Source organism: Ictidomys tridecemlineatus, chromosome 1 (genome assembly GCF_052094955.1).
Source record: "Ictidomys tridecemlineatus isolate mIctTri1 chromosome 1, mIctTri1.hap1, whole genome shotgun sequence".
Taxonomy (NCBI): Eukaryota; Metazoa; Chordata; class Mammalia; order Rodentia; family Sciuridae; genus Ictidomys; species Ictidomys tridecemlineatus.
Genome location: NC_135477.1, coordinates 105,986,570 through 106,058,658, shown reverse-complemented (window position 1 = coordinate 106,058,658; position 72,089 = coordinate 105,986,570). Strand labels below are relative to the sequence as shown.

Here is a 72,089-nt window from a genome sequence, read left to right as displayed (position 1 = left end):
TCTTATACCGATTTCTAGTTAAAACAATATTTTTGGTTCATCAAAACAATTTTCTTTATTTAGTAAAAATACAAAGCTATTTTAATTTCCGATTTGTGTTTCTTGTTATTTTTGTCAGCTTTTTTATTCTAAGGTGTTTTTGAAAAGAGTGCTAAACTGTTCATGCTTTAAATAAAATCTGTTGCCACCTTTTAGGCAATTGGCAGTGATGTAAGAATTTAATGAAATGACAACCTCCATGTTAGGTTCTGGAATACCTTTCTACACATAGTTGCTTGCTTATTCCTAGTTACTAGGTTGCTTTTGAGGTTTGCAGAAGAATGTTCTGAAACTAAGTAGCTTGAAATAGGGCCATGTACTTGTGCTTGCTCAGTGCTTAATATTATGGGATTGGCGTCTGACTGTTGATGAGTTACTAAACACCTCTGAGCTGCAATTTTCTAATCTATAAAATGAAAAGAGTAGCTTCCTGTTAACAGGATCCTTGTCAGGATGAAATGGGAAAATGAATATAGGTGTTAAACACAGAACGATGCACAGTAAAAGCTCAAGGGTGTTTTATGAAGTTTTTATATGATTGTGTGAATGTGAGAAGCAGTCCAGCAGGCATTGTTTTCCCGACAGATTATGTTTATGTGATTGAGCAGGAAGATGGTAAACATCTGTGCTTTGGTTACCATTTTCCTGATTTATTTAACCACGTGAATTTTGTCAAGTACTTTCAACTAATCAGACACAGGCAGATGCAGGCGGTGCCACTCACACTGCACAGATGGCTTCTTCAATCCATCAACAGTGCCTGGTGGGGCATCCCCTGGGACAGGGCAACTCTAAAAGTTACATGGTAGGAAATTTGATCTTTTGAATTTTGAGTCTCCTGGAGTGCCCAACTAAACTCCTATCTGCCTTAGCTCTGGTGAAGAAAAACTTTATCTTTTGAAATATATTTTTCTTAGAGAGTCAGTACCACCAGGACTGCCTGACTCATTGAAGATGTTCCTCCTGAGCTGATAGGAAAGAAAACAAAAGGGAAAGATTGAGAGATTTAAAAAATCACATTTCAGTACCCACTCCAATGATCAATTTTTAATAAGAACATTAATATAAAGGTAAGAGCAGAATTATTTTTGAAAAAGCCTTTCTAAAAAAGTATTATATGCCCATTGTAGGCAATTCAAAAAGCACAAAGAACAGAAAAATAACTCCCCATAATCCTACCCAAAGACAATCACCCTTGACATTTCAATTATATCTTTAGTTTGATTATTTGTGGATATATGTATATAATATGTGCACATGGGTGCATACCCACACGTGTATGTATGTGTGTACTTTCACAAAATGGAATCACATTGCACATGTTTTTTAGCTTGCTTTTACCATTTATTGAGGTGTTTTTAAAAATCCTTTATATTATTTTAATGTTCTTTTACAAGATCCTTTTAAAGAGTTAGGCAATCTACTGTCCAAAAAAAAAAAAAAATGTTATTGCCCAAATCTGACTTTTGAGAGTGAGTCTGTTTATAATCTTATTGCCACTATTGAGAAATAACTGATAAACAGTTTTTAGCTAAAAGAGAATTTTTTGAAAAGAATTCAGTGAACATAACATCCAAGCTTTCTGCTCTGTAAATGTTATCCTCACAAAACGATCACCTTTGCAAGAACTTAGCATTAGTGAACAACATAAAGCAATTAAAAGAATTTTAAGACAAAATACATCAAAAACAGAAATATACTGAAATATACTGAAAATATTACACAATACAGTAATAGGTAACATGAAAGAGGCAGTTCTTTTGCATGTGGGCTATAAAAATTACCTCATAGATAGAAACTTCGCCTTGTGATTCCATAATAATGTGGAAAATAAGATTGTTCTTTTGGTTAGACCTATACTGCATAGGAAAATGAAAAAATTGCAAAGCCATTATTTATTTAGCATATTCTAACTTAAAATACTATAAAACTTAAGAATGAGATGTTTTGGGCTGAGGATGCAGCTCACTGGTAGAGTGCTTGCCTAGCTTGCACAAATCTCTGGGTTTGATCCCTAGCATCATAGCAAACAAAGTCTTGCTAAAACCTAATAAAACCCCAAAACAGAATTAAATGCTTTCTTTGTAAAAGACCATCAAAAATAGTTTGTACAGTGCATGCATTAATCTTCCATGACGAAAAAGTGAGGCATCTCTTTTGTGCTTTGGCAGATTTCAATCAGCTTTTGACATTCTATGCTTGGTGCTTTTCATTTCTTTGCTTCACTTCCATATTTGTTGACGGATTGCCTCTTTCACTGACCCATTTTTGTAAAATGTCATATGGGCTTATCACAGGGTGATGCAGGTCCACTAACTGAGTGACAGATGTGCAGTGGCCAATCACTAACAGACTTTGAGAAAAGTGATGAGATTGGTCCTGTTGTTTAAACATATCGTGAGTTTGATTTGTGGTTTGTGAACTGAAGGGTTAGCAGCAACATTTGTACTTTATGCAACTAAAGTCATGTGTTGCTTAATGATAGGCACAGTTCTGAGAAATGATCATTAGGTAATTTTCTTATGCAAACATCACAGAGTGTACTTACACAATCTAACACAACTGTGACATCACTAGGCAAGAAGATCTTATAGAAACACCATATAAACACCATATATATGCCTTCTGTCATTGACTGAAACATTGTTATCCTGCCCATGACTGAGCTCACAGTTAGAAGACCATGGCAATGGAAATGTGAACCATATTGCTGGGAACCAGTGTTATTTAACTAACCCACGGTAATGGAAATTTTCACACTGGAACTGTGCAAAGCAAGGGTTGCCTATATATATTCATATTTACTGTATGAAGGCACTAGCATCCAAGTTGGGTTTAATAGGCTGTGAAGAGTATCATCTCTCCCTAACTCAAACTAGCTGGAGGCAACATAGCCCTATTGAAATCTGAAGGGTATGTTGTACATAGGTCTCTAACTTTAGCATCCCCCATAACAGGATCCTGAATCATGCTGATTAGATATTACTGCAGTGAAACAGAATCTAGGAATCACATTTCCTCCTGCCTCTCTGATGCTTCAGTGCAACTGATCTCATTCTGGTCTTCAATCTAACTTGGGGATCTTGTTTCCTCCAATGCTCCACCTGAAACTTTTTCTTTCCACCTCTTTATTCATGAACAGTGAGAAAAAGAGGTTCAGGTCCCACAGGGCCAAATCTAAGGTGTAGTTCCTGAAGAATCCACCTTTGAAGTCAAGTTCAGATGGATGGTGTTTTACACAGAGTAGGGGTTGTTGGAGGGGGATGGTGGTGGGGAGGACAAGAAACCAAGAAAGTTGAACAACCTATGGCTGAGTCTATAAGTGAAGGAACTTGATGGTGACTGAAGATAAAGGAAGAATTCTTTGGAAACAGGATGAAAAGGTCTTAGGAAGTTGAACTAGGTCTTCATATGTTGTCTCAATTATCTTTGTATCACAGTGTCTGTGACATCATAAACCTTATAAATGTCTTGTTTTATTGAAAGATGTAATCCCATTAAAAAGACAAGCATTTTTATTAATATCAATTTTGGAGAAATGGTATTTTGATAACATGTAGATTAAATATAACTAACTATATTGGGCCTACAAAATGAAAGTTAAGCACAAGGGTATTTAATGGGAAAAGCATTTTCTCTTTTGTAATTCATTATTTGGGTTCTTCCTTATTGTCCCCAAGTAGTCAGGGTAATCTTTTGGAAATGTAAACCACATTGTGTAGGCTTTTTTTTTTTTTGCTTAAAGCTTTCTAATGCATTCCATTTCACTAAGAATAAAATCTAAAATGTCTTCCATGGCTCACAGAGCTGAGTTATTCAGGCCCTAACAAATTCTCTAATCTAAATCTTAACCCCTCATCCTTCAGTACTTTTCCCTCCCTTCCAGCATATTTTGGTTACAATGGCTGTTTTTTTGTTTCATAAATATGTTAAGCTCATTGTAGTCTTTGGATCTTTGTCCCTGTTTCTGTTTGGCAAGCTCTATCTGTAGATTTTAACAGGAAAAACTCTTATGGCCAAATGCTTAACAAATGGAGAGAGCCAATTAATTTTAATATTTTTAACATTATTCTGTAGAATATTTTCTGGGCTTAGAACGCCTATTACTTTTGGAGTTCCCCATGATTTTTCCTCTTTTTAAAGTAGAGATTGAGTGACATTAACTCTCCTTGTGCAGGAAAGGCTGGTAGGACTGCCTACAACAATCAGGTTTAACTGGTTATGCTGCTGTAAGAAAAAGTCCCCCAAATCTCAGTGGTCAAAACAAAAGTGTCTTTTCCACTTATCTTACATGTCCAGTGTGACTGGCAAGATGGTTTTATTCATTGTAGAGATGCTAACATTTTGTGCTACAACTGACTCCGCATGGGGCTTGAAATGAATAGAATATAGCATTGTCAATTAAAGGTTTTATTCCAGAAGTAACACAAATTATTGATCAGATTCCCTTGATTCTAAATCTGGATCTGCTGTCTCCTATCAATATTTTCATTTTTAAAAATTAGACTGTGATGACAGAGACAAAATTGTTTAATTGGAGTTTTCAAAATAATTTTGGGGTGCTTTTAACAATGCAGAGTTCTGGGTAGCCCTTTCCTTGATGAGATGGTTAGTCTGTCATGGAGAGTGGTCTTCCATATGGGCATTACTTAGAGTCCTTTTAGGTGATTGGAGATCACACTTAGAGAAACATAACTCTAGAGACTAAAACAATGGTTGTTCTACTGTTAAGTGCTTACTAAATATTTTTTTGAGTGTCCATACAACTAGGGTTTTCTTATGAATAAATATTGAAGGGAATGAAAGAGTAATTTAGGTAAAAAAGAATTTGGAGATACTGAATTATGTTAAGAGGAAGAGAAAGGCTCAGTACTTCATTTATTTATCCTAAATCGACTTTCAGGAAGGGCTAATACTGGGATTATCTTTCTTTCACTTCGAGCAGTTCACCAGTTTGATCCATGAAACATCTTTGCTATGTCATATCTTTTGTTCAGGAAGAAGACACAAGTCTAAAGATACTTTAAAAAGGCATGGATGAAGCCTTTGTTTCATTACATTTGAAACAGACTATGGAGAAAGCACATCCAAAGTCATGTAATTAGGAGTTATTTTAATTGCATGAACTGCAGCCCACATTTCTTTGACAATGACAGATAATGGCCTCCTTTGTATATTGCGTTGAAAAAAATCTAAAGGCAAATAACTTTTAAACCTAAACTAACTGGCAGCTAAGCACATGGTCACTCATCTCTGCAGTATTTTTCACACTGTGGTCACAGAATAACAATACTAGAAGTAAAGATCATAATGGTGTCATAAAAAGAGAACTATAAATGAATAGTTTAAGTGAAGTTAATGTTCCCTTATCATAGATTACCCCTCCTCTTGAAAAGCTCATCTATTTAAATATCAGATCTGCTAGATTTTTCAATATTAAGGCTTTTCTCCGAGCAGGAGCTTCAGGCTGGAGGTTTCCACAAGTATTCACAAGCATTGTTTTAGATCATAAGATATGAAGGGTTTCTGAAGTACTAAACTTTGATGAGAAGCAGGCAAAACCCAAAACAAAACAAAATAGAAAAAAGCAAAACCCAACTCTCTGACCCCCCCAAAATGGTTTTAAGAATTAATTTTTAGGAGATTCTGTTTTCATAATTGCTGTGAGGTATTGATTTAGTAGTGCCACTGTTTTCGCCTCCTCTGGCAAACATATTCATGTTAGACTATAATAGGCTCTATACAAATACTGGCACTCATGTCTTGGAGTGTGGGTTAAGGGGAAGATAAGAAAATATCTGTTCATTTACTGTCTTACCGAAAATAATTCTATTTATATAACTGGTCTGTATTCTGACCAGTGAATATAAATATTTTGGCTGGTAAGGGAATAGTTTCTAAAAGGTAATCTTGCCTTTGCCTAAATGTGGATCAAGTTTAGCAGATAGATGGTAACAAACCAAAAAAGCTAAAAGAAATGCAATAAATAATACCTACTCTTGTTTCCTGTGGTTGTTTCCTTATGTTCTTGAAGGAAAGTTTAAGCTTTATATTGTTTATATCTGAGCAGCAAACATGCACATACCAGAATCAGTCCTCTCTCCTATGGATTTCTGGATACTATTCTTGAATGACAGTTGTAAGTGTACACAGGGAACAGTGTGACTGTGATGTGCTTGTCATTAGGCTTCACAATGTCATGATAAATCTCAAAGTAGGGTAGGATTGGGAACCAGAAATTCTATGCTGTGTATACAGCTGAGGACATTATTGTGGCACTTTGGAAAATGTTTTCAGATGCAGAGTTGAGCTAATCATATGCCTCGTCTCATGGCTCATTATCATTTTGGGTCCTGGGAAAGTTCCACCTTCATTAAATTCTTCATTCCATTTCTAATTCCCATGCTATTTCTTTCAAAAATTCATCTAATGTGTTTATCATGTTTCTCTGTGTGTATATATTCTTGTGAGACACGTATTGTTTTGTATACTTGCATTTTTTTACTTTTGTAAATGGGGCTAGGTTATAAATCTGACTTTCATTTTTGCACTTGGGTACAATTTATGTTGTTGGATGTATTTTTACTACTTCAGGCTTCTGGCTGCTCTATCATTGATTAGAATCTGGGCAGTATTCACGCTTTTTAAAAATGTAATTTTGGTTTCTTCCCTCCGCATTTATCATCAATTTGTTCAATCCCTATCTCCATATTTCTAACCATAAAATATGTTTTGTTAAGGGAGATTCTAACATACCAGGTTGAGGGAAAACAGTGACCTTTAGTAAAAATTTTTAGTCAAGTTTTAAAAAGATACAGGAGTATCACAGCTCTCTGACCAGGAAGACTTCTCTTGTTATATTGTTAGACTACTCTTCTTATATAAACCATCACATACTAGTTTTGGAGTCTTCTGTACACTTTGATTCCAACTGGTGTAATGAGGTTAACCTTCATAAGGCTCATTTTCATTGAAATATAGACATTGTTTGTACAGATGTTGGATTGGGGATATATGAGGAAATATATAAACTTAAAATAATGTAAAACCAGAGGGTTCTGGAGTCAGACCTGCTTTGGATACTGGTTCATGCAGTCACCATGAATGGTCATAAACAACTTTGCCTTTTTTCTTCATTGATATCAGAAAATAACAACCCAGGGCATGGTGAGTTTCTTAAGGCAAAATGATTATTAGTATTCAGTAGAACCATTTTCTATTCTCTATTAAGATCTTTGGGTCCTAATGAGGAATGCAAGCCCTCCTGAGGAGGACCCACTCCTGAGAGCAGCAGGCAGTTTCTCCATCCTCTGGAACTGTGCCAGAAGGCTGTGTGCCTAATCTGCTCAAAAATCATGGCTTTCTGTCTGTCACTGAAGCCTGAACACACTCCAGGAATTAGGTACTAATTAATGTCAACACACAACAAATGAAGAAAGAAGGGAAATTGCTTGGACTCATTCCTAAGGAAACCTCAGAAATTTGCTTCAGCTAAAGTTAATGTGTACCTCAGGGCAGCACTGAACCAAATCATAAAATGGTACTCATGTGAATGGGTGACCTGGAGGTGCCCCTGTGAGCCTCTTGCCCGGGATGTATTTCCATGTCATGTCCATTTTGTTATGATTGCTGCTTACATTTTGCACTATCCAACTGGTGTCATCAGACAGACTGAGTCTACACTACAGTTTCATTAGCTTTGTGTCCCAAAATTGCCCACACAAAATTCTGGAATGTATCTTCTGTATTGCTGTTTAAAGGACTTCAGTGAATAACTTTTCTAAGAGTGGAACAAATAGATGGTGATGTGGATTTTAAAAAAGACCTTTTCTAAGTCTCTTTCTCAACATTGTGACCAAAATACCTGACAAAAACAATGTAGAGGAAGAAAAGTTTATTTGGGACTCACAGTTTCAGAGATCTCTGTCCACAGATGACTGACTCTGAGGCTCTGGCCCACAGTGAAACAGAACATCATGGTGAAAGTGTGTGGAGGAGGAAAGAGGCTCAAGACTTGGCAATCAGGAAGCAGAGAGAGCTCTACATTCACCAGGGACAAAATACATAACAAAAAGACCTGCCCCCAGGGACCCACCTCCTTCAGCCATACCCAACCTGCCTACAGTTACCACCTAGTTAATCCATATCACAGGATTAATGCACTGAATATACTATGGGTCTCATTATCTAATCATTTCACCTCTGAATGTTCTTGTCTCATACAAGTGTTTTTGGGGGACTACTCATATCTAAATCATAATAATCGTTATCTTTTAATCAGAAGCAAATTATACGCCATTTTTATGTCTCAAAAATTAGGAACAGATGATGAAATCCAAATAATCATTTTGGGTACTCATGATAATAAAGCGGTACTAATATATCATCTTTTCTTCTAAGTGATTAGATGTACTGATTGTTCTCACGATTAAGTATAGCATTTGGGATACCAATGGGAAGTGAGCCTGCAATCAGAAACAGGAAACACATTCTTCATAAGAACCAGTTGGAGTTGCAATAAAACAAAAGAGGGCTCAATTCTATGTTCATGTTCCCCTAGGTTTTCTTATTATTAAAAATTTGTTCTATTTAGTTACACATGACAGTAGAATGCACTTTGACACATCATACATAAATGGAGTACCATTTCTCTTGTACATGATGTAAAATCACACTGGTCATGTAGTCACATATGTACCTAAGGTAATAATGTCAGATTCAGTCTACTATCCTTCCTATCCCCATACCCCTCACCTCCCTTCATTCTGCTTTATCTAATTTAAAGTAACTCTATTCTTCCCTAGCCTCCTCCCCTTATTGTGAATTGCATCCACATATCAGACAAAACTTTTGGACTTTGTTTTGTTTTGTTTTTTGATTGGCTTATTTTGCTTAATGTGATATTCTTCAGCTCCATCCATTTACCAGCAAATGCCATCATTTAATTCTTCTGTAAGGCTGAGTAATATTCCATTGTGAATATATACCACACTTTCTTTGTCCATTCATATGTTGAAGGACATCTAAGTTGGTTCCATAGTTTAGCTATTGTGAGTTGAGCTGCAATCAATAAGATGAAGAGAGAGCTTACAGAATGGGAGAAAATCTTTACCACATGCATCTCAGATAGAGCAATAATATGTAGGATATATAAAGAACACAAAAAACTTAACAGCAAAGAAACAAATAACCCAATCAATAAAAGGGCTAAGAAACTAAACAGACACTTTACAGAAGAAGAAATAAAATCTATCAATAAATATCTGAAAAAATGTTCAACATCTCTAGTAATTAGAGAAATGCAAATTACAACTAGTCTACAATTTCATCTCACTCCATTCAGAATGGCAATTATCAAGAACACAAGCAACAATAAATGTTGGCAAGGATGTGGGGAAAAGGTTACACTCATACATTGCTGGTGGGATTGCAAATTGGTGAAACCATTATGGAAAGCTACATGGAGATTCCTCAGAAAACTTGGGATGCAAACCACCATTTGACCCAGCTATCCCTCTCCTCGGTTTATACCCAAAGGAGTTCAATCAGCATACTGCAGTGATGCAGCCACATCAATGTTTAAGGACGCTCTTGATATGCAGTTTATGAGACTTCACCTGAATAAAAATGACCATATGTGTGCAGGTAAAAAAAATACTGCTTGATTTTTCCAGGCCTTCAGTTTACTATAGAAGACTCATTACTATTTAACTCCTCTACCTGTAATGCTTATCACAGCACTGGGCATACTGTTGAATAAATGAGGAGTTCAGAGTAAAAGAGACACACCTGTAATGTTGAATATATTTACTACTACATTTTTAAATATAGTAGTAAATTCTTAAAGAATGTTTTAGTATGTGGATTTTGGAATTAAAAAGAAAAGAAGCTGTATTTCAATCCTGACAACTTTCTGACTGTGAGTGAGTTATCACCCTTAAGTTTCAACTTCCTCATCCATTTTCTAAGGATAATAATGTATTAGCAAAGAAGAAGGAGGGAATCTGTGGTGAAAACTTGTTGACCCAGCAAATCCCAGAAATTAAGGTCTAGAAAATTTGGTTCTTACTTAAACAATGCCTTGATTACTTTTAACAGAAATTTTCCCCTTAAATTTTTAATGGGCTGACTAGAATGAAGGAATTAGGAACATGCATTTTCTCTGTTTTCCCAGGCACCTAGCTTTGGAAGCCTTAGTTTTAATGTTTTTTTTTTTAAATAAACAAAACTATATGCACATAAAAAGGTCATGACAAATATGGCTTATTAAAAAATCATCTTTTGAAACTTCCTGGCTTCATCCATGCATTAGCATTCCTATAAATAGCTGGCATGATTGTCATGGTGTTTTGGCAACATTCTGGAAGATGAAAGAGATGGAAGAGAAATGGAAGCAAAGGAGCAAAGCACAGTAGTACTCAGTCTGAGAAAGAGATTAGAAGATCTGGAGAACAATCACTAGGGGATTAACTTGTTTCGAACAGTGATAATATATTTTTTAAATTAGATTCACATGACAGCACAATGATCATGACATATCATACATTTGAATCAGATGGGGTATAATTTCTCATTTCAAACAGTGATAATATTGAAAGAAGTGTCTTTATTATCTTAAAGACCAGGACATAAGGCACACTTAGAAATATTTAAATGCTGAAAGAAACAGATGACTTGTTCATTTAAAATTTAACAGTATGATGCTGTCAACTTATCAAAAGTCTTATCGAACACCCTTACAAATTAAAAATGTGTATTAAACACATTAGAATGGCTGCCTAGGTGGGGGAGGGAAAGGTAGGACTAAATGGGAATAAATACACAAATGAAAGATGCCTTCCAAGATCATTGGTGATAAGAGCTCTGAATTGAATATGATTAATTTAGCTCTGTGCACCTGGGGCCCAACAGAAACTAACCACCACCACCACCCAAACAAAACCAAAATATGCAATGCAAATGTGCAGATTTCTTGTTAGAGCTCTTTCATTTCATACTTAGGAATGATGCTTCAGGCTAGGAAGTGCCTTGTATTCCCAGGTGCTGGTAGAAGTGTGTGTGTGTGTGTGTGTGTGTGTGTGTGTGTGTGTAGTTTGGGGTATAATCTTATGTGTGTGCTGTGTGTAGGTGAATGCATGTGGTATGGATGTGTGTGCGTGTAAGCATGTATGCACAAAAGCAGATGTGTGTGCATGTGTGTAGAACTATGGGTTTCACTAAGAACACTACTTACTAACTGAAGATCAATTGACTTTGAGAGTTAAAATGGTGCTGCAGCAAAAAGTCCAACAACAATGCACACCTCACTAAAATAACTAGATAAGCAGTCATCCCTAGAGTGAAAAATCTGCTTCTGTGACCAGGGTAAATGGTTTGGAATCCATCCACAGTGAGTAAAATAGAGAAGAAGGTGGAACTTGGCTGAAATGAAGGGCAAAGGGAAAATGACTGTTTTTCAAAATCAATGTGAAAGGATACTACTGAAGATGATCAGCCAGGAATATGGACCACTGGTTTAAAAAACAGCAAATTTGGGTTATGTTACCCTGGGTGTTTCATTTACACTGTACAAAAAGGATGAAGCAAACACAGTATTTACATTCAATGGGACAAAGAAGTCATGGTCCCAAAACTATCTCAGAGATCACACTCCATTTTCTATGTTCTGTATTTTTGACAACTTAGTCTTGATTAGTTTTATGTTTGATCATTTTTAAGATGAGGCACAGAGATACGCATGTTTCAATGGATGATGCATTTGGCTTCCCAGCACCATCACACTACCAACTTTCCCTCTCTATCTGTGCATTACTTGCTTGGAGATTCAAAAGTTTATAAAAAAGAACTTTTCCTAAGTGATTATTGCCAAGGCTGTGATCAGCTCATAAGGGAAAAACAGGGCCTGATCTGTGCATTTTGGGGCACCAGGCAGCAGCTGCTTGTCATTTACCTTCACTTGAGTGTTCTCACATTGATGGTATTCCTTTTGTGATTCTTTTCTCATGCAAGAGACAGGATGGAGAGAGGGAGGGAGAGGGAAGGAAGAGTAAGAGAGTGAAGGGAGAGAGAGATAGATACAGAGAAAAGGGACATCATAAGTCTATAATCAGCTCACATCAAACTGCAGACCTGTGGTGTGGAGAAGCGCACACTGCTACCAAAGCCAAATTCATGAGCCTCCTTCACTTCTGTGTATGCAACTACATGTGAACCGAACATTGGACTGTTTTGTCAAATTGCCTATGTTTGGCTCAATTCTACTGGCTTAGGTACTTGAGGAAGAAAGATCTCTACTTAATATATCTACTTCATGTTCAGCCTTCAGTGTGAAAATGAGAAATGACACAGTGGCAATGAAATTGTGGCAAATCAAAGTTTGGGGTTTTAAAATTTTTAAATTTTATTTTAATTTTTTGAATGTTTAAGACTTAGGGTACTGAGGAAGACAGTAAAATCAGGTCGGGATGGAGGGAACAAGTATGTTTTACACTGCAACTTCAACAAGGTGTCCTCGCTCAGTATAAAAATAAAAGGCAAGGTCTGGATGTTGGTTTCATACTTATTGGTTATATTTTTAAAGTAAGATTAGGTACAAAAGTTGAATTAATTGAAATAAGTTTTTAGCAAAATATGAGCATAGACAGTTTCATAAATAGTTCCACTTACAGGGAAAATTTCCAAGAAGTAAACTGTTATGTAATAAACTCTTGAAAGATAATGTGACAATAGCTATTAAAAACCTTTAAATTTTTCTTGCCATGAATACAGATTATATTTTCAAATAATTATTCTAAAAGCTAAGTTTAGTGCAATGTATCCTTATTTATAATAGAGAAAAATTTTTTAAGTCAAAAAATAGGGGAGTAGTTAAGAAAACGATTTTCCCATCTATACATCAAAACACATAGCCTTAACCAACCATGTTGTAGAAATCTATTATTGTGGTAGAAGAATGGTCATAAAATATGAACACTGAGTGCAAGTTGTCTACACAACTGCTTGAGAAACATTCCAGTTTTGTGAAATGTAGAAGCTTCTATAAGAGTCACGGTTACATTCAACAAAATTAAAATGGAATTTTTCTTTTTATGTTTTTATATTTTCTAAGTTTTTCTTTTGGTTGTTTTTTAAATGTGATTAGATATAATCTCACAAATGCTACAAAAATACTCATTGATGTAGAAGATGCTTTCTCTCTGCGAATCCAGTGATTTAGTTAGAGTCATAGGCTGTGTTCTCTGTGACAGGCTGTGGGCATGGGGATAGTCGCGTTCACTGAAAAGACTCCCCAGCTGCCCCAGGCTGCTCTGACTGAAAACTGTGCATGTAAGATGATGGATTAGAATATTCTGTGGCCCTTAGGAAGAATGGTCCTCCCCAGGTTTGCAATCTTGTCTGTCATCCATTACCAGATGTTCGTATATAACATAAACGGTCACAAACAATGAGTTCATGAAATGAAAGGCACTATTATATTGCTGATAATGAGGAGAGGATCTGAGCTTAGATCAGGAATTCTCACCCTGTGTTTCCTGATTCTGGTGCAATTGAAACCCTAACTTTCTCATATCACAATGGCTTACATAATGTATTTATAGATATACACAGACATATATGATAAAACAATGTTTTATAGTCCGAATAAGCAAACAGCTGGATATCACTTTGTTTGATTTGTACAGAAGAGTGGAAGTTCAAACATAAACTGAAATGACTACCCCTTTGTCTAGCTATCATATACTGTTTCTTTATCACAGTCACGTGAAATCCAATGGAAAATGCGGAGGCAATAACAAACAGCACCAAACTCCATTTTCATAAGTATTGCTCCAATGCATAATCCCTATGTTGGTATCTCATTAGAATCAAGGTGAATGTAACAGCTTCCTAATGCTCCCATCTCTCTCTCTCTCTCTCTCTCTCTCTCTCTCTCTCTCTTTTCCACACAGAGATTGCTTAAGGCAGATTCAAAATGAGTATTCAAAGGAACACACATGGACAAAGGCTCTTCATATATTACCACTCTGGCCATCAGGATGAATAATTTTTGACAAATCTCTGCCCCCTACATCTTATTACATAGCCCTTAGAAACGGAGTTTACACATGGCATGCATGCCAACATGTTAGCTTATATTTGGCAAGAGTAAATAAATGAAACTCAACCCATTTAATACAAAAGTAATGAGACAATTTTAACTTTGGGTGGGACATCACATTTTCTAATATAAAATGAAATGAAAATGCTTTATAAAGCAATTTGTATTTTATTGGCATTTGAGAGGAGTCCTTTGCTGTTGTCAATAAAACCTTTCTACCTTGTGAAAATAGCCAGTCACAACAAAATGCTTTCAATAAAGAGATTGAGTTGAATAAGAAGCCCAGTGAAACAGTGGGAAATGTTGAGATTTCAGACTTCATTTCATCACAGCTCTGATTTCACACAAGAAAAAGCATGACTCTGTTCCAGTTAAATATCCTAGCATTGATTGCAAGATATCAGAGAATGGCTGTTAATGTAAAGTATTATCAGATTACCAAACACTTGCAATATTTGCTTGATTGACAATTTTACAGCTGGCATACTGGAGTATATTCTGCTTAAGTGACTACTGTTAAGGAGAAGAAAACTTTTCTGACTATGCCATGGTGTGAAAAAAGGTGCAAGGGATCTGGAAAAAGTTTTCCTCTGAAAGGAAGACAAAGTGATCTTCAAATGAACAGCTCGAAAGTAAAATATGCTAATTTAACAATAAAAGCAAACAAAATTTTCAGTTTTTAAACAGTTTTATGTATTTCAACAAAAATAAACATAGCTTTCAATTCCCAGGGAAAACTTAATCAACTAACTGAGTTAGAATAACCTCTAAAGGACACCTTTATTATCATTATAGTGATCCATTGCATTTAAATTCTGCTGTACTAGTGATGGGTAAACTGGGTTGTATAATCTTTTGAAATGTTTACTCAAACATAAACTGTAGGAAGGAGTTAGGGGAAATTAAAAAGTATTTAATCTTTTACAATGTTTTAGAGTCTACATTCTAGACTCTTTTTAGACTCTTTTATGAACAAATGAGTAATAGCTATATTCTTAAAGTAACTCAAAACCAGAGATGCTGGGGTTTCCCATGATAATCCCTGAGGTATCCTGAAAACCAAAGTTAGAACAAGTGGCAATGTAATCTTCAAGGTGTTGCATGGGAAGAAACATGTCATTAGTGGTTCCTACAAGTAAGAATGCACATCGTTCTTTTTATTTTTAACCCAAATGGAAATTATTTTGCCTCATTTTTACATTTATTCTTTTGCTTTGGGTTAGTTCTGGCAGAAATGGACTTTAATAAAAATAATTTCATAGTTGAAACTATTTAAATTCAACTATAACATTGTATAAAATATAAAAACCTATTCTTTTTGTTTGAAAGTCCTGAAAAATATTGTTCCTTATTTAGACAAGCTTGGAGAGCATAACTAGTGAATAAAAATGAACTCAATTTTGAGATTTTTTTCCTTCTGCTAACTTCTACCTGACATTTTTCAAAAATTTTACCTCAAAGATATTCGGTTTTGACTCACATACAGTTATCAGTCTGGTACAGAAGCTCTGAAAGAATGATTCATTCATTTAGTAGCCTCTGTCTTTTTTCTAGACAACCTAAGAGGAACAATTGTTTGCCTCTTTTCTATGCTATTCTTTTGCTCAGTGGGAACAAACTGGCCTCTGAACCTCTCCCTCCAAGCCTGCCTCTTTCTAACTCTCCAGCTTAGTGTGAAGAGCACAAAGAGTCTCCATAAACCTGGGGTGTATCTTCTCCCACTCAGAGATGCACAGCCGGGGAGGGAGGCAGAAAGTTCTGCTTACAGACCACACAAAGTACTCCCCACTAGGCTGCAGCTGTGACAAGCCAGCAATTTCTCCCCTGACACCTAAGGCACATATTTCATAGTCTAAGAATAGATGTGCTTACACTGATGAAGAGTGGAGGGGGCTGACAGAGTTACCCTCATATGGCTGGGGCTCAGATGCATAAAGATGTCATGAGATCTGGTTTTAATTGTAATGCAAGCATTCACCATGTGGTATTGTACACATGCAGGCCATTTTACCTTATATGGTCAATAGTATATGTTTTGGCTCTCTCTCTATAAATATATACATATACCTACCTACATAGAATGAAACTGTGAATATGGTTTGGAAAAACAACTATGTATCAGAAACTGTATAAAATAATTGTATCTAGTGAATACAATGTAGAAACATGGTATTTATAATTGTTGATTGTTGTACAGATTTAACATGTCAACTGTTAAAAATTATTCTATAATTGAGTGTTATTTTATTTACTTTTTAGTGAGGTGATAGATTTTCTTGTAACTGATATGTTAACAACTAATAAACACGTTGGTGTATTTGATTCCTTACATGACATTAGGAACAATTCTTTGAGAAAGTCTGAGTAATAAAACCAAAGTACTGTAGAATTTCTATTATCCTAGCACCATAAATACTGAGAATGGACTCACCATCCATCTGATGAGAAAAGATCAAAGAAGACTCATATCATAATTTAAACTTAAATAAATAGTGGAGATAAAAATTAGGACATCAGGTCAATCCTAATATACAACTTATTTTGTCTATTTCTCTCTTTCAAGTTTAAAAGTATGAAATGTTCATTGGCAAATTAGTCCAGATGCTAGTTTAGGATGAAAGCCAGAGGGTATTAGGAAATAGTACTCGTTTTAATTTCAAACAGGCCTGTGCCTTTTATGACAAAACATGAGATATCTGAATCTGCATATGCTGGCATATGAAACTGGACTGAAATCTGGCACTTCTGTTTTTTGCCTTAACACAGTCTCTTTATATAAATTTTTTTTTTTGTGTGTGTGTGTGTGAGCATATTGCAAGATGAAGTGTAAATATGTTCTTTGGTGAAACACTTCTGGCTTTATTATTAGTAAAGGAATAGTTACTACTTGGATGTTGTTGATCATGTCTGTGCCCTTGACAAAGGGGAACTTAAAAGTTGAGGTAGTGTCCTTTTCTACTTTTCAGGGATCAAATCTCACCTTGCTGTGGCCACTCATTTTGCCTTGACATAAAACAGGCTACACAAATAGAGAAGGTGATAGATATGACAAATGATTATCTTACCTGTCTGCACATTGTTGACTAATTGTTGATTAATAAAAGCTGTGTTTAGGAATCATTGCAATCCAGTTCTGGATAAACTTGATACTCAGCTTCTGGGTGGTGTGAGAACATGTTCTAGGTTTCTCTCACACCAGACGTAGATGCTTCCCTGAGAGATTTCATACTGGCCCGGAGGAGTTCAGGGCACTTTCAGAAACTCCGTCTCATCTAGTCAACATGTGTGAGCTTACCAGTTGGGGTGGGTGAAAGAGGACACATCTATTGTGGCTGCTCTAAAGGAATTAATTCTAAAATCTGAGCATTCCTTAAGATTTGCCACTGGTTTGACTTAGCTACAGTCTGACCCTGTGTCAGAGGCTGCCACAGAACAGAGTGAGGAAGCCCAGCAGGGGTAAAGAGGCCAGGAAAGCCCTACTATAGCCAAACGTTTTCCCTCCGGACTGGCATGGCACCTGCCCCTTGCCCGCTCATCCTCTGATAACTCATAACCCCAAAACTTCAACTTACTTAGGCCCACCCTATTTGTAGTACCTGGATTCTGTTCTGGAACCTGGTCCTGTTCAATTATTAGATCCTTGTCTTTAAAATTCACTCTCGTAGTCATTCCCTTGTGACGACTAAGCTTTGTGTAGGACCGTGCCACTGTATCTAGAAGTTTTTGTTCCTTATGTCTGCCACCCAATCTAGCTTTCAAACAACTAGGGCCAGAGCCTCCACGGGGAACTCCCACACAATCCCAGCTCTGGTCGGAACCTTCAGCTGGGAGTTGACATTAGCTTTCAAACCCTGCGTGGATCAACTTGACCCAGGCACAAGGACTCTGAGGGAGGAAGGAGAAAGGCCTTCAGCTGCAGGCAGTTGGTAAGCATTGCTCCCGTTCTTCTGACATCACATGAGCTTGTTCAGGGAGTGGGATTGAAGAAGTGTGTGTGAGGGAGTGTGACTCTCTGCCAATGGGTGTGGTAGAGTGTCCTTGAGGGAGTGAGTGACTTTGAGTGAGTGAAAACATGTAGGTGTGATTTTGTGCAAGGGGGAAGTATATACAACAGGAAAACTTTAACTGGTGGCAAAGTCTGAGAGAAGCAGTATGCCATAGAATCACTGGATTGAAGGCCCAGCGGCCTGGCTTCCAGTTCTGCTTCTGATAACCCTTTCATTATGTGACTTAGAACAAGCTACTTTCCATTGTATCACATGCATTGAAAATCGCATCACAATTTTCATTTTTTAAAAATTTTTAATATTTTTGGTCCTAGGGATTGAACCCAGGGTCTGGCGCATGCTATGTATGTGCTCTATTACCGAGGCACCCTCTGCTTCATATTTTAAAAACATTTAAGGAAATGGGAAATGCTAATCAATCTGAGTCTATCATTATACATTGTACGCACCTATCAAATTTTTAGACTGTATCTAATAAAAACATACAATTAAGTATTTATAAAGAATGAAAATGAAGACATGAAAAGTACTGTAGACTATACACAAAAATTACTGTAAAATCACTGTCATGACTACTCAGTTTACTTAACTAAACATGAGAGCTTAAGCAGAGGTTTTAAAACCAGCAGGCTAAGGTTGCTCAAAGATGGGTACAAGCTCCATTATCACGCACTTTGTGAGTTAACATTGAAACAGTGCAGTCCTGGAGACTGGAAGATTACTGACTCTACCTTGGGTAACAGGAAGACACCTACCATAGTATTGTCAAGAGGAAAACAAGCACTGTTCTTTTGTTGATCCTTTGGCATGGAATGTCTGCCTCTTAAATTCTCCTGAGACCCAGACATATAACTAAATTCATCCCCATCTCTTCTTCATTTAAAAAGTGCCTCAACTCTTTAATAAAATGAATTGAGTGGACAGGAGACATTGCATACTATCTTAATTTGAAAGTAAGTGGAGCATGGCTCTGAGTGGTCTCTGTCAATTATAACCAAGAAAACAAGCTTGGTGCACCTCCCTTCTTCTATTGACTGTATTGACTGCTGCCCTTTACAGACATGGAAGGCAGGCCCAGGCAGCAGCAAATATTATGCAATCTTCTCTTTCCTGGCTGCTAAAGACACATCGCAAATCAACTGTACTGTTGCCTTGGGACTCAATCCAAAACCAGAGAAAAATGTAAATATTACCTATCTTAAAAAGAAATCATTAATAAGTTCCTATGTCCCTGTTCTAACTTAGGCTGGGCAATGAGAAGAATCAGTTTATAAGCAAAGAAGAACTCAGACTATTGAAACAAGAAGGAACTCTTGAGATGATCCAGATTTAATAAAATGAAGATGTAGGAATCTGAGGCCCAAAGATTTAATGTGATTGCCATAGTATCACCAGCAGTTTTTGACTGTCATCTACTGCCTCCAAAACTGATTAGTTTTAGAAAAGTCAAATATTTTCCTAATGTTCAGTTTTTAAGTTGAAATTTCAGTGGCATGTCAATGTTCCTTTTCAGAGGCTTCCTCCTTGGTTCAACATCTGTTTTCCTTGCAGGATTTCCACCTGTTTCATTTGAACCGCAGGCTTTCCAGTGGACACAAGCCTCTAGCTCCTGCTTTCCTCTTCTCTAGAGACTCCTTCTTTCTGAACATCCTGCTTTGCTTTCTACCTTACTTTCTGGGCCCCCTCTTTCCCATCTCTAATCACATGGTAGCATTTCTGTTCCCCAAATGTCTAGAGCATATCTTAATTTTCCTAACTTTCAGAGAAGGCATCTCCATCTGTGTTTCTTAAAGTATAGTCCCCAGACCAGCTGCAGCACATCACCTGGGAAATGACTGAAATGTAACTTTGCAAGTCTCAGACGAGACCTTAGACAGTGAGGCCCCGCATTCTGTGTTTCAGTAAACACTCCAGGTGATTTTGATCCCTGAGGAAGTCTGGGAGTCACTGATGTACACTGTTTTCTGGCCACATGAGTTCGAGGTCCAGAGCACTGTGTAGGACTTCTGGTGTAAAAATCTTGCTTTCTGGTTGTGTGCTTTGAATAATGTGCATAACCTTTCTGTGCCTCCTCTGTGAAATGGAGATAATAATATAGTTTGCTTCAGAGATCGGTTGGTTGGGAGGATACAATCATACAAGATATGTGTGTTATGTATTTAGCACAGAGCAAACCTCAGAAAATACTCAACAGTATTAGCCCTCGTTCTATCTTAAGGTACCTCTGCTTACAAAACATGACATATAAGTCAATTTTTTCATATCATACTCTTCTGAAACTTGTAAACAAATATTAGCCAACAGTGAAACTGTTATCTAACAATGTAAATTACATTTTTAAACAGGTTTTGATATTATCAACTTATAAGAAATTCATTACATGTTTTTATTTAAAATAGTTACATGACTATTTAATTTTGATACTTCTTGATTAAAATGATATACCTGATATAGCTGGGGTGCAATGGCACATGCCTGTAATCCCAGCCACTCAAGAGCTGAGGCAGGAGGATTGCAAATTCAAAGCCAACCTCAGCAAAAGCGAGGCACTAAGAAACTCAGGGAGAACCTGTCTCTGAATAAAAAAAATACAAAATAGAGCTGGGGGTGTGTCTCAGTGGTCAAGAGCCATTTAGTTCAATCCCTGGTATAAAACAATGCTGCTGACGACGACAACAACAACAACAAAATAGGTGACATAAATTCAAAGAAATCAACTTAGAAAGTCATTTTCATGCCACATAGGAGTGAACTCAGAATCAGGTTTGCAATTTTGTTCTTACAGGAGCTGATGCCCTTAAAGGAAAACATGTACACATGCTGTTGCAAGTAATAACGCACCTCTGGTCTTTTTCAGTGTAAGGCAACTGTAAACTTGCCCATGCAGAAGTTATTGAGGTTAAAAAAGTAAACTCAACTGACAAGGAATTCTATAAGCAACTCTTAATTGGAACAGCCTTCATTTTTCTTACATGTAAATATAATTTTATGTTAATTAATTTTGCTAAATATTCATTCACAGTGGCTGCTACACTTGGAATCATCATAAAGAAATGAGCTCATAGTATTCCACATGCAAAATGACCCATATAGTATATATATTTCAAAAATATAAAGTTATGGAATTTCTTTATAAGATCTGTTACATGTAGGATCGCCTCACCCAATAGTAAAATGTAGATCTTTCCCCTCCCCTGCATATTTTAAATCCTTTAAAATACCATGTTATGCTTTTACTAATAAACAAAAATAATAAAACACATCATTGCTCTCACAATGAAGAGTGCCATTAATTAATACAGGTTTCTATGTAATACCTGAATTTTAAATTAGATATTATTTTCCAAGAATGGGATTATAATAAATGGATATTGCAATTTTAAAGTTTGTGTTACTTGGAACACTATATATATAGAGTATAATAGTATCCTTTGAAGTGGCTCAAATCTAGAGTAAAAATAAAAAGCCCGCCCAGAATAGAAAAATTTTAAAAGGCAGGCCAAAAACTGTATGCAAATAGCTTTTTTTTTTTTTTTTTTGCTAGTCAGTGGTAAAGTTCTCAGCTGTGAATATCTTGGATATAAGGATATGTAATTGTGGTTAAGGAAATATGGTGGTTGTTAATTTAATTCCTAGCTGATCCAATTTCCATTCATATAGAATTTGCTTTGGGGCAGTCATCAAGAGACCACTTTGACTTTTTTTTAAATGAGATTTCTTTCTCTTTTATGACATTTCAATTTTTCATTAAAAGATAGAAGAATTCTGTGGAATTATATAAAATACATGGCTTAAGCAGGTAGAAAAATATGTAGGTAAGGTTTTATAGGGTATCAACAAAGATATATATGCAGCAGTTAAACACAAGGAATTCCAGAACTAGAAAATAAATACAGTGGAATGGAATTCATAGAAAAACAAATCTAAAAATCAGACATGTGAATGGGAGCTGCTCCATTTGGAGGATACAATTACAAGCACAGGTCTATGAGCCTTTCTTGGGCAATAATTATGATTGTGAACTATACTGTTTACTACAAGGGAGGAGAACTGGAAATCAGAAATCCTCATTCTTATCCCAAGACACTTAATAAGATGCTCACAATCCTCCTTTACCTTGTATGCTTTAATGGGGCTAATTGTTATTAATATTGCTAAAAATCATATTCGAATAAAGAATTACTGTTTGAATTCCCATTGTGAAATCGTTCCTTTAAAAAAAATAACAGAACCACTGTTAAGATTGAAACACTGAGAGGATAATGGAATCAAAAGAGCTAAGAGGGCTCTGCAATAAAAGAATATATTTATAAAGACAAATAGTGCCAGACAGTCTTGATAGCTTTTTCAATAGAATTAAAAACATAGCAAGCACAATGAATGTACCTTAACACACATATATTTATATTTTTGTAATCCATTTGATACAGTATCTCAATAAATCTTATTTGCCAACCTAATTAGCATTGGCTTTGCTGTGTGCTCTGTCACATGGACTGAGAACTGGCTAGAGGACAAACTCTAATGACTCCAAGCAATGTGTTGACTATAAGGTCAGCATGAGGTCTGGTTTTGTTTAATGTCTTTATTAACGATCTGGAAGAAAGAGTAAATAATTCCTGAATGAAATAATATTATGATGATGGGCACATGGGCTCACTGGAGAACACAGAGAAGTAGAAAGTGTGCAAGCACCCATCCAGGCCTGATGCTGATTTGAAGGAAGGCAGTCACTTGATCTTTCTGTGTCTGTTTTCCCATGTGGAAAACAGAGATAATGACATTCTTGTGAGAAAGCAAAGATAAGATTTTATGATTTTAAACACAGAGTATGACATTACTCCCTTTGATAATATTTAGTGCTTATCTACTGTGTACAGTCCTTGTTAGGAGTCACTTTAATGTGGCAGAACATAAGATTGGGCCAGTGTCAGAGAGGAACAAAACAACATTGTCAAGAGACAACATTTTGGAGTACAAGTAGCTAAAACACTGCCAAAAGTCTCTGTATGTAGGCGAAGTAAACTTAGCAAGCACAGGAAGTTAAGGAATACCAACTGAATCTTTTGTAGAAAACAGGATGGAGGTAAAGGGTGATGGGAAAAAGGGTAAAGTTCTGCAGGGGGGTGGGGTGGGACTGAGAAGGGCTCTGGGAGGCTTTCCATAGCTCCCTACTCATTTTCCTTCTGATCTGTGCAGACTGTGTGTATTGAGGGTACCAGTCAATTTTATATCAGAAACTTAAGCTGTTTAAATGCAAAGGTAGAAGATAGAAGCCTATTTCTAGTAAATCTTTAAAGTGATCTTGGAAGAGTCCCCTCTTGTTTGTTGTAGAGTTAAGAATCAGCCTTCTCAATTTACACAGGGGTAGTTAGCTGGAGTGGGGTGGTGCTCATTTGCATAAAATAAACTAAATATAATTTTCAAAGGGGATTTTTTTCCACTGAGAAATATAATTACAAACAGACTAGAAATACTTCTGATAGCTGAAGATTCTTTATTCATTTCTGGAGGAAAGATTTGCAAAAACCAGATTAACATTGGAAAATTGTTGTTTCTTGTGCTGTAAGGGAGGGCTGCAAAAACTAACTAGATCTGAAGTATTTTATAAGCATTTTAAATATATTTACATTAAAAATATAGATCAATGTCTCAGTTCATACTCATAAAATATGAAGGAAACTAAAATAATTGTTGTTATGAGGCCAGTGTGAGAAATAACAAGGTTGACATCTTAGCCTATTTTTCATTGCTATAATATAATACCTGATAGTGATTTATAAAGAAAATTGACTTATTTTGGCTTACTGTTCTGAAGAATAGTGAAGGCCTCATTCTGTTTCAACTCAGGAGAAAAATGGAAAGGCAAGTGGGAGAGGGCAGAAGAGAGGAAAGAAGCCAAATTCCCTTACTAGCTAACTCATTCCCAAGAGAGATATGATAATCCATTTGTCAGGACTCCATACCATGACCCCAAACATCTCCCGTCAGGTCCCACAACACAGCATTGAGAATAAAAAAATAATCAATGAAACAAAGAGTTGATTCTTTGAAAAGATAGACAAGATTGAAAAAATCCTTAGCCAAACTAACCAAAAGGAAAAGAGAAAAGAACCAAATTAATAAAATCAGAGATGAAAAGGGAGAAATTATCACAGACAACACAGAAATTCAGAGGATTTCTGGGGACTATTTTGAAAATTTGTACCTCAATAAATTGGAAAACCTTGAAGAAATGGTTGAATTTCCAGACACATGTGGTCTGCCAAAATTCAATCAAGAGGACACACAAAACCTGACCAGACCAATAACTAGTAATGAAATATAAGCAGTAATAAAAAAAATATTCCAATAAAGAAAAGTCTAGGACCAGAAGGATTCTCAGCTGAGTTATACCAGATATTTAGAGAAGAACAATGCTCCTCAAATTGTTCCATGAAATAGTAAGGGACAGAACACTGGCAAACTTATTCTATGCAGCCCGTGTCACCTTTATATCAAAACCAGATAAGGACACACCAAGAAAAGAAAACTATAGATCAATATTCCTGATGAACCTAGATGTAAAAATCCTTAATCAAATATTAGCAAATCATATTCAACAATATGTTATGAAGATACATCATTACCAAGTTGGTTTTATCCCAGGGATGTAAAGATGGTTTAACATATGCAAATCAATAAATATAATTCATCACATAAATATAATTATGGACAAAAATTACAGAGTCATCTCAGTAGATACAGAGAAAGTCTTTGACAAAACTCAGCACCCATTAATGATAAAATCACTGAGGAAACTACAGATAGAAGGAACTTACCTCAAGATCATAAAGTCTATACATGACAAACATAAAGCCAACATCACAATGGATGGGGAAAAACTAAAAGCATTTCTGTTAAAATCTCTCACCACTCCTATTTAATTTAGAACTAGAAATTCTAGCTAGATCAATTAGGCAGTAGAAGGGAACAAAATGGATAAAAATAGGAAAAGAAAAAAAATCATACTATTAATATTTGCAGATGATATGATCTTATACTTAGAAGATCCAAATGCTTCACCAGAAGATATCTAGGGCTAATAAACAAAATCAGTAAAGTAGCATGTAACAAAATGAACACACAAAAGTCAACAGTTTTCCTCACACCAGTAATGAATCTATTGAGAAGGAAATCAGAAAAAAAATCCATTCACCCTAGTCTCAGAAAACAAAAACAAAACAAAGAAGCAAATAAAATCCCACTAGGAACTAATTTAATCAAGAAAGTGAAAGACCTTTACAATGAAAACTACAGAACATTGAAGAAAGAAAATGAAGAAGACACAAGATGGAAAGACCACAAGTTTATGGATAAGTAGAATTAATATTGTTAAAATGGCCATATTACCAAAAACAATGTATAGCTTCCAGCAATCCTCATCAAAGCACCAATGACATTCTTCACGAAATAGAAAAATAAAGACAGTCTTAAAATTCATTTGGAAGAGTAAAAGACTCAGAATAGCCAGAGCAGTTCTAAGCTGAAAAACCAATGCTGGAGGCATCACAATACCTGACTTCAAATTATACTACAGATCTAAAGCAACAAAAGTGCATGGTACTGGTATCAAAACAGGCACATAGACCAATGGTACAGAATAGAAGACACAGACATAAACTTCCACAGATACAGTCATCTGATCCTTGACAGAGGTGCCAAAAACATACATTGGAGAAAAGACAAACAAAACAAATGTTGCTGGGAAAACTGATTATCCATATGCAAAAGAATGAGATTAGCCATTAGACCTCATCCTCCCCAAATGTCAACTCTAAATGAATCAAAGACCTAGGTATTAGACTCTAGAGTATGCAACTCTTAGAAGAAAACATAGGGTTGATACTCCTTCATGTAGGTGCAGGCATGATTTGATTCTCTCCACAGGACACCTAAAGCTCAGGAAATAATACCAAGAATAAATAAATGGGATGACATCAAATTAAAAAGCTTCTTCACAACTAAGAAAACAATGAATAATGTGAAGAGAGAACCTACAGAATGAGAGAAAATCTTTTCTAACTACTCTTCTGACAGAGGATCAATATTCAGGATATATAAAGGACTCAAAAAACAACATCAAAATACCCAAATAACTCAATTAATAAATAGAAAAATGAACTAAGCAGACACTTCTCCAAAGAAGAAATTAGAATGACCAACTAATATATGAAAAATATTCAACATATTTATCAATTAGGTAAATGCAAATAATAACTACTCTGAGATTTCATCTCACTACAGTCATCAAGAATACAAACAATGATAAATGCTGGTGATGGTGTGGAGAAAAATAAACATTCTTATACTGTTGGGGGAATTGTAAATTAGTGCAACCACTATGGAAATCAATATGGAGGTTCCTGAAAAGACCAGAAGAAGAACCACCATATGATTCAGCTATACCATTATTACTCTGTATACATTCTAAAGTATTAGAGTCAGCATATTAGAGTAATACATGTGTATCCATGTTTATAGCAGCACAGTTCACAATAGTTAAACTATGGAATTAGACTAAGTGTCTATCAATGAATGAAGGATTAAAGAAAATGTATATGTACATCTATCCATCTATCTATATCTCTATTTATCTATATATCTATATACAGATACATTTCCTTTATTCCTTTAAATATATATCTATATCTGTCTCTTTGTGTGAGTACACACACAAATACACATACAGACATATATATAGATGGAACTTTAGAACATTATGTTAAATAAAATAAGTCAAATTCAAAAGGTCAAGGGTCATACGTTTTCTCTCATATTTGGAAGCTAGTAAGGATAAAGAAAAAGAAAGGTGTGTGTGTGTGTGTGAGAGAGAGAGAGAGAGAGAGAGAGAGAGAGAGAGAGAAAGGGGGAGAGAGAGAGAGAGAGAGAGAGAGAGAGAGAGAGAGAGAGAGAGAGAGAGAGAGAGAGAGAGAATTCATAAAAATTGAAGGGAGATCAGCAGAAAAGAGGAAGGAGAATAGCAGGTGGAGAAGAGGGGAGCGAAAGCCATAGTACTGGGGAATGATATTGACCTAATTATCAGGTTGCATTGTATGCATGTATGCATATGTAACAAAAAATACCATTATATATGATTCTATGACAGTTCACTGCACCATATGTGCTAAAATGTGTTCCTTCTAAGCTGATCTAGAATATTTATATTGGCTTATTAAGGTTTTTTTCCCTTCATAGAATAAAAATTGCATAGAAAATAGACTAATTTGTTACTTTTTCAGTTTTTCTTACCGATCAGCAAAAGCTATGTTAGCAATCCAGAATCTCATTTTACAGTTTTTTTAAGAGTGCGATTTATTTTTCATGAGTTATTTGTTTTGAATACATTTATAATTTACATCTTGCTTATTTAATAACAAATTGGGGATTCTATTTAAAATTCTGTTTCTAGTGAAGGTTGAGGAAAAAAGTCTTTTAGATTTCCTGATATAATTTAAGGAGTCTTATCAACATTTGTGTGGAATTGAGGCTGAAGTTCACTCCTCTTCCTCTTTTAAAATATTATTATACTAAGTTACAGTCATTTATTTATTTGGAAGACAGGTCAAAAAATGCAAAATAAGGTTCAAATTTGAAAAAAATATTGCCTGTGTGCTCTGACAAAATTATCAAAATGGAAGAAACATTACAGAGAGACAGTGAGGCATCTACACACCTTAGGATACTCTTTGGACATGAATGCTCTCCTTATGTTATCCAGGGTGGTGAAACCAGGCCCATCTATCTCTGATACAGTGCTCTAGGTCTCTAGCTATGTCATTTCTACAGAGATTCCAAGGTTAATTTGATATTGATCACTTATTTTAGACACAACTTGAGTAAATATATGTGGGAGGTTACTTTAGGCAAAGAAAAAAATCAGAGAGATATCCAGAAAAATATAAGTTCACAAAGTAAGAAAAGTTATGCTACTAGATAACATGCAGAAGAACCAAAATTTTACATTAGAAAAGATGTAAATCTATTGTGTTACTTGGTAGTCAAATTTTACTTTGACTAAATGTTATTGTAGTTGTTGGTAAAAAAATATTTCTTACTGTGGATTTTGTTTCTGAGTTAAGTTTTGCCTATTTATTTTCTGTAGGAATAGTGAACATTTTGCTCTCCTCTTTTCTGACAGGGTATTGCTTGCATGTCTTGATCCATTTTTCTTTTTCTTTTTAATTTAAGATTTAAATTTCACTCACATAGAGTTTAGCTTGTATGTCTTATTGGCACTGGGTAAATTTTGTCCTTAGGAAATTGGTGGAAACACAAAGTATTGCCACTCATGGGTTTTGGGTTACATATTTTGTGTTTGTGTGTGTGTGTGTGTGTGTGTGTGTGTGTGTGTGGCACTGGGGATTGAACTTGGGACCTTTTGCATCCTAGGCAAGCACTTTGTTCTACTGAGCAGCATGCTCAGCCTTTAGGTTAGCCACTGAGCTGTTGACTTTTAAAAGATTCCTCCAAATCCCTACTTGCCCCCATGAATAATCTCATGTGAATATGTAAATTCTGCACTCAAAAATCCTTATATCTGAGGGGAACTTCAGGGAAGAGCAAGGATCTCTGGCTGAGTGGGATATATTAGCTCTTTGCAGGGGATGCTGGGTGTGACAGGGCTCTGAGGGAGGAAGGTATTTTCTTATGGATTTTTGTTTCTACCTCTTTATGAGTGTAACTGCTTGTCTTAGTTCATGTTGCTAGAACAAAACACCTGAGAATGTATAATTTATAAAGAACAGAAATTTGCTTCTTATAGTTCTGGAGACTGGAAGTTGTAGATTGAAGTGTGGGGAATTTTGCTGTTTGGTGAGGGTCCACGCTTGGCTTCCAGGTTGGCAGCTTGACTGCTGTGTTCTTATATGGGGGAAGTAATGAACAGATTAAAAAAACAAAACAAACAAACAAACAAAAAAGCATCAAGTTCCTGAAAATCAACCCTTTTATAAGATCACTAATTCCACTTATAGGTTCTGCCCTTGGGATTTAATCACCTCACAAAGACCCTGCTACTTAATGCTATACTATTAGGGTTTAAGTTTCAACATGTGAATTTTGGAGGGATGCATACTTTCAAATGATAACACCATCCTTTAAGAAAACATACATTTCTATAAAAAATAAATCATACTAAATATTCTCACTTTTTAATTTTAGCTCTTCCATTTCCTGGCAGTGTTGATATGCTGTTAACTACTGATTCCCAATTTCCTCATTTCTAAAATGAGAATATTACCCAAGGGTTTGTTGTGGAAAAGTGGAGCGAATACAGTGCCAGAAACTTGGTAAGTGCTGAACAACTGTAAGCTATTATAATTGTGATAGAAATAGTCTATATTTACTGATTAAATTTGTAGCTTTTTTCCATAGAGTTTGTTTTAAATATTTTTGATTTTTTTTATCTTTGTAATTCAAGTCAAATGACTTTTAAATATAGTCAAATTTAACTAAGCTCTTTTTGTTTTAAAATTCTTATGGTTATTTAGTTAGGTTCTAGAATATTCCCTTTGAAATTTTATTTCCTATCTCTTATTCTATTTACATTTTCATTCTTTTTTATATTTTCACTCTTTCCTCTTGTGTTTACGTATGTGTACATAAATATATGAGTTTATTTACTTATTTTAGGTTTTTTTATATAATAGAGGCTCAAATGAAAGTAAAGCTGCAGGAGTGGTAATAATCTGCTCTTATCACAAAAAAGGGGTGACAGCCTTTTCCCCAGTTTTCCCTTACTGTGTTTTACAGAGCTCCCAACAGGCATAAGGAAGCAAAATCTTGAGGGAGTTGGGACATCCCTGAGGTAATTTTTCCCATGATTAGAATTTTCTTTAAGCATATGGAACACAACTTTTGCCAAAACAAAATGGTCTTGTGACATCCATTAATCTAAGTATTATTTTTACTTTCGTGTTTTTTTTCTATTATTAAAGCTACTTCCTAGGAACACACTTGGATAAACAATGTAATTCATTTATGTTTTATATATGTTTACTAAAAATTAAATCATTTCCTACTCATTAATTTATGTACCCAATAAATTAAGCACTACATGTTTCTGTACCACTCTGTCTACCATTTAATTGTATAGTAAATATAACTACTAACCATATCCAGTTAATTGAGTACTTGAAATATGGCTGGTATGACTGGGGAATGGAATTCCAATTTTATTTAACTATTTTAAATTTGAAGTTTTAATATTAAAGCAGTGTAAGATGATTTCTCATTGAGCAACTTTTTTGTTATGTAAAATATATCATTGATAATTTTTTAAGTGTTGAAATGTATTAGATATTGCCATGATTTTAAATGTGTTCCCCAAAAGTCATGGACTCAAAGCTCTGTCCTCAGTGTGGCAGTGTTGACCATGGGTGGGACCTTCAATAGGTGGGGCCTCTGGAGGGGTAAGTAGTACATGAGGGGATCATAATGCAATTCTCATGGGATCTCAGTGAGTTTTCATAAGAGTAGGTTGTTAGAAAGTGGTTACTTATCATGATTGTAACATGTAGTCATTTATCTTCCTACTTCTCCACCATGTTGTGACACAGTCACAGGGCCATCATCAGAGGTCAAAAATAGGGTCACTTGATCTTGGACTTTTAGTCTCCAAAACAGTGAGCTAAACAAATCTCTTTTCCTTATGAGTACCTGGTTTTAGATATTTTGTTGTAGCAACTGAAAATGGGGACTAATACCAATATATTTTGTTATATTAAAATAAATGACTACAAGCCAGGCATGGTGGTGCACACCTGTAATCTCAGTGCCTTGGGAGATTGAGACAGGAGAATTACTCAGTTAAAAGCCAGCCTCAGCAATGGTGAGGTGCTAAGCAACTTAGTGAGACCCTGACTCTAAATAAAATACAAAAAATAAGGCTGGGGATGTAGCTCAGTGGTTGAATGCCTCTGAATTCAATCGCTGGTCCCCCCTCCCACAAAATATATATATATCTACAATTAATCTCACCAGTTTCTTATTAACTCTCTGGCTACTAGAAAATTACATATGTAGTTTACATCAAATTTTAGTTGGCTAGCACTATCATGCACTATCATAGGTACTCTAATGTCTGTCAAGAAGTTAGTACAGTGCTTGCTTTGGCAGCACAAACACTAAAATTGGAATGATATAGAGAAGATTAGCATGGCCCCTGTACAAGGATGAAGTGCAAATTTGTGAAGTGTTCCATATTTTTTTTTATAGCATTTGCAGGTAAATAAATGGAGCTGGAGAATGTCACACTAAGTGAAGTAAGCCAATCCCCCCCCCAAAAAAAACAAAGGCCAAATGTTCTCTCTGATAAGTGGATGCTGATCCATAATGGTGGGGGGCATGTGAAGAAAGGAGAAACTTTGATTGGGCAAAGGGGAAGGAGGGGACCAGAGGGGAGGGGGCATGGGGGCAGGAGAGATGGTGGAATGAGATGGACATCATTACCCCAAATACATGTATAACCGCACATATGGTGTGATGCTACATCATGTACAACCAGAGAAATGAAAAGTTGTGTTGCGATTGTGTACAATGAATCAAAATGCATTCTGCTGTCATATATACCTAATTAGAGTAAATATATAAATAAAATTTTAAAAAAGAAGACAAGACAAAGTAATATCAAAGTAATATGTGGAAAAGATATGATGAATTAGTAGAAATTTTAAGAATTTATAAAAAGAAAAGTTAATCATGATTCAGAAAGAGTTAGTAAAGAAACAACTAAGGATACATATTCATTGGAGCCTGAAGGTTGGAGAGAATGTTTATAGAGCAAGAGGAAAGCAATGACCAAAGTCCTAGGAGTAATAAAATGGTGACTTAGCTGAGAAGAATGATTGAGAAATGATATCACAAAATGTAAGAATTAGAAGGAATTAAAGATTCTTGTCAGAGTTCTGACCTTGTGTAAAAAATTCTTTATTCAGTCAGCCTTAATAAATGCTCATTTTATACCTACTGTGCTGGGCATAATCCAGATGCTAGAGAAACAGCAGCCAACCAGAGAGACAGATCCTTACTCTTGTAACATTCTAGTTGGAAGAGTAACTTAAAAATAAATGAACAACAAAAACCAATTTCAGATCTTCGTCATACTTGGAAGAAAATAAAATGATGATAGCTATAGAGAGATTTTAACTTCAGCTAATTTAGATAAGGTAGTCAAGATGGCCTCATGAGAGAAATATCATGGCGGCTGAAAACAGAATAAAGAATTGCCAACCACAACTAGATGTGGAAGTAGAGTATTCAGCAGATGAACTGACAAACGGAAACTTCTTAGGAGGAAGGAGTGTGGTGTGTTCTGGATGCAGAAAGATTCTGTGGCTGGGCATGGGGGATGTAGGCAGAAGGTAGATTACATCTGACCTTAGAAACCAGTATAAAGATTCTGCATTTACTCTATTCCTTGGATGACTATCCAAGAGTGTTAATCCCCTGATATGAAATGATTTCCTGATGTTCTGCAGAGAATGGATTGTGAGGTGAAAGATAAGACTACTCCAGCATTTGTGATCTGGAAATCATGTCTCCCTCTTCTGCATTCCTGTACAACTTTATTTATACTTTTCCTAGGACACATTTACTTTTCTACTTTGTATTCTGATTATTTAGTTCAAGTCTTAACTCCACTATCTGAGAAGAATTCAGTCTGATCGATATTTGCTTCTTCCATAGTCTCAGCAGAGTGCCTTAAGTATAATAAATCTTTATGAATATTTATTAAGTGAATGAATCATAGAATGGATGATTCAGACTCTGCTTGAATACCTTTGATGATGAAAAGAGCAGAGTTTTATAAAGCAACCCATTCCATTGTTGGAAGGCTCTAGATGGTTAAAAAATATTTCAACAACTGATTCAAGATGAAAATTTCTTTCATTTGCAATTATTCATCTTTATTCTTCCATTTATCTGTGGAGTAATAAAAGAAATAAATTTCCTTTCTCACAAAAACATCCTTTGTTTATTGCTGACAGGTATTATTATTCACATACATTTTTATTTTAACCGTTCCCAATCTTTTCAATTGCTTTTAGACACATTTTAAAAATTTACTCACTCTCCACACAACTGTCTTCAGTACACTTTATTATAACCACCTTAAAATATGATGTGCAAAATTGAATTTGATATGTCAAATGGGTCTGAAGATTTTAGAATACATGGAGTCTGTTACTAATTCAGGGTAGAGTTATATATAGATGTGGGCTGAACTGTTAATATTTTTAGTAACTTCATCAAAATGTAGGTTCATATTAAAATGTTTAATTGCATTATTAAGATATATCTGAACTGATTGTAAATGAATGAGTGAGTTCTTAGGACCTATAGCTGTGGACTTGTCAGAGGTTCATTGAAGCAATTGAAATTGGCAGCATAGGGTCAATAAACACAGAGCCTTCCAATGGTGTGATTCAGGTTAATAAGTACCAGTGCTAACCTGGTAATGGGCATCATCTTTCTAAACCACAGATATGCATTTACCAGAGATATTAATTCTCTTAATCTCCTACTCTCAACTAGGCTTTGTTAACTCCCAAGGAGACAGAAAAAACACAAGATAAATACAGTAGAATCTGGAGTTAGCTATACTGCAATGTTTGAGGGTTCAGTCCTCCAGGAAATGGTCCTCTCTTCTGACACCTAACTGCAAGTGTGCGGGTTCCCTTGGCCACTCTCAGGTTCAATAATTCACAAGAAGGATTCACAGAACACTCTGAAAGTTATTTTACCAGTCATTATTGCTTACTGTAGAGAAAGAACACACATATTAAACTGAACCAAAGAAAGATACATACAGTGTAGTTTAAGATGATTCCAATGTGAAGCTTCTGTGGAGCTCTGATGAGTTATCCTTCTGGAATGCTCTGTGGAAATACCCATGAAGTACCGCTAACCAGGGAAGCTCACTTCAATTTCCATGCTTCAAGTTTTTTATTGGGGTTTCATTATGTAGGTATGACTGCTTGATTGCCAACACAATTGAACTCAATATCTAGGTTGACTGGTAATGAGTGACCCAAAGTCCCCTCACTAAGCCACATGGTCATTCTTTCTGGTCAGTATCGCTCCTCCCTTAAGCAAAGATCCACCTAACAAGGTATGACATAGACTACCTCCCAGAGCTGAGAGCAAGGGCAGACCTCTCTTTGGGAAAACCCAAATCCTTAACTATACCAATGGGAAGTATTTTAGTTTTATAACATTATGTGAAATATTTGTGTGTTGTTATTTAATTTTGCTCATATAAAGCACAATGCACAAGTATAATGAATTTTAAAGATAAAACAGGAATTCGAAGACACTTTGAAGTAGTTCTTGGGCATCTCTGCTGGGTGTATGATGGAAAGTTTGTGAAGGCCTGTCTTCGTCTTAAGCAAGGATTGGCCTACTATGCCTGTGGAATGAGTCCTGCCTGTTCCTGTCTTTGTAAATAGTGTTTAACTGAAGTATATTCATACTCATTCTTTCATGTAATGTTTATGGCTGTTTTTGATGGTAGAGTTGAGTGGCTCTGAAAAAATCATATGACCCTCAACACCCAAAATATTTACTGAGAGGCCTTTGCAGAAAATATTTGCAGATTCCTGATCTAATAGATTATCAATTGACCAGCTCTGGGGAAAAGGCAGTTTTATAATAGAAGAATGCTAGATGAAACAGAAGGACCTTCTTCCTATCACATCTCACAGGTGCTAATTCCAACTCAAATTTGCATTTAGATTTGGTATGGGTCATAAAATTATAAAGTCAGAAGTAATCATTAAGACCACTTCTAATCTACTTAGGCTTCCCTTTTTTCAAACTTTATGAAATGAACCATTTTTTCTTGAATCACTTTCATTGATTGGCTCAGCAATTACCTTAAAAAATGGTAGAGAAAAAATGAGTACAATCTGTATTTTATTTCTCTGAATAAAGCATCATGGTTGTTAAAATATTGCTTGGCTTAATTATATTGACTTTTATAGTAAGCCTTACCTTATCTCTATCTTACTCTAATTATTTTTATTCTTTTAGTGCCCAAATATCTTCTATTCTTCAATGTAAAATGCAATTTTTAGTTTTTGTTTAAGTAAGTCATCTTGAATCTTTTCTGGAAAAAGATATGATATTTCCCAATAGGTGATGAAGCCCAAGGGTGTCCTAAAATTCCCTCCCCATGTTTTTTTTTTTTTTATTTTGATAGAAAAAAGTGCATGCATCACAAATCTGTTAGCCTAGAAACTTAGTGGTCTTCCTTCGCCTGATGTATCTCAAATACTGTCGATTCAAAAACAAGAATTATTAACAATTTACTCCTTTTATCTGAAGTTCATCTTGAATAATAAAACATTTGTCATTGTTTCATTGTATTTTTTGATTGGCATGTCTTCACTGGGAATTATGGTCTCAATGACCATATCCTTGAATATAACATGAAGTCAATATTTTAGCTGCATTTTAAGAACACAGTTTCCTACACAAAACAAGTGAAATTTGGACAACACAGTCAATATTTTTAGGAGTTTCTAGTTCTTTGGTGTATTCACATCTAAAAATATAATCTGTTATTGGGAAAACATGCCAAAGGAAAAAAATATTTTAAATAGAAAGACTGTCTTGATTTTCTTGCACCTAGAAGTAACTGAAGGTGTGTTTTTTATTTTTCCAGGAAAAGTTATTCTTCCAGTGAATGCAGGGACCAAAATCTGTTGTTACGTAATAAAATAAATTAAATTAAAAGTGTCTGGGTAGGATGGAGTGGTTGTGACAGAATGCATAAGGCATAAAGCAACAACTAGAACGAATGAACCAAATATAAAAATAATATATTAAGGGTGCAAAAGAACTGCTCTGCAAAAAGAGCTCAGAGTTCATATTTGGGACAAGAGAAAACTGTGGAGTTACAGCCTGACATTCTATGACTGCTTTTTCCCTGGGTGCGTTTGATAATCTGGCTATAGGCAAGAAAATGAATACACTGGTTTTATACCAAACCAAATTAATGTCAGAATAAAACAGCAGAATTTTGATAAGCCCAAGAGAACAGAGTGACAAAATTGAGGATTAAAGGAACACCAAGGAGCTTTACTCCCAAATACTTTGCCAAATTCTGAAACTCTGTGGTGGTAAGAGGCTAAAACCATAAGCAAAGAACTCTGAAAAGCAGAGCGAAATTTTTGTTAGTCTCCCAGTGCTAAAGTTATAATGATTAGAGTTTGAGAGTTTCTAGGGAAAAAGGTTACAGCAAATGTAGTCAGAGAAAAGCCCTGGAGAACTGTGTGCTGAGAACAGAGTGAGAAGCTGTAACCCAGATTCAAATCAGTTTAGTCAAGGAAAACCTGAATATTATGAACTAACCTCAATAAACAGAAAATGGGAATAGGCCCAAACATGAATCAGATATTGTAATTCGTAAATGACTTCACCATAATTGTGACTAATAGCTTGAAGAAATAGGTATAAAGAGACAAAGCAGAAAAGATAGAAAACTTTCTTAAAGAATTACAATCTACAAAAGAAATGAGCTGGAAATTGTCAAGTTGAGATGGACCATAAGGGGATTAAGAACTCAATAGATAAATTTGCAGCTTGGAAGAGCAGAAGACAAGATTGAGGAAATAAAATGCAGTTCAGAAAATACATAAGCCAAAACAGAGAAAGTATAAATAAAGTAAGCATTTCATGTGGACCAAGGTGAAAGTATTGAGGACATGGGTAGTTGGCTGTATAAAAAGAGACATTGGTAAATATATTTTCCAAAATTAATGGAAAACATCAATTCACATATGCAAAAGGTAGTAAACTCCAAACAGGTTACAAAAACAAAACAAAACAAAACAAAAAACTAGACACATAATAGTAAAACAGCTAAAAAATCAAGAGGAAGAAGAAAAGCACCCTGAGATAAAAGACACTAAACCTCCAAAGGAGCAATAATGATGACAGAAACAGAAGAAAATATAGTGACAACTTAAGTGCAGAAACAAACTTGTAACTTAGAATTGTATTCAAGGCAAATGTCCTTGAAAATGTTTTTGAGAAAAATAAGACTTGGGAGAATGTCATAAGCAAGCATGCCTTAACAGAAATATTAACAGAATATGCTTGAGTGAAAATGATTTGAGACAGAAATGCAGAAATGGAAGGTTGAAAAAGCACAGAAAGAATGCATAGATGGATAATATAACTGAATACTGATTTATAAAATTATAATAATGTTTTTGGGATTTAACAAAGTAATACAGTTAAATGCATGACAGCAATAATACAAAATATATGGAGTAAATATAATAAATTAAAATATTTAAGATACAAACATTATCTGAAAAGGGTAAGGAAAAACTTATGAAGCCAGCCAATGTTATATGATATATTTTATGGTGAAATACCAAACCAATTTAAAAGTAATGTGTGACTAATAAAGTATCTAGGGGAAAGGCAATAATTTTTTTTTGTACCAGGGATTGAACACAGGGACCCTTATAAAATGAGCCACATCCCCAGCCCCCTTTTAATATTTTCTTTAGAGACACGGTCTCACTAGATTGCTTAGGGCCTAGCTAAATTGCTGAGGCTGTCTTTGAACTCTCGATCCTCCTGCCTCAGCTTCCCAAGACGCTGGGTTTACAGGCATGTGCCGCTGTGCCCAGCTTGGGAAAGGCAATAATTTTAATTTGATTAATCTGAATGATGTTGAGAAAAGAGAAGAAAATAGTATATAAAAATGTTGAATTGAATAGAAGCAAATAAGATGGCAGATTTAGACGCAGCCTTACAGAAATTTCATTACATGTAAATAGATTCAATGTAATGGAGTTCAAGTAAGAGACTAAGATTATCAAACTAGGTTAAGGAAAAAAAAGAAGCTTAATTGTATGCTTTTTGTAATAGAAAAAAAAAGACAGAGTAATTTAAAAATAAAACAAAGAAAATACATGTACTTTGAAATCATTGACAAAAAAATAGTGTGGTTCTATAATATAAAACGGAGTAAACATTAATAGATATGCATTTATAGAGATGAAATGTGACATTTACTAGTGACAAAGGGATTAAGTAACCAGAAACCTATAATCCCTAAATCTTTATGTGCTCAGTATCTTAGCACACATTTATAGAACCGAAGGGAGAAATACAAAACTCCACAATTGTACCAGGAAACTTAAATAACTCTCTACATACTCAATAAAACAAGCAAAAATAAAATAAAGTTGTAAAAGATCCAAAACAACAAATAATCAAAATTGAATTGTTTAAATTTATAGAAAACTATATCTAAAAAGAACAGAAACAAAATTCTTTTCAATTAAAAACAAAACATTTACAAAAATTGACCGTACTGTGAGTTGTAAAGTAAACTTTAACAAATGTCAAAAGACTGAAGTAATTAGGAATCTGTTACTTTACCTCAGTGGAATTAAGCTAGATGTCAGGGTAACATGTAAATCATAAAACTGCTAAATGTTTTAAATTTAAGCCATATACTAATAAATACACCATAAGACAATGGAAGTTAGAAAATATTTCAAAGTAAATGATAATGAAGGTGTAACATTTCACAGCAAATTATAATTCTATGAAAGAACATTGTTTAATCTCACAAGGCTTATATTGAGCAGAAGGAAAAGATCCACCACGGTCAACCATGTAATTCTATTTATATAGGGATGAAAGTTCACCAGCAGGCTGAGCTACTCTCTGATGTTGGAATTCAGAAGGATTCTTTCCTGGGAATGGAGCATTTGTTATAAGAGGAATGGTATGGAGGCTGCCGTTGTGCTGGGAAGCTCCAATATCTTGATTTAGGGGTCTGGTGTGTTCCCTTTGTGATAATTCAAGTTTTACAGTTAAAATTTGTGTATTTTTAAAAAGTATGTTTTACTTCAGTTAAAAGTTTGCTTTAATTTAATAATTCAAAGTTGACTTCAAAATTTTTAAGGTGGTATTTTGTGTATATTTTTTAAAAAGTTTTATTTTATTTTTAATTGACAACTAATAATTATTTATATTTGTGGGGTGGAAGGCAAGGCTTCTAGATATGTATATATTGTAGAATGATTGAATCAGTTTTATTGACGAGTCATCAATGTTTATAGTTAAATTTGAAGGGAAGGAGCAGAAAAAATGCCTCAGTTGGTAGAATTTGGGAACTTGGATTAAAGATAAGAGTTCCAGTTTTTGCCTAAACAAAGACATATAATTGTAAGTGTTCCTCCTGAAAACAGTTCTTCTATCATATTAAATATCTACATTTTATTCAGCTAATATTGAACATATATACTTGTAAAATGAGAGAACAGATACAAGTGCACATATTGAATTACCATGAATAAATCACAAAACATTTAAATGTGTATTCTCTAAAAGTTGATCAAAGCAAGTTTAGACAATTGATGGGAGAAGCAATGCTATTATGTTATACTCAAAAGTTACTAGTTACATTAAACCAATACAGAATAGAAGTTGTCATACCCCAGCAAAAATTTTTAAAATTAACTTTTACTTGAGATTAACAGTATATTTGTATTCATATTTTGTGATTCTGGGGAGCATACTTAGGGCCATATGAATATTCAGGTAATCATTCTACCACTGAGCCCCATCCCTAGACCACAGTTATTCTTTTTTTGATTCAACTTCAGCATCATATTTTTTTTATACATTGTATTTAATGGAGTATAATTTCTCATTCTTCTGGTTATATATGATGTAGAATCCCACTGGTCATATAGTCATATATGTACACAGGGTAATAATGTTTGATTCATTCTAGTATCCTTCCTACCTCCATACCCGCTCCTCACCCTTCACTCCCCTCTACCTAATCTAAATTAAATCTATTCTTCCTTAGTGCCCCCTCACACCTTATTGCAAATTAGCATCTGCATATCAGATAAAACATTCAGCCTTTGGTTTTATGGGACTGGCTTATTTCACTTAGTGTGATATTCTCCAGCTCCATCTATTTACTAGCAAGGCCATATTTCAATTAATTTATTTTATTGGGCAAATAATTTTTGTATATTTTTAATTATTGCATATTTTTACACTGAGATATTTTGACATATGTATGCTTTATAGAAGGTTTAAATCCAGCTAATTAACATATCCACCAGCACTGTGCTATAGATTGCCAAAACTAATTCCTCCCACCTGAGTACTCTTTTTTTTTTTTTTTTTTTGGTTCCAGGGATTAAGGGACATTTAATCACTGAGCCACATCCCCCGGCCTTTTTTATATTCAATTAGAGACAGAATCCCACTGAATTGCTTAAGGATCTGTGGAGCCTCTTGCCTCAGCCTCCTGAACCACCAGGATTGCAGGCATATGCCACAATACCTGGCTTCATCAGCTCCCTTTTCCCATCCCCTCTCACTCCCCAGTGGAAATCACCCTTCCGTTCTGTTTCTATGAGATTAACTTTTTTAGATTCCTCAGATAAATGAGATCATGTAGTATATGTCTGTCTGATGAGCTTTATGTGTGTGTGTGTGTGTGTGTGTGTGTGTGTGTGGTAGGGAGTTCTGGAGGTAGAACCTGGGGCTCTGCATACTAGGCAAGTGCTCTATCACTGAGCTGTAATTCCAGCTCCTGATGTGTTTTAAAACAGGGCTGCTTATGCTAACTGGTCATGTCCACATTTATTTGGTGATGCCAGATAGTGAAGTGGATCATTTAATACAGCTGTAATCATTTTATTAGATTTTACCTAGTAAAAGGACTATTTTATTTGATATTTTCTATTCCATGTTCAACCAGCACATGTGAATTAATGAATTAATTCAGATGGTTTATGTGTTAGGCTGTGTTGGTGCTAGAGATATATTAAGGAATAACATAGACAAAGCTTTCTTCATAAAAATCATAATGTACTTAGGTAGAGACACAAGCTATTTATAATATACATTAAAATATGAATTTTTGATTTTTAAGGTATTTGTTATACCCCTGTGCTCGGTTTGGGTTCTCTCTTGTAGGTGACAACTGTTGTGTTCATGAAGATCTTCATTATGAACCAAATAGTAGGACTTCTAGGAAAACCATTAGGAAGTAGTGAGTGTGGGTCACTAGCAATTAAACATGCTTTGTTAAGTAGTTAATTGCAGTTTTTATTTTTAATTTTTTTGTAGTTGTAGATGGATACAATGCCTTTATTTTATTTGTTTATTTTTATGTGGGGCTGAGGATTGAACCCAGTGCCTCACACATGCTAGGCAAGTGCTCTGCCACTGAGCTACACCCACATCCCTTAATTACTTTTTTTAAAAATTGTATTTTTACATACCTTTATATATTCATAGTTAAAAGTGAATTGGTCTATATAGTTTGTATGACAAATATTCTTCCCTATACCATTATTCCTGCTATTAGTTATTTTATATTATTTTAGTTGTTTATTTTGCTTTTGATTTTTCACATTTCTAAATATTATTCCTGTGCTACTTTTAAAAATTGAGATATCTTGATTTTTTTTTATCTTACTTTGGAAAATGAGGATTGAGCTGTCTTCTTTCTTTTTTCCTAAACATATATTTTCCTTATAATTTTTGATTATTTTAAATTTCCTGAGATCAAGCCTGAAATGACAAATTGGTGAGATAAAATTCCAGGTTGGAAAATTCTTCTACTCAGAATTTTAAAATCATCCCACCGTTGTCTTTTCGGCTTCCATGTTATTATTGAGACGTTGGATGCCAGGTTGATTCACATTTTCATTATGTTTCTCTCCTTCTCTAGCCTTTCCTGATTTTCCTTATCCAGAGTTCCTGTGGCTCAGTCTGTCCAGTCTTTTGCTACAGTGGTTGGAGTGGGCTGTGGAGGTCACCCATCGGACTCACCTCTTACACAGGTTTGAGTCATTCCTCCAGTTTTCAGCCCAGCCCTCCCCCTTGCCACCTTTTGCCCCTCTTTGAGAGGTACGGTGTGCAGACTATTCCTCAATTGTTTTAGAATCTGGGGTACAAGTAAGCTAGTTGCTTCTCTGCCTCCTCTGCTGCTTAGTTGTCACTCCTTCAGGTTTTCATGTGTCCCTCTGCTCTCCAGCTCTCAATATTTCATCCTACTCTTCTGTCATTCTATTAAGCTTGTAGATTTTTGCATTAAAATATATACCTATGAACATTTTAGTAAAGATTTGGTAGGCAGGAGAGGTAAACACATGTTCAGTCTGATGTCTTTAACTGAAAGCTGTAGCACTGGTTTTACAGTAGTCAAATTATCTAATGATAATTTGGCATGAATCAAATTGAAAAGCTTGTGAAAATGTGTAATTGAAATTAATCTTCCTATTTAGAATAAAAGGACTTGTCAGAGCATTTCTCCCCTATAGAAATCTATTTTGATTTTTACTTCTTACCAGCAAAACTACTTCAACCCTTTCTCATTGCAAGACATGCATGGAGGAGTAAGTTCGTCATTTTCTCTTCTGTTGGCATTCTTTTTGCACTTTGTCTTATATGCCTGCAAACCATGTAGAATATTTCTTTTCACCTGGAGAAAATTTGGGGACAAAAATTAGTAATATTGCTTGCACAGCAGAGTGACTATTGTCAATAATAATGTATATTTCAAAATAACTAAGATAAAATTTCCAATGTTAAGTGAGGTGATAGATATGTTAATGTACTCAATTTATTCACTTCAGGTTGTTTATGTATCTCAAAACATTATACCCTTAATTGCAATACAATTGTAATCTGTCAATTAAAATAACATAAATAATTAAAAATATCCATTGACAATATCTCTGGGTAGGTATTATATAAGGGACTACCTTATATAATCATACATTATAAGCTTCTGGAAACTGAGAAAGTATTGTTTTATTACCTGCTTTCTATAGTTGGTAGACAAAATGGATTTTCTTTTCTATTGATTTAGCATGCTTTTGGATTTATAGACAAATTTGGTATAGTAAGTGAGATTTTAACAACACTCATTGAAAGTAAACACACTCCCAATGTAAGTAAAACACTCTTGTTATAAATAAACATATAATCTTCTTTAGTGCAGATGCACCAAGAAGAGAATTTTTTGTGGGATAATGTGGAGTGGAGTGAAATATATCCGAAAAGCAAGCTGATGAAGAAAAAGAGAGGAAAGTAGACTAGGTTAAGTGTTTAAGTTTGTAACATCATAAGTCTTTAATTGAGTGTAAATAAGAAAAAAAAAAAAAGCCTGAACTTCAAATGCTTTTTTCATCCCACTCACTTTTGAGAAAGAGAGGTTTAATTTTCCCCAATGTCAGTTACTTGGATGTATGTGAATGAACGGAAGTTTTTCCAGTTTTTCATATATCTGGCAACTGATACTGCAAAACCAATCACCGCACAAAATGGCTATCATGATTCATGTTTGGTTTTGCTTTCAGACACGTTCTATTACGGTTCAAAAAATGAAAAGGACTGGAAAAAACTGCAGAATAAGCTATGCATTATGAGTGTCATTAATAATGGTGAGAATGTAAAACAAATTGAGATGTGAAGACATGGTTGTTTTCCTTCCATAGTCAATGTGTCAAACTTGGCCATGTTTTGCCAGATGAACATTAAGCACATTATTGCACACATTAAGGATAAGACATTTCCTCTGGCCAGCACAAAAGCACTTGCAAGGGCACAACAAAGACTTTGTGTTTTTTATCAGAAAGAAACCCTCTTCACAGAACGGCTGCCTCACATGCAGCTCAAGATGTGGCTCCCCTGTCTTTTGAAAAAGGTGGTGGCTGCACTGACAGGGCAGGCACAAGATAATGGGAATTTTGGCTTTGAGTTGCACTGGCTCAATGACAGATCTTCACTTACGAAAAATGGAACTACGCAACCTGCCGTGTTTGAGATACATAGGTTGACACCCTGCCTGCTGCTTATTTTAGCTTCAGTGGAAACTATGTCATTCGAGACAGTTCTGTTTTCATTGACCAAACTGAGATTTTCCATCCTGCTATCTTCTCTCTCCTCCCTTTTTTGTTCCAATGATACAATTGTTTCTTTTCTCTGTAATTTGTATTTCGGCATAATCTACAACACTATTTTATAGAAATAGTTCTATATATGTGAAGTTTTATTTTAATTATCTCAAGATAATAAGTTGGCTCTTGTGTAAACTGAAGGGACTTAATGTCCAGAAGAATCTAGTAGAGTTGAGACAGCTCTATGGAAAGAAAGGAGGCTTAAAACCTATCTAAAATCTAGTGCACTGAGCTTTTTCTGTTTTTGAAGGAGCATATAGCTTTATTTGTTATACTAGTTTTGTTTATAATCTATGATTTTGACTTTATATAGACAGGATCCCCTTTATTAAAAGATATGTGACATAATGCTTTTATTTTAAGGTCATACTTCTAGAATTTTTCTAGATTTTTATAATGGGTAGAATTCATAAACAGTATATATTAATCTTTAAAATTTAAATTACACATATTACGACTCTAGGATTGTCAGACAAAATAATGTTCAGGTAAATTTGATTTGCAGTTATACCATGAAATATGTTTTTATATAGTTATATCCCAAATATTGTAGTTTTAGCTTAGAAATTTAGCAAATCTACTCTTGGACTATTTTAGTAAAAATATTTTTGGTATCAGTGGCTTAAATACTATTAACTATGACTTAAAAATGAGAAGATTCCGTGTGTGTGTGTGTGTGTGTGTGAGAGAGAGAGAGAGAGAGAGAGAGAGAGAGAGAGAGAGAGAGAGAGAGAGAAAGAGAGAGAAAATCTACTTAGTTTGCTTTAGAGACACATAAGAAGCTGCAGTTATTTATGGTTCTCAAGAGAAACCTTAAAACATTGGTTAGGTTTTTCATTTTGTTTGTCTTGCACTTTACTGCCTCAAATCTACATTTTATTCAGCATCCCATATAGGTAGTTTATGGGGCCATCATAAAGAAAAATAGGTGAAACTGTTTATTAGGCAATCTGTTCCAAGATCACAAATCTATGTATATGTATGGATGTATACACACACACACATACGTAAATGTATGTATGTATACATACTTAAGTAGTTTATGAAATTAAGTCAATGTTAGCATATACCTTTTTGTTTTACACATTAATGATAAGAATAATAAAAGTAAATATCATATTGTTAGTACTACAGAGAATATAGCCTATATTTAGCACCAGTGATTCTGAGGCTGAATTGCAACTATAACGAACTGTACATGTACAGTTATGGAGGAGTTAACCTCTGTGCCTCTGCTTATCTCATAAGTAGAGGCAATAGTGGTACTTAACTCTTAGGCTTGTAAGGATTTAGTATGTTCATGTATACAAAGACCTTAAAACACTGTCATACAGGACTGCATAAGTGTTACATATTTGTTGTTGGTACTTTTCAATTTGTTTTCTGTGAAATTACCGTGTCAAGGTTTTTACAAATAGTACCATATTTAATCTTTATAGAACTCCTCTGAAATTAATTTTATTCATATATTTAATAAGGTGATATAATTTGACTAGTTAATAGAGCCAGAACTCAAGCCCAGTGCTGTAAATCCATACATTATCCTAGGGTCACTCCTAATACACATTTTCTCTCTCTCTCCCTGTTCCCTGCTCCACCCCAGGAAGTAGGTGGTTTGTTCGAGGGACATTTCCTCCTAGTACCCTAACTAACTGAAGTCCGTTTTAATATTGGTTAGTGCTCACTAATTCTGCTGCTTTTCTCTTCTTCCAGGAAGGCTGGTTTCATGAAACCCAGCACTCACAGCCTGCCTTTTCTGGGCTTGTTGCTTTTGTTTATTGTTTTCATCAGTTCATCAGATTTGCAGTTGTGTCACTTTGAAAAGTACTGAGACTCCTCTTGATTGAGGATGGTTCTTGATGGTGCTTCCTGTCCCACCAATGCTTCCTTTGGCTCTGGGTTCATCTACTAGTCCATTCTACGGTTTGCACTTACAAGCATGAGTGATGAGAGTGCATGCACATGTGTGGGTCAAATTTGTTGCTTGATTAGATCCCAGATTTTAAGAAAATAGCAAGGGAGAACTCTTCCTTTATGTGTTGGATGGTGAAGTGATGACAAATTTAGAGAAAACTTTTGAGGAAATTCAGTGAACAGTGATAGCTAATTAGAAGAAGTTGCATAGCAGTGAAAGAAAAATTAAGGAAGTGAGGAGAACTGTTTGTGTAACTGCAATATCCCCCTAAAATATCCCCCTAAAAATATCCCCCTAAAATTCATCACTGATTTTAGGGGTATATTTTGGACAAAGAAACATATTTCAGCAACTTAAGTAGATTTGAAAATAAAGCTTTTTTTTTTTTTTTTTAAATTGAGCTTTAAAAATGTTCAACATCTCAAACAATTAGAGAAATGCAAATTAAAATTATACTGAGAATCTATCTCACTCCAGTCAGAATGGCAATTATCAAGAGTACAAGTAACAATGAATGTTGTGTGGGGAAAAGTGTACACTCATACATTGTTGGTGGGACTGTAAGCTGGTGGAATCACTCTGGAAAGCAATATGGAGATTCCTCAAAAAACTAGGAATGGAATCACCATTTGATCCAGTTGTCCTATTCCTCAGTAAATATCCAAAGGATTTAAAACTAGAATACTACAAGTGTTACAGCCATATCAATGTTTATAGTAGCACAATTAACAATAGTTAAGCTATGGAACCAGTCTGAGTGCTCTTCAACAGGGGAATGGATAAAGAAAGTGTGATACACACACACACACACACACACACACACACAATGGAGTATTACTCAATTATAATGAAGAATGACTTTATATCATTTGCCAGTAAATGAATGAAACTAGAGACTATCAGACTAAATGAAATAAACCAATCCCCCAAAACCAAAGATTAAATGTTTTCTCTAATATGTGGAAGCTAACCCATAATTAGGAGTGAGGGAAGAATAGAAGTTCTGTAGATTAGACAAAGGGGAGTGAAGGGAAGGGAGGTGGGATAGAAAAAGGAAAAACAGTGGAATGAATCTGACATAATTTCCTGTTTACATGTATAAAGGTACCACTGTGAATCTCACCAAACTGTCCTTTTCCTGCCCTTGCAGTCTCCCTTCCTCCCATTTGTCTGTAGCCTCTACTAGTTTGTCTTTGTATACCCATCCTTCAGATTCTGCATACCACCAATAACCTCCACCTGCTGAGGGCCATTGCCAAGTAGGAATGACGCATCGAAATTTCCTTGCCAGCGTACCCCATGTTAAATGGAAATTTGCTGTGACATTGCATGTGTCTTTGAGAAAGGTGACCCTGCTCAAGGACCAGGGTGGATCCAGATTTAAGGTGTATCCTGCAGGTTTTAGGAAGTATCCCGGTTTAGGATAATTTGGGTTTAAGGCATTCCCGGTTTAAGACAATCTGGGTTTTAGGGAAGTTCCAGGTTGAAGGTTATTCCTGCTGGGAATAGGGCGTATCCTGCTGGGAATAGGGCGTATCCTGCTGCCTGAGTTCCCTTGAGTTCTCGTGGAATTGAGAAAGTATTTGGGACGTGAATTGTGCAGGCCGAACTTGGATTTCCCCAGAACGTGTGTGTAGAGGCTGGTGTGAGTTCGGGAATAAAGAATTGCTATTTGAATCTACAAAGCTGTGAGTGTCTCATGATTCTGTGCCTAGCCAAGACTGCGGCATCCACCACCTCCAGTCTTCAGTGGTCAGAGATGGGGAGACACTCTGCAGACAAAGGGATAAAACTCTTAAGTAAGGAGAAGGAAGAAAACCCACTTACATTTGAATATTAATTCTTGCATTCTTTTCCTTTTCCTCCCTCCCTCCCTTCTTTTCTGTTTTTCTGTGCTAAAGCTCTTTGAAGACACACATAAGGCAAAATGATTTCAAGCATCATTGAAGAAATGAGGTAAATACAAATTTATTTGTCCACTTTATAATTGATGTTTACTGAATCCACCAAAATGTGGTATTTGTGACATCCATTCTCTCTCTCTCTCTCTCTTCTCTCTCTCTCTCTCTCTCTCTCTCTCTCTCTCTCTCTCTCTCTCTCTCTCACACACACACACACACACACACACACACACACACAGACAATTTCCCTCTGGTTTACATTTGAAGATAACCAATGCACCCAATTCAACTTGCACTGTTGATCACAGGCAAATGATTTACTAATAACTTATAATCTTTCATTTGTAAACATGCTATTATTTGAAGAATAGGGTTAATTAACCAAATAAGACAGATGTGGCAAAAAGTACAAATAAGAGATTTAGAATTGTGTATTCTTTATAATCTCAACTTTAGTGATGCCTTGGAAAATGGATATACAGTATGATCAATAATTTGGTTTCTATGCTCTTGTGGTAAATAAATTTTTGATACAAGTAAAGTAGGGTTTAAGGTTTTTTATATGAAAAACCAGGAAAACTAGTGTAAGAGTTTAATTTTTTGATAAGAAAAACAAATGGTAACATTTTGTTGGACAAAGGCTTATAAGACATTGATAATAACTACCACTTCTGACTTTGTGCTAGACATTGTGAAAAACTTCAAATAGCTATCTTAACTCTGCATTAGTTATCAATAATGATATTGTCTCCACTTATATAGGGGAGACTTAAGGTATATACCAATTAAGTAACTGCCTATCATCTGTCACATGGTTTATGAGTTATAGAGCTGGAATTCAAATCCGTCTCTACCTGATCTAATGCTTTGCTCTGAACTTGTGATAAGCATATGTGTGTGTGTGTGTGTGTGTGTGTGTGTGTCACATATTTATGTTTGTAAATATACAGATAACACATAGAAATTACCCTCATAGGCAGTTTGTGATTTCAGATGCGGATAAGATATTTAGGAGGTGGGGACTTTCTTCAAGTGTTTGTAGCAATAGGGTAGATAGTCACAGTACAATTTGTCACATAACTGCATGCTTGGAGACTGGATGAAACAGAATAGTAAAGAGTGAAATGGGACTATTTCCCAATGAATTCTTTTACATAATTCATCATTACTTTCCCCTCCTTTCCCTGGTGCCTTCCCTTACAGCTTTCACTTGCTTATTTTCTGTTCAGTATATCATTTTCCTCTTTATTAATTCAGACCTGAATTGAATTTTCTTACTTTAGAATTGTCAAATCTCCTTTCTCTTTCTGCGCCTCGTGACATCGGCCTTCAGTTGAGTGTCCTCATTAATTGTTGTGACTGGCCATCAGTGGGTTGTGCTAAAACAGAAGGGCACAGGCAGGAGGCAAACTGTGTTTAACAGGTGTCCCCATGGAAGGGTTTGTGCATAATATAACAAAATTCCCATGCATCGAGGAGGGGTGCCTGTGTTTTTTGGGCAGCCTGAGACCCCCACTCCTGAAAGAATAGACTAAGGAACCAGCCTGGTCATGCTTTAACACAAACCTTGTATAATACTATTCAGTACAACAAATAGTGTCTGACTTTAGTTAGTCTCGGGCGCCTCTTATAATGAACATCAAATAGCTAAATGTGTTTCAAAACCTCTGACATGAAGATGGGCCTATAATTCCACATACCACATTCTCCTTATTTGGTGGTAAGTCCTGGGGCCAACACACTGGATAGCACATCAGGTGTATTGGTTTAGGTTTCTGATATGGCACACGAGAAAATGATGGTGTTACGGAGTGTCTCAAAACTCTGACTTCCCACTGATACGGGAAAACATCAGCATCACAGAATCTCACATTTGCTGACTTCCCAGAGTCTTATGTGTGGTGTAGTGGATTTTACAGCATTTAGACATGGTCCCTGATCTTCAGAACGTACAGTTTAGTGTGGAGACACAGCAAGTCCCTAGAGAATTGGAACATTGTAGATAGGATGCTAGAAATTCCCATCAGTTGGAATCCTGTGAAGTGTTTGAGGGAAGATATCATTTACATTGGATCACAAATTCTAGCCCATTAAATGGCCCCTATTTCATCTTGACCTAGAGGGCTCTCCTGGAGTCTGGGAAGTATACTAATTATAAACAGAACAAGTTTGTTGTTTTCAATAGTGCTCTACAATATTATACTGTAAACATCATGCAACATCCAATACAACAAAAATGTTCTCTTACTTTTTCATTTCATGAATGAAGACACTGACAGAGAAGAATAAAGACTACACATCAATTATATAATTCTGGATCTTGCTTTTTCTTTTCTTTGGTGTGCACACTACTTAGCAATGACAATGTGAATTCCTCTGGGAGAAATGGGAACTCTAGAACACCTACTGCAAACTCCCCTGCTCATGTATGCCATCTCAGGGGGCAGGACACACATCACTCAATGGTCCCACAAAGCTTTTGATTGGCTCATGATTTGCAGTTCCAACAAGTTCCTGGGTGCTGTTTGATGCTACTTCTCCAGGGACTGCATTTTGAGAACTGCTAGAAAATGAAAATGGTGCTTTCATTCTGGAGGGTTCTTCTGACTTCTTTTGGATAAGCAGTGAATTAAAAAATACTATGTGTTCAATATATGAAAAGAATTTATTACAATTTTAAGAGTGCATAGAAGACTTAGATGTTTAAGTGGGGAGTCATTGGCCAGAAGCATTTCATCTGAGGATGCTGTCTGAAGCTTATATTTACTTATTCTGAAGAAAGTGTTTCATTTTTACTTTTCTCCTTGTCAATTAATTTTTTACTATCCTGAGGAATTTTGTTGAAAACTATGAACATCATGGAATTTCACCTTATAAATACTTTGGTATGTATCTATAAAAAGGAACACTTTCTTATAATCAAAACAGTAGTGTTATATCTAACAAAATTAACAATAATTGTGTAATATTATCTAATAGTCATTCCATATTCAAATCTCTTAAAATTGTCTCTAAAAATGTCCTTACAGCTGGTTTGGCCATATCAGAATCTAATTCAGGATAACCAGTTACATTTGGGTGTTTATCATTTAACCCTTTTAAGGTTAGAGTACCAGTGAATTGCCAAAAAGAGAACACATGTTTTGTGGAATGTATTAAGTTTCTGGATTGATCTTGCATCTTTGTGTGGAAATATTTTGGTAAGAGCACACACTCACCGATCTTATGTACTCCATATTGCTTTATGTCAGGATACACATAATATTTGAGCTTCTGACCACTTATATAAGACTGCATATATTTTCCTAACTTGTCACTATACCATTGCCTTTCTCTCTTAGGACCAGAAAGCAAACTACATGGTGCACCCTTGGCTCTACATGAATGTTTGATCCCTCCCACATCTTCTTATCTTATGGATTTATATCACTCGATAAAATTCTTACTTAACCACCAACTTCATTAGTTCCCAAAGAGATAATTTACTACTTCTGTCTTTTTTTTTTTTTTAACATACGTTATCTGTCATTCTTCTTAAAACCAGAGCTTTTTCTCACAAACTGTGGCTTTTTGTTTGCCTTAAGATCTATTTTCTACTGGAAAGCTCAATCTTTCCCATAATTTGCTAGTTTTCAAAGTGATTTATTTAATGTCTCTATGTGGACAGTGGAGATATTCTAGCTCTGTGAAAGTATCATTAAGGAAATGTTGATTTTCATAGGTTAAAAGCAGTTCTGTTGCTTACCATCATTATTCTGAAAACGTATGCAGATGACAGGAGTAAGCTGTCAAGAAGCAAAAAGACCAAAAGGAAAACTAATAATGACATAAAGCAGGTGACAGCACTTCCAAGAAAACTCAAGGCCTCCAATTTTCTTGTTAGTCATTTCTGGGTAAAGCATTCAAGGACTATGTATATCCAACCAGTGAAGTACTGACAAAGGAGGAGACACACCCGATTTGAGCTGATGAGAATTCATTACAATGTGGCTTAATAAAATCAATCCTGACTGGAGAAATATGGTCACTACTTTTTACTAATAGAAAGAGTCAATGAAACACACAGACACACACATGTGTATATGTACATTCACACACAGACACACAGCTACATATGTGTGTGTATGCATGCGTGCACTTGTGTGGAATAAGAAAACTTTAAGGAGGGGGGCTGGGAATATATCTCAGTGGTAGAGTGCTTCCATAACAAGCATGAGGCCTTGGGTTCAATACCTGGTCCTGAAAAAAAAAAAAGAAAAGAAAAAAGAAAACTTTAAGGAGGATGTAATCTTTGCAATGTGTTTTTTGGAACTTATTTGGGGATGGGAATGGTGATGGTGGAAGAAGTGTTGTTCTTTATTGTATTTATAACCATGCTGAGCTTGCAAAGAGAAAACAGACTAAAGTAATTAGATGAATGTAGTAAGGCAGTTAAATGTAAACATAAGGAGAATGATTTATATGGAAGTCTTCAGCATTTTTTTCTCTCCTGGAGTTTATTTGGATAAACAAAACAAAACAAAACAAAACAAAAACCGAGCACTGCCGATTTAGAAATCATTTCCTGTTACCTCAGGTTGAAGTAAAAGTGCCAAATTATTTTGGTAAGGCTGCTGGCCATAGTTATAGTCATAGGTTTTAGACATGTAGGTCCAAGTAGTTGAACTAGGACCAGATGTTTTAGATTTGTCTCTCTTGGTTGTTGCTAATGCTTCCTTTTGGACAAATCTCAGGCACAGGGACATGAATTGTCTTTGATTTCTGTACACTGATTGGCTAAAGAATGTGACCACAATGGATTTGTTGATGTGAAGCACAGTGTCCTTCTACCTTTCTGCTTCCTTTGTAGAAGAGGCAGGTAAGACACAGGGCTCTGGCCTGCTTGAGATTTCATAGTAAATGCCACCAGCTTGGACCAGATGCACCATTTCTAGGCCCTTTACCCCTGGTCACTTCCTGTTGTATTTACCTTAAACCCAAGCCATGGTGACACCTGCCAACTCTGCTGGTGTTTTCATGTCCATTTCTTGCTCTGGAATAAGTTAGATATTTCCAGAAATACATGCAAAATAATATCTTGAGAATTTTTCAGGACGAATTTTCTAAATACCTACGATTTATCAGTGTGGAAAGTGAAAGAAAAAATAGTATCTTGAAGAAGAAAAATAGCATAGATAACATCATTTCTTGATCCAGTAGCATTTACTGAATACTTTCAAGGTATCATGAAGAATAGCTCTCTTACACAATCAAATATGATATCTATTTTTCTACCAATTGTCTTATTCGCAGATCATGAATTTCAAAGCCACTAAGTCTATAAGTCTATAAGCACAAATGAAAGAATGTTTTGCTCTTGTAAATACAATCTTCAATTTAGCCTCTACCACATTCAAACAATAAGATAGCAGATTTAAAAATGCTTCCAAGGTTCAGCTTATTCCCAGTTACATAGGCCCTGTAAGTGTTTTTTAATTCATATTGAAATGCTTATTTATTATGACAAAGAGTTTATGATATTGTATAATTTTTTAAAGAGAGAGAAAAGAGAGAGGGAGATAATTTTTTAATATTTATTTTTCAGTTTTCGGTGGACACAACATCTTTATTTTTTATTTTATGTGGTGATAAGGATCGAACCCAGTGCCCCACACATGCCAGGTGAGTGCGTTACCGCTTGAGCCACATCCCCAGCCCAGATATTGTATAATTTTATAATAATAATTCAGTGATTCATGTAACTCTTTGCTAAATTTACTTCCATGAGTACATTTTATCTTTTATCCAAGGTTAAAACTTGAGATATTTATGTTTGGTTTAAAGACAAGAGAAAAAGGAAACAGAAGATAACTTTGCAACTTGGTGGATCCTTCAGATGCAATAAACAGGGTAACTAAATTGGTAATTCCAAGAACCCTGCAGTTATTTTTAAAACAAATTATCTCAGGTCTATAAAAATAAAAAATAAAAATCCTATCCCTGAAATCAATTAGTTGCGTCTCACAGCCAGTAAAGTCGTTCATTGGAGGTTTTGATGTGTGTTATGTGACTTCAAAAGGAAACTTCTGCAATGTGGGGTGAAATATAATTTTAAGAATTTTAATTCTGTTTCAGTTCAGCACCAGAGGGCAATTATACTTAATATTTTCTGCATTGGCAGAAGTCTTTGGCTACAGATAGCCATGACTATTAAAAATATGAAAGTTTAATTAGAATTAGAACTATGTAGGGTTCCTTGATCAAAGGTTGTGATCTCCCTGAATTCTTGTTTTTTCATTAAAAAAGAAAAAGTTTCAATGTTTTTATACTTTGAATAAAAAACAATACACTGTAAATCAAAGGACCATTTTATTTGATTATATGTGTTTGTGTGTATATATACATATATATATATATATATATATATTAAATTTGAGATCATTTGCAAAGTACTAGATATGAGAAAGAATTATCAGTTTTAATATCTTCTAGAAACTTCTAGAGATTGTGTACAATTTGATTGTGTCCTAGAGAGGACTGCTTATGATTCTGCAGAGATGAGAAAATGTAGTCATGAGTGCCACCAAAGACAGACTCTTGTGCCCCTTTGCTTTGTTTATGCCTCTTCCAATAGGGCTCGTTCTGGCTCCTGATTTTTCCCATTCCTGAGACCTGGGGCACCTAGAGATGTTTATTCATTGTTTCTGGCCTTCATTCTGATGCTAAGAGGAGATGTTCCTAGATCTTATAAACAGATGGTGCCAGTACCCTATACCTCCTGGAGCATAGCTCACAGCATACAGCTGTGGAAGACATCATGACCCCAGGACACGAAACCAGCCTAGGGCAGGACAAGTCCGGAAATTGCAGATTCCAGGCTTGGGAAGGTCTTTTAAGTTAAGGAATTTAGCATCTCCTCTTCCCAACACATTACTTTCCCTGTGTGGTGGTGAAGTCTATTTTGACTTCACAGAGTTCTGTAAGATTTTTGAAGACACTGTAAGCAAATTTATCTCTCAAATGGCCCTACATAGAGAAATAGATGATCCTGAGGTACTTTTCAGCTTTGGCTGTCTGTGATCCCATAATATTGAGGGCCTACCTTAGTGATATTTTTCTTTAAGTCCAAGTGGGTCAGAAGTACCCATGGTCTTGGGACATAGTCATTTATTCAACAGACATTTTATGAAATGCCTAGTAGGTGGTACCAGATACTGTTTTAAGTGTTAGACATAAAGAAATAAATAGAAAAAAATTCCTGCTTATAAAATTTATTTTATATAAGGAGAAGACGAGATAGCCGAAAAACAAAATTTTAGAGAAATGTGGTCCTTTAGATAGTAATATAGACTGTGGAAAACAATTAAAACGGTATAGGACACTTTCAAATTTAAAACTGGATGTTGAGGAAAGTCTTGTTAAGATGATGACTTTGAATAATGTTCTGAAGGAGGTGGAAATGAAATAGCTGTATTTCAGAAAAAGACATTCCAGGAAGAGAAAAAAGCAAGTATTAAAATCCTAGAGCTAGAGTTCTTGAGGAGTAATAAGGAGATGGGAAAGTAACAGCAACCAAATTGGGTAGAGCCTTGTGCAGGAAATCATCATAATAACCTTGGCTTTTATTCCTACAGAGCTAGGCTACTTTTGAACTGAGGAGATATACTCTAACTACTTGTTTCATAAATGACCTCAGCTGTTGTATTTTATGTAGGTCATCAGGAGCCATGGGCACAAGCTGGGAGGGCAGTTAGGAGGAAGCTGAGTAATAAACAATATGGGTGGGCTGCGTTGTGTAATAAATAATGTGGATGGTTTAGAGCAAGCTGGCAGCAGCCGAGGTGGTAAGAACTCTTCAGGTTTCAATGTACTGTGAAAGGTGAAGAGCAGATGCAATCTGCTCAAGGTTTAGATGTAGGGTGTGAAAGGACTCAAAGGAGACTAATTGCAAGAGGTTTTGTTTGAGCAACTAGAAGGGAAGAATGGCCACTTGCAGAGGTAGATTAGAACCTGGGTCTCTTGATAACTCACAGTCTGACTTTGGTAAGCAGCTTAAGCACAATGTTCACTGCCCCCGCCTCACACCTTTTCCACTTATTAAATGGGATAACTTAATCCACTTTGTAGTTGATATAAGAATTAGAGATAATATATAAAAGCCCTTGCGTGGTGCCTGATACTGGTGGGCAGTTAATAATAAATAGAATTCTTATCAGTAATGTTCTTTGGGAACAAAAGAACAAGTCTTGGTTTTCTTCCATGGTAGGCCTTCAGATATTTGAAGATAGTTCACATGATTCTTCTGAGCTTTCTAAGAATGATTCTCATAGTCTCTCCTCCTGGAGGCTGGGTAGTTTCTGTAATTCTCTTTGGTGTATTTACACTCGAACGATTTTTCTAGTTTATCAAAGAAATAGAGAAAGATTAGAAAAAGAACTTCATTTTTCAATAGTAGGGTAAATGATCACAAAGCCACATGGGAACAGCTTGCATTCCCGCCCACCTGACAGTAGCAATCAGGAATGGAGAAGCTTCCTGCTTGATAGGAAGCTTTCTATGTTATGAAAGTGGAGATTCATTATTTACATGTATTTTCTTTTATTCAGTAATCCTTTATCATATCCCAGTGCCATAATGCAGTTTTTGTGGAAATAAAGTTTAACACCTCCAAGTTTTAAAACCAATCCCATCCAGTCACAGTTATAAATATTTGTGGTTCTGGGATACTGGTATGATTCCTGGTGGTTGTCACTTATAAAAACATTGTCAGTTGCTCTGGCTTTTCTGGCCTCCCAGTCCTATGAACAGTATATGTGAGGGGGAAAAAAATCACAAAAGGATGAAAACATCAGAAAATGAATTCTCTTTGGCTTGAAAAACTACATGTGGAAAGCCAGATGGTTGGAGCAAAAGCCTAAATATGAAATGAAAAGTGGGAGATCATACAAAAGACCTTGTCTTTAGTCCTTATATTTTTTAAGTCAAAAGTTAGGAGACTCAACAAAATAAGTTATTTAAGTTCTATCTAGCTCCAAAACTTTACATTGTGTTTCCATCCTTCTGATGCCCTCTCGTAGCCCAGTAAAAATAAACATTAACATTTCAACTACTGTGGTGAAGACTAGTCTTTGAAAGCTTTTCATGCATAATCTAACCTTAAGGGTCATTCTGTTCTTAACAGACAGGCATGGCCCAAATTTTAAGCTGTTGGCAAAGTGAAGCAAGGAATGAAAGTTAAAACATGGAGAAGACAATCTAGAGCTTCCATTTGACGCAGTATGGATGGTCAGTGTTAACAAACCTTTCCATGTTCTTTATCCAGAAAAAAAGACTTAACTGATTTACCTGATAAATTTAATAGCATTGTGATGCATCTAAATTACCCAGTGTAATGCCTGCACCTCCAACAGGTGCAGTTAAAAGGCAACAGAAGTAATATTTATATTTCTTAATGTCTTCCCAGTGCAGTGCTTCTTGATATTCATGGAGAACTGGCCAGTCTATTAGGACCCTCAAAGTGCACAGCAACACTGACTTAACTTGCTAATAAACTGGAACTTCACACCTGCTCCCAGTCATCCCCAAGAGATTCTGTGAAGTAGAAACACAGCTGAAATGGCCTGGGGATTGCTGGCTGCTTTTAAAATCCTCAGCTTTCCTGTTGGTCACACATACATTCGCACTCTCAAATGAAATATGTTCTTTGTGCAAGAGCAAAGAGGGTTTGTGAAGCTGGCAGCTCGGCTCACAGATGCTTCTACGCTTTTCATTCCTCCTCCTTCAATTTCTATTTAAATCTAGAAAGGCATTAATCTGTGACTTTCTCTTACGTTATTAGTGAAATGCTGAGTGGGGACATGGTAATTCTGAGGCAGCCTGGGGAGGATTTGGTAGCCAAGGTCTTGCTAGAAGGCCAGGAGAGCAGGAGTGTACTCACATACAGCCTGGGTGTACTCTGGGTGCTTGCCGTGGAGCCTGTTCGCCAATTCCAGTGTTCCTCTTGGCACTGCTTTTCTAATGGGGTGGGTTAAGATTTATATCCTTATTCAGAATTTATCTGTTACGGCTTGGTATTTCATTTTTTTATTAATAAGGGCAGATTTATTTTAATAGTCTTTATATAAGCCTCTAAAAAGATTCTAGAAAAATCAAAAGTAATAGTCTGAAGCAATTCCTGGAAATTACAAAACAACAACAAAACAACACAACAACAACAACAACAAAACCCCACAAGTTTTAGCAATTGTTAATTTTTCCTTTAATCTTTTGTCATTTTAATTAAATATTGAAATACATAAAGAATATAGTATATGAATATGCTTGTGTGTATGTGAATGTAAACTTTGTTCTTAGGAAGTAGCTGGCATTTGTCACCAATTTTCATTTTACTTTCTTGCTATGTTGACCACAAATCTCTTTTCCTCACCAGAATGTAAAATGCCTGAGGAAGGAAATCCTTTATTAATTTTCTGCTATATCTCCAGTTCTTTTAATATCACATATTAAGTACAATATTGAGCACAGAATAGACCTAAGTTTTAGGTACTTGACAAATACAGGTCAAGAATTACTATTTCTAAAGGACAATAGAGACTGTCCTAATCTGTTCTGAGAATGAATACCAGAGACCTGGATAAGTCATAAATAATAGAAGTTTATTTGACTCATAGCTCCAGAGGTTGGTAAGTGCAAGATGAAGGAGCCCGATCTGGTGTCTTCAGGCTGTGTCGTAATGTGGTGGAAGGGTGAGGCAGAGAGAGGAAAATGGGTCCAATTTATCCTTGATATCACAACTCATTTTCTTGACAACTAACTCTCTCTTGTTATAAAGGCTTTAGTCCCTTCATGAGAGCAAAACCCTCATGACCTGTTCTCCTCTTAAAAATTCTACCTCTTAATACTCTTACCATAGCAATTAAATTTCAACATAAGTTGAAATACAACAAAAGCAGAAATACTTGCATGATGTTCCTTAATTTGGATATACATTAAAAGAGGAATTAGGAATTTGCAAGAAAAATTTAATTCTTAGTAGATCTTCAGAGATTTCGGGTGCCAGTACAGGGTAGAGCCCAGGAATCTGCACTTGATGAAGCGGCACTCCCTCTGCTGCCTTCTCACAAATGATTCAGGGGCAGTGGTTCATTGATCTTCACTTCAAAAGTCACCTATATAGGACTTGATTGAATATTATGGACTGAATAATATGAATGACTGAACTTAGTGACTTTTTTCTTTTCTTATTCCACTTTGCATTAAGTTTCATTAACAGTACATTAACAGAAGACAGTTTTGGTCTTCTTCGTTTCTTTAGCCCCTAGTTTAGAAATACAAGGGTTTGGATACCAGTTATAAAAAGAATCTTCCATTTATTAGAAAAAGATGAAGAGTTGGGGCGACTGATATCAGGAAACAGGGCCAGGGCACATTATGATTACCCAGGTTTGAGAGAGAGAAAAAAAATAGTTCATCTACCCAGAAACAGTAAAGACAGGGGAAATGAGAGCTGAAGGGACATCAGGCAGTCAGAAGGGTATAGTGACAAGTGAGGAAAGGGGAATCCACCAGTTTAAAGGCTTCTGGTCAATGTCCAGCAGCAAACCTTTCCATTGATCTTAGGGGATTGTGCCTGGGATATAGCCAGAAAAAACTTGACATCCCCAGCAGTTCAGAAATAGGGGAAATGGAGGTCTAGCCTGAGTGTGGGAACAGATTGGAACAAAAAATACCCATCTTGAGCACTTTAATTAGCCCAGCTGGATTCCATGAGTCAGCTGAGTGGTGATCCTGATCTGACTGCTCTTTAAGGTCTGAAACTTTTTGCCGCTAGAACAGATTTTGTTTTATGTTTGTTCATTTATTTTTATTTTAGAATGACTGGTGGACACAGAAGAACCAGGAGCATGGAGGTGAGACTGTGGTTTCAAGATTGCCTTATAAAACAGAAACAAAACAGAACAAAACTTCTTTTGACCTTAGGAGTGAAACCAGTTAAGTAATGAGGAGGGGAATTTTGTGTGTGCCTCAGGTGCTTTAGCACAGGGCTGTCAAGACAAGCTAATTGAGCACCTGAATGGATGACTGATGACTGGGACAGTCTTGCCTGGAAGCAGTGGGTGGGGACACAAGATCATTTTTCATTTTTATTTTCTTCATATTCCTTTCACAACTTGGGTAGTCCAGATGATTCCATTAACTAAGGATGTGAAATTGGATAAGAAATTTAAGTTCTCTGAATATACATATGTATTCTTGTGCTTTTCCCTTATCTCTTTAGAGAAACGCAAATTGCCCTTATATTGAGTAGTAATTAACATCCATACCAAAAATCACAGGACACATCCTAACTCTAGAACTCAATATACAAATAGATCCTTAATATAAATTAAAGGCATTTGTTAATAAAACACTTATTTCATAGCTAAGGCATGGCAGCTAAAAGTTCTTGCTTCCCAGGCCTCGCACCCAAGTAAAAACAAGACTGTAGTTTAGGATTAAGAATTAAAGGTGTTTTTGTAACCTTCTGAATGGAAGAAAAGAGAAAAATCTCTTAAACTAGCTTATAATTGAGAAACTACCAAAGCATGTGGAATGAATGAGCATGTTCCCACTGGACATGTGTATAGGAGTGGCTAACGTAGAAAGTCGTAGGCAAAAACAACACAAAATGATTTCCCAAATAATCATACATATGCATAGGTTAGGTATTGGAAATAGCCATCAGGATCCCATTGGAGGTTAAATACATTCTGCACTTTCCTATTCTCTTGAAAATTAGTTTTAAATAGAATCTCTGTTTATTGTGCAAAATGCTAAGAATCCTCTGTCAGATGCTGTGCTAACAAAACATGGGAAATAAGTTAGACAGGACTTAGCTTTCCAGGATCTAAAACATTGTGAGGTAGAAATCTGTAGGGGCTAAGTGGAAGCTCAGCTGAAGTGCTTCCAGGGAGGCTATGCCATACCCAGCTGGGGAAGTCAGGAATGGCTTTGCAAAAGGCGTGAGATTGGAGCTGGACCTAGGATTGACATAACTGGACTATCAGAATATGGGTAGATAACTTGAATTCTAGATAGAGATTCTAGTAAGACTGAAGACAGTGAAATAAAGTAGCAGGTTCTATTTGGGCCTAATAAGTAGGCTGGTTTGCTTGGACTAAATGAATCTAAGAAAAAGCACAGTTGGAAAGAGAAGATGAAGAGGTATTTGAGTAAATATATTAACTGAGGAATAGCTTTTAAAAATTCTTCTCATTTTTTATTGGTGCAGTATAGCTGTATATATTAATGGGATTTATTATTACATATTTGTACATGCACACAATATAATTTGGCCAGTATCATTCCCCAGAATTTCCTCCCTGGTCCCTTTCCTCTACTGATCTTCCTTTGATTTTTAGGAGATCCACCTCATCTTTGTTCTTGTTTTTCCTCTCTAACTTCTGCATATGAGAGAAAACACATGGTCCTAAACGTTCTGAGTTTGATTTATTTTGCTTAACATGATGGTCACTAGTTCCATCCATTTTTCTGCAAATGCTATAATTTAATTTCTCTTTATGGCTGAATAAAACTCCATTGTGTATATATAACACATTTTTTTTAGCCATTCATCCATTTGATTACTTAGCCTAGAAACCTGAGTAGCAGTAGAATAAGGGAGAGAATATGTTAAAAAGAATTTGGTAAAAAGATTGCCTAATTTTTGTAGAGTAGGCAACTAAGCTAAAAGGATCTGGTGAGTAGATGGGTGAACTGAGCCAGTTTTAGGAAAAATAGCAACTGGAGATGTGATCAATCCCAGAAGGCCCCTGGCATGGTGTCAGCAAGGTGACAGGGATTTTGTGTAACTGTGACCAAGTAGGGAGCACTACTTCTGAATGGGGCAGCTGCTGCTCAGCTCCAGGCACTTGTTGCCTTGTGAAAATTGATGTCTACTGTGGCAAATATTCAAGAGAAACTGGAAGTTCATATTTTATGTTGGCAAGAAATTCAATTTTTTTTAAAAAAGTGGACCTCAGCATTATGTGGGCCAAGTAAAATAGGTCTCCAGGCATTTGGTTGAGACCTCTGATGATTACTTAGGGGCCCTTAAAGAAAGGTGGAATAGGGAAAGGGCTCTCATATGAAAACAGAAATCAAAGCACAGTATTGCTAGAAGTTGAAGGAATAGCAAAGACCTGTGTGGAAAACCCACAGCTTGTTTGACTATTTGTTGAATGTCTGTCTCAACATACTGTAAACATCTGGAGAATGGAGAGCCTCCCAGTTCTGCTCCCTAGTATCTGCACAGTGCCTAACATAACATGGCATACAGTAAGTGCTTATTAAATAGACTTTATTCTTAGAAATTTACTCTTAAGATTTGTGAGAAGTGCTAGACTCTCTGTTTTTTCTTACTTTAAATGAGAGAGGAAAATACTGATGTATGGATAATTATATGATTTATAATTTAATTTCATCACATCTGTATGTCATTAATGTACATCCCTTTTGTTTTCAGCTGAACACCTTCATATAAATTATCAGAAAATACTCAGAGTATACAGCCTAAAAATGCACAGTCTCTATTTGTGGCCATACTCACCTCTAATCAGGTGCTTTAGTGTCTTCTTAGCTCCTACTGAGTAAACTCAACGCAGTCCAAAACTGGTTCCATGATTTGACTGTTGAATATTTTCTCAGATATGTTTTCCTTTTTTTGTTTCCTAGTCTCAGGATAAGTTTGGTTCTTGGTTGCTGGGAGCTGGTTCAAGAAAGACTGCCTCAGGGACTCCTGTTTATAATTAATTAATGTGGTCACAGAAAAATAGCAGAGACTTGGGCTGGGGTTGTGGCTCATCGGTGGAGCACTTGCCCAGCACATGTGAGGCCCTGGGTTCGATCCTTAGCACCACATAAAAATAAATAAATAAAGTAAAGATATTGTGTCCAACCACAACTAAAAATTAATTTAAAAAAAGAAAGATAGCAGAGACTAAGATGTGGGCTATGATAACAAATTTTAAAAACAATCAAGTGAAATTGGGCAAAGGATCATGATAGAGTTTAGTGTTGTCAACTTTGGATACATATATATTATTGGTATTCCAAACTAGAGTTGTTGTTAATTGCCCTTTATAGATATAAAAACCAACAAATACAGACAAATTATTTTAAAATGGTTTGTGAATGCCCAGAGTTTTGTTGGTTAAACACTTTTTATTTCCAGTTTTATGGTTAAATATTCTGTTCATGATTATGTTAGGCAAGAGTCACAGGAAGAATGGCTGAAAACTTTATAGGAGAAAATATCTTTTATGTTCTACATATTCTTTTACCCACTTTATGTGTTAGTCTAAGTGTTGACTAAGAAATAGCTATACTGGAATAACCTGGAATGTTTGTTGAAAATAGATTCTTTAAATACATCATAAATATAAAGATGTAAATTTCTAAAAGAAGCTCAGGATTCTATTTTTTTATGAAGTTGCCCAAACTGTCCTGATGCATGTAAAATTTGAAAACCACTCTTTGAGGGTATGTAGTGAACCGAGAAGTGGCACCATTTACTATCAGTGGGTGGTCCCCCTGTTCTCCTGTTCTTTCTTTCTCCATACTAGTGTAGAGCCAGCTTCACAAAAATGCTACCCCCTGGAAGTTTAGTCAGGGAATATCTGTGCAAACACCTGCATACCAGATGGGCACATCCGTAGAGCTTGCACTGCTGGTCCAACTTCAGCACATGTCATGCGTCCCTGGCTTAATTCATGGTGAATTGAAAGGATGATGAGGATTTCACACTGAAATCTTAAGCACACCAGTCTTTTGTGTTCATTTTTTTTTCTCTCTCTCTACTGACCATGACTTGCAGTCATTTTTTTTTTTCTCATGATCAAGAATGGCTGAGCTGATGAGTGTGGACCTCATGTAGCTGAAGGCATTTTGCTTTGGGAGTACTGGTCACTTTATACAAGTAGCCTCAAGAGGATGGTGTCCCTATTTGCAAGGGGGAGTTGGGCCATTTCTTTTAATGGGTCAGCTTTCTACTAAAACCACTTAATAGTTTAAGATTTACTAATTACTGAGTATTAAAGTATTCACAGCTGAACTAAAGTAATTCTGAAAGTAGAATTGTATTTTCTTCCTGTTTCTATTCTTTTTTTTTTCTAATGCAAGTGACTTAAGTGTCAAATAGATGATTATTTCCAACCACCAATATGAAATATCAGGGACAGGTCATATAATCTTCTGGTCAGGCAAGCATGAAATATTTCTAATTTTCTTTTCTTTTCAACTGTACATTCCCCCCATCTATTCCTTTCCCCATCAGTATATTTAGATAGAAGTATACTGAATTAAAGGATGGAAGGAATTATAAATAGATTGGAATCAAAGAGAATCAGGAAGCCTTCTATTAGAAATGGGGGGCTGGAAGGTGTAGCTTAGTGGTGGAATACTTGCCTAGCATGCATTGGCCCTGGGTTCCATCCTAAGCATTGCAAAGAGAAAAAAAAAAAGACATGGTCAGAAGTCACAGCTCATAGGTAATGAGGTTGGGAACTGGTTCATGTTATTTACACATTTATCTACCTACCTATCCATCCATCCATATATCTAAGACTATCTATGTAGATATAGTACATCTATGGTTATTTGTATAAAAAAGGAAAATAAGTCTCCACCAGATGTTTTGAAAGCAGTAACATAAAACATTCTGACAATTAGAACCAACTATTACAATAGTATACACACATTAAATCAAGATAAGGATACACAGATAGAGCTTTTCTTATACTGTTAAGCCACTCTATTAACTGCTCTGAACTTCATGAAAAACCTACAATGTAGGGGCTTCCTCCATTTTATGGATGAGTACTGAGGCTAATAAAGGTTGACTAACTTGCTCCAGATTACACAGCAGAGCCAGAAGGAGAATTTGGATAGTCTGGCTCCAGATGCCATGCTCTTCACTACTGCTTTGTAAGTGTTGGAAGGGGCAGTGTGAGAAGCCTCTGACTGTTAGGGATTCATGAATTCTGCTAAAGAAAAGAGGACCTGGAGACATTCTAAATAGAAAGGAGTTTAACAGCTAGCATGAATTGACCAATCTGGATTGACATAAAAGGAAGCTCTCCATTACACCATCACATAGTTATATCTGCCTTTCAGGGCCTGGGGTTGTGGCTAAGAGGTAGAGCACTTGCCTACCATGAATGAGACACTGGGTTTGATTCTCAGTACCACATAAAAATAAAATAAAGATATGTGTCCACTTATAACTCAAAATTAAATATTAAAAAAATCTGCCCTTCACTGAAAAGTGTGATATTAGGAAAGAGCAAGAATGGCCAAATTATTTGTGATAACTGTGCTGGTGTTGTCCAACCGTGCTGCATTAAATCTCCATGGGCAAAAGATTGTGCATTCTGAGTAAAACTGGATAATCATGAATGATATCTGCCATGTTTGTACACCATTAAAATTCAGTGGAATGTGATTGCCATTCACATAAACAGGGATGATAAACAGGGATGAATATGCTGAGCATCAATGAAAATACCCCATAAAGAGGCACAACTTCTTACTGATGACCTCTTGTCCTGTCTGCTATACTGTTGGCACAGTCTTCATTATTGTTTGCAGAGCTGCTGCTCTTTCGGTCCCCAGAAATATTGCCCTCTATGGTGAGTTGAGTGGTGACTTTGGAACTGTGCAAAGGAGGAGATATCTGAAGTGAGCAGTTAGGCATTCTGCAGACTGTGTTGTCTGTGCTGACTTTGCAGTCTTCACAATAGACCCAGCCACATAGCACCAGCAGGAACTTCCTATTTGAATCCTTTAATTCTTGCCAGAGCAAAACCTCTCAGAGCTCTGTCCAGTGTTGCAGGTGTGGCATGATTAAATAGTATGAACAGCATCAGACTGACACTCCATTCATTGAAGTGATCATCAAAAGGTGTTCCTATTCTTCCATCAAGGGGAAAGAAGAGCCATAGAATATACAGTTGCTCATACCTGGCACTCTGTGGATTTTCTAGTTCCTTAGCTATGGATAGGAATATCTTTAGTGGCATACTTTTACAGTAATTTATGGAATGAGAAATAACACCTCCCCTTTTCCTTTCCAAGATCTTTATCTGTTGCTTTTAGCCTCCAAAACTTTCTTTATGTCTTTTTTCTTTTTTTTTCTAATCCACCCATTTTTCCTTTTCTAACAACGACATTTGGAATAATAAAAGAACCATATATTATATTATAACAACCATATATTATACAATGATATACTCATCATTCTCTGTGGACAACCTTTATTATTTCTTCCATTTTAAAAAATGATGCATTATAGTTGTACATAATGATAAGATTTGTTATTGCATATTTGCACATGCACACAATATAACACACAATATAATAATATAATTTTGGCCAATATCACTCTCCAGCACTTCCAGAATAACTTTTTTTTAAAGGATGAGAATGAGATTTTACTAGCCTGTTTGGTCATGAGGGTTATGACTAGCTAATTATGTACTGGACTCATCCATGTCAGGAAACTCTCAAATGAAAAATAATTTTAATGTCACAGGATGTTACGAAGAATAAATGAAGTTGTGGTTGGGAAAGCCCAAAATTTTTAATTTCTCAACCTCTTTTTCTGTTTATGTGTCTTTAAAACTCCTGAAGGATTTAATTTATTTGATCTTTTATAAACAATAAATTGAGAAAAGAATGCTGTTGAAAAATTACATAGTAGTTTATGAGAATATGCAGTAGCATGCACTATAGATTTTTAATGACAGTGAGTTTCTGTGTGGGATGTTTTTGTGGAGGGAGATTCTGTTTTAACTGACATATTTCCTTATCAGAATATTAGTGAGCCTCATGGCTGGGTCATTTTCTGGAATGGCAAATAGATTTAGAATGGTGTTTAACCATGTAACTCCCCAGTGCATATATTTTTCCATCTTTGAGAAAGCCTCTCCAGATACATGAAAGTCATGCCTGAATCTTCATGCCAGAGTACTGGCTGAAGAGAGGGAAAACAGGGAGGTAGAGGAAGTTCAGGATCAATAGCACATTTCTTATGTGTTTCCAGTATTGGGGGCATACTTTCATGGCTTTGAAAAACACAGAAAGCTTTGGAATATATAAGCCTATCATAGAATTTTACTTTGTTATTTCACATATGAAAAATTCTGGAGTCCTTGGATGCCAAACCAGAATCCAAAGTTTTAGACTATATGCAATTCTTGAATGAAAGTGGAAAAGTCCAATCCAAACTGGCTTGTTTAGTTATTGGCATATGTGATCCGAAGCAAGGAATATTATCATAGATAATACAAAACCCAAAGGGTGTGATGTTGTTCCCATAAACCTTTATTTACAAAAGCAGTTGGCAGGACATATTTGGCCCATAGTCCCTGGTTTATAGCTACTACTCTGGTCACATGGCATGGGGATACATTGACATTTAATATAAAATTTAGGCACTTTTATTGCATTTGTAATGGTTGGGTGTTTCTATCAGTGATGTAGCACAGAAATAGTGAGTTTTATCTTATCTGTATCTTCCAAACAATTGATAGAAATGCTTGTATACCTGTGTTAGAAATATTCTGGGATTGTGGCTCAGCAGTGGAATGCTTCCCTAGCATGGGCGGGACCAGGATTCAATCCTCAGCACCACATAAAAATAAAGGCATTGTATTGTGTCTATCTACACCAAAAAGTAAATATTAAAAAAAGAAATATTCTGAGACTGTGTAGAGCTAAGCAGAAATACATGTCATAATCAACTAGCAATTTTAAAAGTAGGCAAAGAGGGGAATGTAGCACACAGATAATATTCTATATAATTTCTGCTTTAGAATAACATAGTCTTATCTTCCCTCACACACAGACTTCTCCAAAGTTTTTATTTTTTGATTTGGTTTGATTCTTTTCAAAGGTCTAACAAATATCCAACATTTCTAAGGTATGATCCAATTCAATCACTCACTTTTTCAATTTTTTAGACAGAATGAGAGAATCACTTAAAAGTTTTATCAGGTAGCATCAATTAACACCAGAGTCAATCCATCTTAGGAAATGCAGTTATGCATCACTTGATGGTAGTGACAGTCTTTGAGAAATTCATCATTTGATATTTTGTGATTGTGTAAACATCATGGAGTATAATTACAGCTGTGATGTCATTAGGCTATATGATCTTATGGGACCACTCTCCTATATGCATCAACTGAAATGTCATAATGGGATGCAAGACTGTGCTTTGAAATGAGAAACTTATTACTGACTTTTTGATATGTGGAAAAGGCTGCCATATAATATGTTGTAGTTTTAAAAAAAGACTTCAATCATTTCTTAATGATTTTGTGTATATATTTATCTGTGATACAGTCTTACTAATCTAATTATTTTTTCCTTTCCTGGAGAAGGCCACGCCAATTTTGAAAGCCACCAGAAGGATATACAACCTCAAGTTGGCTGTTCTAGAATCTTGTCCATGGTGAACAGGCACCACCTGCAGCTGTTTAGGACACAGTGGTACTTCTTGAAAACATCATCCCAGGGAAGCAGTGGGCAACAGTTAAAATGGGATAACCAGTGCTCAGATCCAAAGAGAAGAAAATCTTCACCTCTTCCAAGTTGAAATCCCCCCCCCCCAAAGAAGAAACATATGAAATATCTCTTCAGGATTCCCATGAGTCATATCCAGAATTTAACAATTTTTTTTTCAGTTGTATCAACAGTAGTTGTGTAAGCAGAAGGTGAGGGAGAAAAAACCCATATTTCCTTTTAGTGGGACCTGGCCCTTAACCAGTGTTATGATCAGTTAATTTATTGACATTTTTCTTAAAAAAGTAAATTTAAAAAATTAACAATATATTAAATTATCTTTTTTGAATATTTCCTTATGAATTAGATTAGAAAGCTCTGAGACAGGAGTTCTTATCCTAGGCTGGCTTCAAGGAGAATTTTAAAAGATACCTGAAACTTTATGCAATACCTTGCATTTAGATGTGTGTGTGTGTGTGTGTGTGTGTGTACATGTAATGCATATTTGGGGTTAAATATTAGCCTTTAAAAGTGAGAAGTATTTCTCTATAGATTGAATTCTTACCCAGAGAGGGTAGCCTGAATAACAGGAATTACTGGGATTGAGGACTGAGAAAGAGTAGAGGCAAAGGGAAAATGGATATTAGTTGAGGAAAATATTTTGTACTTTGTAAGCTCACCCAGGGGCAGCCCTAATAATGGCTGCATGATTTTAGGTTGCAGAACCAAAGAGGAACAATGGCAGTCAAGGCAGGCTTTTCTTGAAAATCGGTGACATATGATTGCTTCCCTCTTTTTCTGTTGTCAGGAGAACAGCTGGCACACCCTGGAGAGGCCCTGACAGTGAACGATAGCCCAAGGACAAGGCACCAGCTGAAAGCCAGCTTGGCTGCAAATTAGAGTATAATGGCAGAGTGGCTTCTGCTGCGAGGCGATTTGCATCAGAGCCCACCAACAATGCATGTTCTGTAGATCGGGTTTTTGTACAAGAAGGAAGACAGAAATACTGCATTTCTAAATAATTTAGAAGAGGATTCGCCAAACGAAGAGGAACAGAAATAGGAAACTTGTCTGTTTTTAGGTAACACTATAGAGAGTACTGATTTTGCACAAAAAGAACATTTATATTTTACCTTGGGTTGATCTGTATAAAATGCACTTTCATATACTAGCTAATTTCCCGCTTCTGTACTCACATAGTGTTTTGCTTATAACTAAATTGTAAAGTGATATAAGTTCAGTGCTTAGACATGTATTTCATTAAGTATTATTTATCATGCTTAAGTATGTTTTCTCAAAGATCAGCCTGGTTGTGGTTTTTATATAAAAATCCTGCATTTTATGAATTCCATGCATAATTCTTAAACCAAACCTTTGTTTTAAGAAATGTACAAATGGCTGAACCTTGTAGAAGAACTATGATAACGTAAAACTGCAGAGAAGAGATCCATTATAAGCTCAATGAAATTTTGTGACAATGGAGACATAAAATGCTGAAGAAAGAAAGAAGTTGGAAAGAAAGTAGTTGGAAGGAAAGTAGGTGGAAAAAGGGAGAAAGGAAAAGCATTCATCAAGTAATACTAATATTCAACTTGGAGAGGCATGCCAGAGGCATGTGCATTACAACTATCAACAAGACAATACAGGATACTGGGTGTGAGATAAAGATGCCCAGTAAACAATGCTATTTTATTTGTTTAAGTATGAAGTTCTGCTAGCACGGTACCTAGATATGGAGTAGATTTTGGTGCCTGATATGCCTAGATTGTCTTTCATCTAATGTAGAATTTCCTTTAAAAAAAATTTTTTTTTGTAGTTGTAGATGGACAGAATGCCTTTATTTTATTTATTTATTTTTATGTGGTGCTAAGGATCGAATCCAGTGCTTCACACATGCCAGGCAAGCGCTCTACCACTGAACTACAACCCCAGTCCCTAGTGTTTTCTTTTATGACCTTCAGAGATCAATTTTCCATACTCACTTCCTACCCTCCTCCCCCAGCAGGATTCCTTGCCTTTCCCAATGTGCTCTATACCCATTTATAGTTCAGCACAGTGTTTCACATACTCCATAAGGTCTCCTCTGACTGCTTTATTTTTTAATTTTTTTGAGCACTGGAATTGAACCCAGGGTTAATCTACCACTGAGTTACATCCCTAGTCCTTTTACGTTGTATTTTGAGATAGGGTCTCACTAAGTTCCTGAGGCTGGCCATGCACTTGCAATCCTCCCGGCCCCAACTTCCCAAGACATTGGTATTACAGGTGTGTGCTATCATATCTGGCTCATCTGTCTATCTGTTTTTTGAGTACTCATTTCCTTCTCCTTTTGTAAATTTAGTTTTTTTTTTTTTTTAATGTTCTGGGGATTGGACCCAGGGTACTTAACCACTGAGCCACATCTGTAACCCTTTTTGTATTTTATTTACAGACAAGATCTCACTGAGTTGCTTAGGGCCTCACTAAGTTTCTGAGGCTGGCTTTGATCCTCCTGCCTCAGCCTCCTGAGCTGCTGGGATTACAGGTGTGTGCCACTGCTTACTGCAAGTTTGACCTCTTGAGGTTCACATTTCACTGACTATTACATTTGTTCAAGACTCATTTCCTTGCCTAGACTAGAAGCTCTTTGCCAGAAGGAAACATGTCTCAAAGAAGGTAAATTTCTAGATTTCCCATGTCATGGAGAACAGGCTGCACACTTGATAGACATGCCTGTAAATCAGTTTCCATGGCAGAAGTGATGCATAAAATGTCTGAGAGCAGGACAGATGGTGAGGATCCAGACTCACAGATTTTCCCAAAGTTTTGGGGCAGTTTCACCATTTTTAGGGAATTCGTGTGTATGGAGACTTGATAAAGCTGAAGCAATGGCCCTGGGTCTAGAGTCCTTAGCAAATATTAATATATATTGTTAGTCTTTCTTTTTCATATCATATTCTAGGGCAAGAGTAAGTAGCAAGTAAGTAATTAATAGTATATTTAATCAGGTGTTTTTTTTTTTGTAAAGCTTCTTTTTTTATTGCCTTAGCTTCTAGTGTACATAACATAATAATAAAATTGTTTCTACATTTTCATCAGGCATTTATAGATTTCACAGACTTTAATATTGAATACAATGAAAATTTGATATATGCTTGATACACGCTTTGTGCTTTCTCGGTTTTTAAAAATGATTTTTCAAAGTAATTCCATTTATAAGTCTATAGATTAGTGTTTACTCAAAAGAAAATTATAAATAAATACTTGTTTTTGTCAATTAAAGGTAAGAAAACATATTTAAAACCTGATACATAAATTCTAACTTTCCTGTCCTCAGAACTCACTTTGTGGCTTTACCCTCCTGAAACTCTAGAATATTTTTCCATAGTTAAGCAATGATGTAGCATTCTTTAATCTTGTTTTCCATAAAAAAAAAACATCTAATAGCCTATTGAAAGAATAAAGAAAGGCAAGATTCAAGATCTATCCCAGTCTGATAGCATTGTTCTATTGGTGATGGCTTACTAATAGCTTTATTATTAAACCATGTAAGCAAAAGAAAGCACTACAGCTCAGAGAGAACTCAGACAGATCTGCTTTCAGCATGTAACTAAACCAGTG

At 35.7% G+C, this 72,089-nt stretch overlaps 1 non-coding gene across 1 annotated transcript; it reads left to right on the top strand.

Moving 5' to 3' along the window:
* The first annotated feature begins 31,286 nt into the window (after window positions 1-31,286).
* Window positions 31,287-31,393, top strand: LOC120886053 (U6 spliceosomal RNA). Its single transcript, XR_005728826.1, has one exon. It is a non-coding gene; the product is annotated as a U6 spliceosomal RNA (small nuclear RNA).
* Window positions 31,394-72,089: the final 40,696 nt, after the last annotated feature.